General features: G+C 45.9%; 1 protein-coding gene across 7 annotated transcripts; it reads right to left on the minus strand.

The window, feature by feature from the left end:
* Positions 1–10,495: 10,495 nt before the first annotated feature.
* LOC141164422 (uncharacterized) lies at positions 10,496–44,843 on the minus strand. 7 transcript variants are annotated; one of them, XM_073649624.1, is made up of 10 exons: positions 44,752–44,829; positions 44,379–44,550; positions 42,529–42,600; positions 42,227–42,367; positions 42,014–42,118; positions 41,729–41,908; positions 41,524–41,647; positions 41,343–41,440; positions 41,065–41,146; positions 10,496–12,126 (listed from the first exon to the last, which is right to left on the minus strand). In XM_073649624.1, exons 5-10 carry the CDS (start codon positions 42,089–42,091, stop codon positions 10,514–10,516), a joined length of 2,175 nt encoding a protein of 724 aa, XP_073505725.1. In that variant the 5' UTR covers positions 42,092–42,118; positions 42,227–42,367; positions 42,529–42,600; positions 44,379–44,550; positions 44,752–44,829; the 3' UTR covers positions 10,496–10,513. The 7 variants fall into 7 exon arrangements, with proteins under 7 accessions (XP_073505725.1, XP_073505727.1, XP_073505729.1 ...); XM_073649626.1 differs by lacking the exon at positions 44,379–44,550 and having other exon boundaries at positions 44,752–44,843; XM_073649628.1 differs by lacking the exon at positions 42,227–42,367 and having other exon boundaries at positions 42,014–42,083.
* Between the last annotated feature and the right edge of the window lie 27,246 nt (positions 44,844–72,089).

Consider the following 72,089-nt stretch of genomic DNA (forward strand, 5'->3'; position numbering starts at 1 on the left):
CATTTTTGTCCTTAAGGACATCCAGCCATTGGATCCCTCCTATTCTCTTTCTGAGTCTCTTAAAATCTGCCTTTCTAAAATCTAACCTTGACGTTTGAGTCTTCACATGTCTTCCTCCTCTAGTTATACAAAATTCTATAATAGCATGATCGCTGCCTCCTAGGGTCCCAGCCACCTTTACCTCCTCAACCATTTCCTCCCGGTTTATAAGGATTAGATCCAAAGTAGCAGATCCCCTTGTTTTCTCCCCTACCTTTTGGAAGATAAAGTTGTCAGCAGGAATTACTGATCCTGGGTTGGTAACTCGAGTACTGAGAGAATTGCCTGTTGGACATTTACCTGGAATTGCTGTTTACCGTGGCCGGAAGGAATAAAACTAATTGCATCGTTAACCTGCCTAAGTGATTATTAAAATCCACAACCGCACATCTTTACAAGTGGTGGCAGCGGTGGGATCACCTATCTCTGGACAGTATACCAGGGAAAGTTACTGAGCGGTGACTTGGCAGAAGAGATGGCAGACTCCATCTACAAGAGGCTCAAGAATGAGGAGCTGAGAGCCCTTTGCTCTGTTAGAAAGCTAGAGTGGTTGCGAGAGGATAACCGTGCGATCCTAATACAACGCTTGGATGATTGGGACCGTGAACAACCACAGGAGGAGGTCAGTTCAGACATGGAGGAGGGCATCTCCATGGAGGGACCTCTGCCCAGGGCTGTCATCCAGATGGCGGAGGATCGACTGACTGAGTTGAGGCGGATGCTGGACACGCTAGGAGAGCGGGCCACTAAAATGGTGCAGGCGGCAGTGGTAAGCAAATATCTGGGTGTGTATGTAGCAGTACCCCCTCCTGCCCCAGTGCAGAGTACAGTGGATAACAGGAGAGAGGGGCCCACATCTTTAAGGTACCGGGATATACCACAGCTTAATGAGGACACCTCAGATATCGATGAACATCTCCAGTTATTTGAGAAACTTACCTGCTGCATGAAATGTCAGTCAGTGACTGGCCCAGATTTTTGAGTGTTGGCCTGACCGGAAAAACAAGAGAAGCTTTTAAGAACTTGTTGTTACGGATCCGGATGGTGGAACCTCTGTGCTGTGATGCAAGGAGGGACCAGAGGGGTGTAACTAAGTGCCTACCCGGACCGACCCTGGCCACACAGCGGCTTAGTCGACTCCGTGAACCAAGGAGGGGCCGGGAAGGTGAACCAGGTGCCACTCTGGGACCGACCTTGTGTGAAAGCAGGCGACTCCCATGGGTCAGATGGCTGAAGCTGACAGGTACAACAGGTGAGCACGACCGATAGACAGACAGGTGATACGGGTAGGCAAGCAGGCGGGCTTGGCAGGTAGACTGACAGGTGATACGGGTAGGAAAGCAGACGGGCTTGGCAGGTAGACAGGCTGGGGGGCACGGCTGATAGAAAAGCAGGCGGGCACGGCTGATAGACAGGCTGGCGTGCACTGGAACCTGAGAGCTGAGGAGAGTGTTAGCACACAAACAACAACCTTGCACAGGCACCTCCATTTTGGAGGAGGTGCTTTAAATAGGAGTAGTCCTTCGGCCATTGGACGGGGACTCTTTAGGATGGCGCGTGGCCCCTTTAAGAGGGGGGGAGTGTGCGCGCCCTAAGAACAGTGCCCGGGAAACTGCACATGGTGCACGCACCCCGAGCAGCAGCAGGGAAGCTGGAGGATGCCGGACCGGGACCGCGGCGGTGAGGGGATCGGCGTCTCTGCCCGGCAGGAGGCAGAGACGCCGACGCTACAGTACCCCCCCCCCTTTACGCCCGCAATAAATTTTTCTAGAAGACGAGGGGCATGAATGTTCTCCCTGGGCCCCCAAGACCTCTCCTCAGGACCAAACCCCTTCCAATCCACAAGAAAGAAAGTCTTTACTCTTACTCTCTTGATGGCCAAAATATTCTCTACTTCAAAGACGTCCTCAGCGGAGACTGGAGCTGGATTGGTACCTGGATCGTCCGAGAAAGGATTAAGGACAACTGGCTTGAGGAGAGACACGTGAAAGGAATTGGGAATCCGTAAGGAGGTCGGGAGTTTCAGCTTGTAAGCCACTGGATTTGGTTCAGAATCTCGAACGGACCGATGAACCGCGGACCCAACTTATATGATGGTATCTTGAGACGGACATATTTGGAGGAAAGACAGACCTTGTCTCCTGGACGAAATAGAGGAGGATCCAGAAGTCTCTTATCAGCATGCTTCTTCATCCGCTCAGAGGGCTGGAGAAGCGCAGATATAGTGTCCTCCCAAATCGCTGAAAATTCACTGACAAGAGACTCTGCGGCAGGATTATCCACTGAAGCGGAGACGGGAAACGGAATCCGGAGGTGTCGACCGTAAACCACAGAAAACGGAGATTTAGCAGAGGACTCACTCACATGGTTGTTATAGGAAAACTCGGCCCAAAGCAGGAGCTCTACCCAATCGCTATGGTGAGTGTTGACAAAGTGCCGAAGAAAACTGGTAAGGATCTGATTGATCCGTTCCACTTGACCATTGGACTGAGGATGATAGGCCGAGGAAAAATCCAAAGAGACATCCAGCAGCTTGCACATGGCTCTCCAGAAGCGGGAGGTGAACTGAACTCCTCGGTCCGAGACAATGTGGAGGGGTAAGCCATGGAGACGGAAGATGTGATGGATGAAGTCCTTAGCCAGCACAGGTGCGGACGGAAGACCAGGTAGAGGGATGAAGTGAGCCATCTTGGAAAAGCGGTCGGCAACCAGCCGATACAGGAAGATTCGTGATGAAATCCATTGCAATATGTTGCCACGGAGCGGAAGGCATGGGAAGAGGAAGAAGGCGACCGGCTGTAAGGTGCCTAGGTATCTTGTTACGGGCACAAGAGGAACAAGCCGCGACAAAATCTGCAACATCCTTGCGCAGGGAGGGCCACCAATAATGTCGGGCAATGAGCAGAAGCGTCTTCCTCTGGCCAGCATGACCAGCCAGTTTGGATGAATGACCCCAGAGTGAGACCCTCTTCCGATCCTGAACCGCTACAAAGGTCTTACCAGGGGGTAGATGAGACAGGTCGAACGGAGCAACAGACATTATTCTGGAGAGATCAATGATGTGTAGAGGTTCCTCCTCTTGGTCGATGGACAAAGATGAGCAGGACAGAGCGTCGGCTTTAATGTTCTTGTCTGCCGGGCGGTAATGAAGAGTGAAGCAGAATCTAGCAAAGAACAAAGACCATCTGGCCTGACGCGGGATTAGTCTTTGGGCGGTCTTCAAATAAGCGAGGTTTTTATGGTCAGTGTAGATGACCACCGAGTGCAGAGCCCCCTCAAGCAAGTAGCACCACTCCTCCAGCGCTAATTTGATGGCCAGCAGTTCTCGATCTCCTATGGAGTAATTGCGCTCGGATGGAGAGAAGAGTTTGGAGAAGAAGCCGCAGGTCACCATTCGCCCGGACGAGGATTTCTGGGTGAGCACTGCTCTGGCCCCGGAGGAAGAGGCATCAACTTCCAGGAAGAACTGTTTATTGCAGTCAGGCCGATGTAGCACCGGCGCGGAGGAGAAGACTTGTTTAAGAGAGACAAAGGCATTCTCCGCCTCGGAAGTCCATTCCCTGGGATTTGCTCCTTTACGGGTGAGAGCAGAGACTGGAGCAGTCCGGGAGGAGAAATGAGGAATGAAGAGGCAGTAATAGTTAGCGAAACCCAGAAACCGCTGAATAGCCTTCAACCCCTCAGGTCGGGGCCACTTTAAGACGGCAGACACCTTCTCGGGATACATCCGCAGCCCGGTCTCAGAGATGATAAACCCCAGAAATGGTAGGGAGGTCTGCTCAAAGAGGCATTTCTCGTACTTAGCATACAGGCGATTCTTCCGGAGCCTCAGCAGGACCTGACGCACATCCCTCCGGTGAGAGGGCAGATCTGGGGAGAACATCAAGATATCGTCCAGGTACACCACTACGCAGGAATACAGGAGATCTCGGAAGATGTCATTCACTAACTCCTGGAAGACGGCTGGAGCATTACAGAGACTGAAGGGCATCAAGAGGTATTCGTAGTGACCATTCCGAGTGTTGAATGCCGTCTTCCACTCGTCTCCCTGGCGAATCCGGACCAGATTGTATGCCCCACGAAGATCGAGCTTAGTGAAGATCTTTGCGCCTTTTAGGCGGTCAAACAGCTCCGAGATGAGAGGCAGGGGGTACTTATTTTTGATGGTAATCTGGTTTAGGCCCCTATAGTCGATACAAGGAGTAAGAGAGCCGTCTTTCTTTTTGACGAAGAAGAATCCTGCTCCAGCGGAGAGGTGGATTTCTGGATAAATCCCCTAGCAAGATTCTCTTCTATGTATTCAGACATAGCACGGGTCTCGGCCAGCGACAAGGGGTAGATTCGCCCGCGAGGAGGTGAAGCACCAGGTATTAGGTCGATGGGGCAATCATACGGCCTATGAGGTGGTAGTGTCTCTGCCTCCTTTTTATCAAAGACATCCGCATATGACCAGTAGGGTGCCGGTAGGCAAGGTAGTTTAGCAGGAGTAGACGGGGGTCGAGCAAGACGAACCGGTACCAGGCAGGACTTATGGCATTCCGGACCCCAATGGAGCACCTCCCCCGATCTCCAATTCAGAACGGGCTCATGTCTCAAGGCAGGCCAAGCAAGAAGGGACGAGAGAGACCGGACAGCACGTAAAAGGAGATCCTCTCCGAGTACAGCATTCCCACCTGAAGAATTACAGGCTCAGTGACAAGCAGGATGGTTTCAGAGAGAAGCTTTCTGTCCACCGAGGAAACCGCTAAAGGATCAGCCAGACGTATGGTAGGAATCTGAAAACGCTCCACAGTGGCCTGTTGAATGAGATTCCCAGCGGCTCCGGAATCCAGATAGGCAGTCTCGAAGAAGCGGGTCTCACCACTGGTAACAGAAACGGACAGAGTCAAGGGCGGAGAGGAAGAACTCTTGCCTAGGACGACCTCTCCGAGCGGTCCTAGACACTGGAGTTTCCCGGTCTCACCGGGCAGGAGCGGATCCGATGCTCTATATTGTCACAGTAGAAGCAACTCCCCTCAGCGCGGTGGGTCTCCTGGTGAGACTTGACCATCTTAACTTGGTCAATTTACATTGACTCTGGAGAAGACCCCCGGGGGAATGCTGGTTGCGAGACTGGACTTAGGAAGGTTGGAGCGAGGCACAGAGATTTTCTCTCATGGGACGTCTCCTTAGCACGCTCCAGAAAACGGATGTTAATCCGGGTTGCTAATGACAGCAGGTCGTACAGGGAGGGAGGTGTGTCACGAGTGGCTAGCTCATCCTTGATCCGTCCAGAAAGGCCTTCCCAAAAAGTGGACCCCAGAGACTCATTGTTCCAGGCAAGTTCAGAGGCGAGGGTTCGGAAACGCATGGCATACTGTCCCACAGAGAGACTCCCTTGGCAGAGTCGGAGAAGTGAGGAGGCAGTAGAAGTTCTTCGTCCAGGTTCATCGAACACCTTCCGGAAAGCCGCGAGGAAGGCCTGGAGATCGGAAACCAGAGGATCCCCTCTCTCCTACAGAGGGTTAAGCCACGCCAACGCCTCTCCGGTGAGGTGAGAGATGATGAATGCCACCTTGGCCTGGTCGAGGTGAACTGGTGTGCCAAGAGTTCAAAGTGCAGCGTGTACTGATTTGTGAAGCCCCGACATAGGACAGGGTCACCACCAAAATGTGGAGGCACAGAAAGCCGGGGTCCAAAGCCTGGTGCCACAGCGCCACTGGGTTGAGGTGTCACCAGAGCGGGTGCCGCTCGGTGAGAGGCGGACACAGTCGGCGTTGACAGCGTGTCCAGGCAGGAGTTGACTATCCGTAGATAGGACAGGATAGTATCCTGTTGGGATCTCTGGCGAGAGACCTCTTGGTACAGGTCTGAGAGCGAAGGAGCCTGGGAGCCACCGAATTCTATGGCCTGTGCAAACTGTTAATGATCCGGGTGGTGGAACCTCTGTGCTGTGATGCAAGGAGTGACCAGAGGCGTAACTAAGTGCCTACCCAGACCGACCATGGCCACACGGCAGCTTAGTTGACTCCATGAACCAAGGAGGGATCGGGAAGGTGAACCAGGTGCCACTCTGGGACCGACCTTGTGTGAGAGCAGGCGACTCCCATGAGTCAGATGGCTGAAGCTGACAGGTACAGCAGGTGAGCACGACCGATAGACAGACAGGTGATACGGGTAGGCAAGCAGGCGGGCTTGGCAGGTAGACTGACAGGTGATATGGGTAGGCAAGCAGGCGGGCACGGATGATAGACAGGCAGGCGGGAACTAGAACCTGAGGACTGAGGAGAGTGTTAGCACACAAACAACAACCTTGCACAGGCACCTCCATTTTGGAGTCGGTGCTCTAAATAGTAGTAGTCCTCCGGCCATTGACCGGGGATTCTTTAGGACGACGGGCTAGGCCCCTTTAAGAGGGAGGGAGCGCACCCTAAGTACAGTGCCCGAGAATCTGCGTGTGGTGCGCACACTCCGGGCAGCAGCAGGGGAGCTGGAGGATGCCGGACCGGGACCACGGCGGTGAGGGGATCGGCGTCTCTGCCCAGCAGGAGGCAGAGACGCCGACGCTACACTTGTCTTCTGGGGATCAGAGAAGTTACTCTACCATTCGCAGTGCATTACTAGAGAAGTATGCTGTCATGCCTGAATCTTACCGAAGGAAGTTTCGGGAGACTGACAAGCCCGGGGCACACACGCATCGGGAGTTTGCCACCACATTACGTATTGCATGTACTCGGTGGATAGAAGGATTGGGGGCTCAGGAAGCAGAACATGTCTTAGATATATTCATGCTGGGACAATTTATGTCCAAGTTCCCAGGTGACTTGAAAGAATGGGTGGCGGATAGAAAACCTCTCAGCCTGGATGAAGCTGCAAGACTGGTGGATCATTGGTCTGCCAATCAACCAGGGTCATGTGGAAGGACTGCGACAGTGAGTCGGGAACCAGGGCTTACAGGGAGGCCAGTGAGACCCATGGACCGGCGAAAGGAGGTACTGCGGGGATTTCGGACTTCACAAAGAGGGAGAGGTTTCCCAAGCCCCCAAGGATGGCCCACGTCAGGGTGACGAGGGTTAAGCTGTCATAACTGTGGATGCATGGGACACTTTGCCAGGGAATGCTGGGAACGTTCTAGCTCACATCATCCGCATCCCCAACAAGTGAACACTGTACGTCAATGGGGCTGGAATACTGAGGGAGAGAGGATTCCACTACCCCGACCAAAGAGGAAGAGGCATATGTGATACAAGGACAAGTGTCCCGGACTAGATGGGACACCACAGCGACCATGAACCAGCATCTGCAGTGGGTCTGGGTAGAGGGCGTGGAGGCTGTGGGGCTCCGTGACTCCGGTGCCTCAGTCACATTGATCAAAGACCACTTAGTACCGAACCAATGTATTTTTCCCGCCAGCCGGATGTTAGTCCATGTAGCTGGGGGAGAATCTCTGAATATTCGGAGGGCCCGACTACATTTAGACTGGTGTCACAGTCATAGAATGGTGGATGTAGGAGTAGGTCGGCACCTACCAGTAGATGTGTTGCTGGAAAACAACCTAGGAGCAGGTTTGGTGTGCCACTGGGCCAATGTCGTAACCCGAAGTCAAGGACCGGTTCACACTGCATCTGCCGAGAGGGGACAGAGTGATCTCGACGGTCCGACTACCCCACCGCCAGTGGTGAGTAATGCACAAAATGCAACGACGGTTAGCGTGACGGAATGTGACCTGGGGGAGGTAAATTACATCAGGGAGGAGTTACAGGGAGATCCATCGCTAGCGGGGTTGAGGAGTGCAGCGGCCACCGAAGGGTCTGAAGAAGAGGTGGTCCGCATTATATGGGAAAGAGGGTTGATGTGTCGGGTGACACAAGACACAGCGGGGCAGGATAACAAGCAGTTGGTGGTGCCGGAGAAATACAGAAGGGAGATTCTGTCCTTAGCCCATGAAGGTCCATTAGGGGGGCACTTGGGAATGAGGAAGACCCAACGCAGGGTTATGAGCAAATTTGTAAGCTCCTGTGAGACCTGTCAACGAGTGGGAGGCCCCCCGCGCAGAGCTCCTTTACAACCCATACCGTTAATAGCAGAACCTTTTCAACGGGCAGGGTGGATTTGATAGGTCCCCTGCCTCTAACTAGTCGTTCAGGGAAGAGAAATATATTAATAGTTGTAGATTACGCCATCCGATACCCTGAGGAGGTAGCTCTCCGAGGAATAGATGCAAAAAGGGTGGCCCACGCATTAGTTGAGATATTAAGCAGGGTGGGTTTCCCAAAGGAGGTTGTTTCTTATCAGGGACTACAGGAGGCTGCGTGGACTACCGGAGGCTGAACGAGATAACCATCACAGATGCCTACCCCATGCCCCGAATAGATGATCTGTTATGGGGGGAGCGACATTTGTGTCCACTTTAGATCTCAATAAAGGATACTGGCAGATCCCTTTGTCACCGGAAGCCCAGGAGCTTTCCTCATCCCCTTTAATCTGTTCCAATTTATGGTCATGCCATTCGGGATGAAGAATACACCAGCTACCCTTCAGCGAATGATGGATGTCATGTTTGCAGGCTGTCAGGAGTTCTCCCAGGCTTATCTGGATGATATTGCCATATTCAGTTAAGACCTGGGAGGAGCACCTACAGCATGTGGGGGAGATACTCCAGCGCATTCAGCAGGCTGGGTTAACCATCCGGGTGGACAAGTGCCAAATGGGGATGGCTGAGGTCCAGTACCTAGGACATCGAGTAGGGGGTGGTAGGATAAAGCCTGACCCGGCCAAAGCGTAAGCAATAACTCAGTGGCCCCAACCACGCAACCAAAAGCAAGTTCAAGCCTTCTTGGGTACCATCGGGTATTCCTGAAAATTCATTGCGGGGTACAGTACTATAGCAAAGCCCCTGACTGACCTGATGACAAAGAAATTCTGAAGACAGATGGTTTGGTCCATTCTATGTGAACAGGGTTTTGTGCAGCTCAAACAAGCCCTGGCGGGGGCCCCTGTGCTGGCTGCGGCCGATTACACCAAGAAATTCCTGGTGCAGATTGATGCCTCAGACAGTGGGTTGGGCGCTGTCAGGTGGATGGCACAGGGTAGGAACACCCATGGTATACCTTTCAAGGAAACTGTAAGACCGAGAGAAAGCATATTCCACCATAGAAAAGGAATGCTTGGCCATTGTCTGGGCATTGAAAAAACTGTTATCCTATGTGTATGGAAGGGAATTTACCATACTAATGGACCACAATCCACTGACCTGGCTACACCGGGTGGTTGGGGAGAATGGGTGATTATTATGATGGAGCCTGCCATTGCAATCGTTTAACTTTACCATTTACCTGTCAATCTCCAGCTCCTTATCAATAGGATCACCAAAGATATTATTGAATATTGTGTTGGCATAATCGTTTGTGCATTGATACTTTCAGGTATACCCCTTATCCAGATATTATTGTGATTTTCTTGGTCATCAGCCATATTAAACAGACTACTTATTTGCTGGCTGTGAAGATCCGGTGTTTGTTTATGAGCATTATAATGGCCACAACCTTGTACAACCTCATCCTCTAATCTCCGTACCTTGTCAGTAAGCTGTGAAAGGCTAGAAGTGAGGGAATGGATTTCAGTTTTGTATGTGGTCTCCAGCCTCTGAATATATTGCTCTATCTCTTGTTTAGTAGAGATAGACGCAATATGATATACAAATCAATTATGGCGTTCCCCATATCAGAATCCCCTGTGGCTTGGGGTGGGGTGGGTAAATGTCTTTGTGAAGCAAAGTATGCGGGCTTCTGTGAGAGTACAGGAAGATTTGTGTAGCTGTTTTCTTGTGTGGCCGTCATTAAGAGAGAAGTTGGTGCAGGACTTACAGGCTTGAGCTGTCTGACATAATGAGGGTTAAGACTTCTTTTTCCACGCTGAGGTGAGGCAGTAATGGCTCATGAGCGGGAAGATGAGCCCTACGATAAGAAGCACTACATACCAGACATGCTGATGGAGGTGGAGGACCTCAGATTGACCTCTGATCTCTTTTTTTTCTTTCCCATAATGAAAGGCATGTTAGAGGCTGTAAATTGCTTGTTATTCTCACAGGAACAATGTTTGAAGAGAGAGTTCTCAGTGTGTGCCTCCACTTGGTGCTATGTCCAGGCCATGCCCTCCTGTTCATGTTCAATATGTCCATAGTCGGCCCAGTGAAGCCGGCACTGATTGGGCACAGGGCTTGTATGATGTAACAATCTTATGTGAGCCCGGGAATGCGAGTCCCGACACCACTGGAACAGCGCCGGCATGGAAGGTGAGTATGAGTGTTTTTATTTTGACGAGGCCTAACATGAGGAATGATAAGGGGTTGTCCTAGTAGTGGAAAACCCCTTTAAGAAGATATAATTTTCGGTTAAAATATTTCCAACATTCTGAAAATGAAAAAAGGCTTCTACTCTGTGTGACTTTTATGAAGTTTATTAAGAGTTGATTTCCGTGTAAAACATTTCCCACATTAAGAACATAAAAAAGGCTTCTCCCCTGTGTGAATTCTCTGATGTCTAATAAGATTAGATTTCTGAACAAAACATTTCCCACATTCTGAACATGAAAAAGGCTTCTCCCCTATGTGAGTTCTCTGGTGGTTATTAAGATGTGCTTTCCTGTTAAAACATTTCCCACATTCTGAACATGAAAAAGGCTTCTCCCCTGTGTGAGTTCTCTGGTGATTAACAAGATCTGATTTTTGGTTAAAACATTTCTCACATTCTGAACATGAAAAGGGCTTCTCCCCTGTGTGAGTTCTTTGATGTGTAAAAAGAGTTGATTTATCTCGAAAACATTTCCCACATTCTGAACATGAAAAAGGCTTCTCCCCTGTGTGAGTTATCTGATGTATGATTAACTTTGATTTCTCTGTAAAACATTTTCCACATTCTGAACATGAAAAAGGCTTCTCCCCTGTGTGTGTTTTTTGGTGCATAACAACATTTGATTTCTGGTTAAAAAGTTTCCCACATTCCAAACATGAAAATGGCTTCTCTCCTGTGTGAATTCTTTGGTGACTAACAAGCAATGATTTCCATAAAAAACATTTTCCACATTCTGAACATGAAAATGGCTTCTCCCCTGTGTGAGTTCTTTGATGTATAAAAAGAGTTGATTTAACTCGAAAACATTTCCCACATTCTGAACATGAAAAAGGCTTCTCCCCTGTGTGAGTTATCTGATGTTTGATAAACTTTGATTTCTCTGTAAAACATTTTCCACATTCTGAACAGGAAAAAGGCTTCTCCCCTGTGTGGATCCTTTGGTGTATAACAACATTTGATTTCTGGAAAAAACGTTTCCCACATTCTGAACATGAAAATGGCTTCTCCCCTGTGTGAAGTCTCTGGTGTCTAACAAGATATGATTTCCATAAAAAACGTTTCCCACATTCTGAACATGAAAAAGGCTTCTCCCCAGTGTGAGTTCTCTGGTGACTAACAAAATTTGATTTCTGGTTAAAACGTTTCCCACATTCTGAACATGAAAATAGCATTTCCCCTGTGTGAGTTCTCTGATGTTTGACAAGATTTGATTTCTTTGGAAAACATTTCCCACATTCTGAACATGAAAACGGCTTCTCCCCTGTGTGAGTTCTCTGGTGAATGACAACATCTGATTTCTGCTTAAAACATTTCCCACATTCTGAACATGAAAATGGCTTTTCCCCTGTGTGAGTTCTCTGATGAATAACAAGATCTGATTTCAGGTTAAAACATTTCCCACACTTCGAACAAGAAAATCTATTCTTCGCTGTGTGCATTTTTTGATGTTTAAGAAAATACTTTTCAAGGGGAAAAGTATTTCCATATTCTGAATGTGAAAATGGCTTCTTTGCTTTATGAGCAGTTAGTTTTTTAATGCTTATTTTGTGACTTTGATTTTCCTTAGTAGTCAGTAATGAATCAGAACACAGGACATGTTTCAAAGAATCAGATGAGAGATCTTTGCTGTGAAGGGATGATGGTATATCTGGAGTAATGGCGTTCACTTCAATTGTATCCTGTGGGATCTCGAGATCATCTGATTTAAAAATTGAAGATGTCAGCTGTCCCTCTGATCTGCTGGTATAGTCATCTGCTAAGAATAATCCCAATTATTATTTTTGAATAAAATAATCTCAAAATATATATTTTTGAACAATTCTACTTAAACTGTCCAAAAAATTGCACGTTATGTAAAAATATTGAATCATTCACCAAGACAATAACAGTTCACAGTCTAATAGAAAATCTCATAGGATGAATCAGTGGAGCGTGGTGTTCAACTGTTTGTTCATTCAGCCTCCCAAATATGGAATAAAAATCCACTAAACAATGTTATGTATGCGAAAATAATACCAATAAAAAATTCTACTCATCTCACAAAAAACAAGCCCCCACTCAGGTCCATCATCTGTCAGTGAAAAAACAGAAGTTTCCATATCATTAATTTCTCAAAGGCTATTGAAAATCAACATGGCTTCCACATGGAAGCCATGTTGCTTTTCAATAGCCTTTGAGAAACAAATAAGAAACCAATTGTTTCTCAAGAAACCATTTTGAGAAACTGTTAATTTCTCAAGAGTCTTTGAGAAACTGATGAGAAACCAATCCAGCTAAATACGCTCTCCCAAAGTCAAATGTCCCTCTCACTTCTGAGCCTTGCAGTGTGCCCAAACCACATTTAGTTTCCATGTATTAATTTACTGTGTGTGTCTCCTAGAGCACAATCTCGGCACTATGTGTTGGGCAATAAAATGGAGAATTTCCAATTTTCACTCTCCAACTTCCACTGCGTGCTAATTTTTGGAAAGTGCCTGTGGGGTCAAAATAGTCACTACTCCTATAGGTTAATTCACTGAGGGTTATAATTTCCAAAATGGAGTCACTTTATGGGGATTTCTACTGCTCTGGTTTTCTGCCATTTTATCATATTAGGGCTTCTGCAAATGGTGTATCCCATCCCCTCTGAGATCTGCTCCTGCGACGTCTGCTTCTATCACCAGGAGCTGCCTGAATTTATTCGGCAGGCGGTGCTGGTGATGAAGGCAATGTCGGAACCAGAAGCTCTGGGCGGTGAAGGCTCTGTCCAGCCACTAAGATTAGGGTGCCTGGGACCAGTAGTACCATCCAGTCTGGCAGTATGGGGGTGTGTGCTGTCCAGCTGAAGTAATCTGCTCCCTGCTTCAGCCAATTGGAAAGCACCACACCCTACTAAAGCTGGAAGCATATTGCAGGAAGCTGGCAGATGCAGCCTTGTTCTCCTCTGGTTCAGTCTTCTGTGCTCAGCTCCCGGCTTGTATATTTGTTTCCTTTTGTGACCCCGGCCTGTTTACGGACTACTCTTGTGTCTTCAGATTTTGCATTTTCTCTACCCTCTTGGTTCTGACCCGGCTACCTGACTATTCTTCTTGCCATCTCACTCCACAAAACAACAGGTAACACCGTGGCCCAAGACGGGTAAAGGATGGTTAGGGAAAGTGTGATTATTAAAAACAGATTGAAAAAGAGGCTATAGAAATATAAATATTGACAACTCATATAAAGGCATAATGGAAAAAAATTAATAGAATTATTGTAAAAAACTAAAAAAATCAATAATAAGGATAATTGTATACCCACATTAGTAGTCTGTATAGTTTACAATTTAAAATCATTACACATATTATTAATAAATATATAGACATATTATACCAAGACAACACATTAAATAACATCTTAAATTATCTTACGGATATACTAAATAACACATTTGAGCGTCACAGGTTGGTGTGGACTCTATGGGATATGCACTGCTCAAAAAATAAAGGGAACACTTAAAAAACACAATGTAACTCTAAGTCAATCACACTTCTGTGAAATCAACCTGTCCAGTTATGAAGCAACACTGATTGTGAATCAATTTCTCCTCCAAATGGATGACACTAGGTAGAAATGATAGGTAATCAGCAAGGCACCCCCTATAAAGGAGTGGTTCTGCAGGTGGTGACCACAGGCCATTTCTCTGTTCTCATCCTTTTTGGCTGTTGTTTTGGTCACTTTTGCATTTTGTCAGTGTTCTCATCCCTAGAAGTACAGTAGCATGAGGCGGTGTCTATAGTACAACCCACAGAAGTTTCTCTGGTAGCGCAGCTCATCCAGGATGGCACACCAGTGCGAGCTGTGGCAAGAAGGGTAGCTGTGTCTGTCAGCACAGTGTCCAGAGCATTTAGCAGATACCAGGAGACAGGCCAGTTCACCAGGAGATGTGGAGGGTGCAGTAAGAAGGCAACAACCCAGAAGCAGGACCGCTACATCCTCCTTTGTGCAAATGTAGCAGAGATGAATGAAGGAGGATTTTTGCATGATGTGCCAGAGATAAGGAAAGGTTGCCATCTGCTGGCCAGACGAAATAAAGTGGAACCAAGTTATGCTAGAAGAGTTGAAGGGGGAACAGATTTAGATGATGGACCTGGTCAGGTGACCGCCAGGAAAGATTTCCTGGATATAAAAGCCCAGCATGCCAAAACACAGAGAGATTTGGCGCCAGGCTGCATAGTAGAGCAGACGTGCTCCAGAGAGACTGCAGAGCCCAGCGTGACAGGCCTCAGCCGGAGTCCTGCGCTGCATCAGAATCGGACACCGCCTGAGAGGCTCCGGACTCCTCACAGAAGCGCCCAGAGCCCTGCGCATGTCGGTAAAAGTCAGGACCTGAGCCCTACATGGAGTGAGTTCACGGGACCCGACGCCGCCTGTCAAGACCCGAGGTCTGGATTCCCTTGCCTCAAGCGTGAGAGACTACCGTCGACGGTCAAGCCGGGAAGAGCTGAGAGAGGACTGTGACAGGAGAGATGCACCAGTAACAGTGGAGGAATCGTACAAGTGAACAGGGACGTCACTTCCAATTTTTACTCACGGTACCAGAACAGTTGGGATTAGGAATTCAGGTTGGGAGGGGGCCGGTTGGTGCGTGGGAGGGTAAACAGGATCTGATAGACTTTATCCGGAAGAGACTTGCGGTCTAGCTGGAATAATCGGTGATCCCTGCTAGGGCCATATAAAGAGAACTCACGTGGTGACTCCCACGACTGGGTGCATCACACTTTTGTAAAGAAGTTTACCGCTATTCACTGAAACTATTTCTTACTGTTATTCCAAGTTGTTGTTTATTATCCCTGTTTACTTACCCCCTTGCAATTGCATAATACTTGTTATACATATAAAGTGGTTTTATCTTTCCCTGACTGTGTCCGCCTTACAGTACAGACCAAAAGTTTGGACACACCTTCTCATTTAAAGATTTTTCTGTATTTTCATGACTATGAAAATTGTACATTCACACTGAAGGCATCAAAACTATGAATTAACACATGTGGAATTATATACTTAACAAAAAAGTGTGAAACAACTGAAAATATGTCTTATATTCTACGTTCTTCAAAGTAGCCACCTTTTACTTTGATGACTGCTTTGCACTCTTGGCATTCTCTTGATGAGCTTCAAGAGGTAGTCACCGGAAATGGTCTTCCAACAATCGTGAAGGAGTTCCAGAGATGCTTAGCACTTGTTGTCCCTTTTGCCTTCACTCTGCGGTCCAGCTCACCCCAAACCATCTCGATTGGGTTCAGGTCTGGTGACTGTGGAGGCCAGGTCATCTGGCGTAGCACCCCATCACTCTCCTTCTTGGTCAAATAGCCCTTACACAGCCTGGAGGTGTGTTTGGGGTCATTGTCCTGTTGAAAAATAAATTATGGTCCAACTAAACGCAAACTGGATGGAATAGCATGCCGCTGCAAGATGCTGTGGTAGCCATGCTGGTTCAGTATGCCTTCAATTTTGAATAAATCCCCAACAGTGTCACCAGCAAAGCACCCCCACACCATCACACCTCCACCTCCATTCTTCACGGTGGGAACCAGGCATGTAGAGTCCATCCGTTCACCTTTTCTGCGTCGCACAAAGACATGGTAGTTGGAACAAAAGATTTCAAATTTGGACTCATCAGGCCAAAGCACAGATTTCCACTGGTCTAATGTCCATTCCTTGTGTTCTTTAGCCCAAACAAGTCTCTTCTGCTTGTTGCCTGTCCTTAGCAGTGGTTTCCTAGCAGCTATTTTACCATGAAGGCCTGCTGCACTAAGTCTCCTCTTAACAGTTGTTGTAGAGATGTGTCTGCTGCTAGAACTCTGTGTGGCATTGATCTGGTCTCTAATCTGAGCTGCTGTTAACCTGCGATTTCTGAGGCTGGTGACTCGGATAAACTTATCCTCAGAAGCAGAGGTGACTCTTGGTCTTCCTTTCCTGGGGCGGTCCTCATGTGAGCCAGTTTCTTTGTAGCGCTTGAAGGTTTTTCGCAACTGAACTTGGGACACTTTCAAAGTTTTCCCAATTTTTCACACTGACTGACCTTCATTTCTTAAAGTAATGATGGCCACTCGTTTTTCTTTACTTAGAATTTGTATTATGGCAAGAAAAAAGCAGCTAACAGTCTATTCAGTAGGACTATCAGCTGTGTATCCACCAGACTTCTGCACAACACAACTGATGGTCCCAACCCCATTTATAAGGCAAGAAATCCCACTTATTAAACCTGACAGGGCACACCTGTGAAGTGAAAACCATTTCCGGTGACTACCTCTTGAAGCTCATCAAGAGAATGCCAAGAGTGTGCAAAGCAGTCATCAAAGCAAAAGGTGGCTACTTTGAAGAACCTAGAATATAAAACATATTTTCAGTTGTTTCACACTTTTTTGTTAAGTATATAATTCCACATGTGTTAATTCATAGTTTTGATGCCTTCAGTGTGAATGTACAATTTTCATAGTCATTAAAATAAAGAAAAATCTTTAAATGAGGTGTGTCCAAACTTTTGGTCTGTACTGTATGTCTCTGTGCGTTGCATCCCGGCACCTGCGTTACACAAGGAGGAACAGTGCCAGAGAGCTACAAAATGACCTCCAGCAAGCCACTAACATCCATGTGTCTGCTCAAACTGTCAGAAACAGACTCCATGAGGGTGGTATGAGGGCCAGGCGTCAACAAGTGGGTGTTGTGCTTACAGCCCAACACTGTGCAGGGCGATTGGCATTTGTAAGAGACCATCAAGATTGGCAAATTCGACATTGGAGCCCTGTGCTTTTCATGGATAAGAGCAGAGTGAGCACATGTGACAGATGTGACAGAGTCTGGAGATGTCGTAGAGAATGTTCTGCTGCCTGCAACATCCACCAGCATGACCGGTTTGGCAGTGGGTCAGTAATGGTGTGGGGAAGCATTTCTTTGGAGGGCCGCACAGCCCTCCATGTTCTGGCCAGAGGTACCCAGACTGCCATTAAGGTACCGGGATGAGATCCTCAGACCCACTGTGAGACCATATGCAGATGCAGTGGGCTCTGGGTTCCTTCTGATGCATGACAATGCTAGGCCTCATGTGGCGGAAGTGTATCAGCAGTTCCCGCGTGATGAAGGCATTGATGCTTTGGACTAGCCTGCCCATTCCCCAGATCTGAATCCAATGGAGCACATTTGGGACATCATGTCTCGTTCCATTCACCAACGCCACGTTGCACCATAGACTATCCAGTCAGGAGTTGACTGATGCTTTAATCCAGGTCTGGAAAGAGATCCCTCAGGAGAACATCCGCAGACTCATCAGGAGCATGCCCAGGCATTGTAGGGAGGTCATACAGGCACCTGGAGGCCACACACACTACTGGGCAACATTTCCTTGTCTTGAGACATTTCCACTGAAGTTGGATGAGCCTGTGATTTGATTTTACACTTTGATTTTGAGTATCATTCCAAATCCAGACCTCCATGGGATATTCCTTTTGATTTGCATTGATCATTTTTATGTTTTATTGTTCTCAATGCATTCCACTATGTAATGAATAAAGATATGCAACTGGAATAGTTCATTCAGTGATATCTAGGATGCAGTATTTTAGTGTTCCCTTTATTTGTTTTAGCAGTGTATATTGAGTCCAGAGAGACTCTTAAAGTCTATAGTTGCAGGTGATGATATTGGCCAGATATTTGGAATAACTGTGGTTCTCTATCTACCCATTTTCTCTCCATCCCTGTGTTTCTTTGTCTCGTCTTGCCTTTATTCCTGTTTAAGCAACATTTTAAAAATGGGATTTGATAAATAGATTTCATGTGTTTTGAATATTAATTTCCCTATTGGATAGAAATGGTACAAGCTATAATTATTGTGTCTTGATTGCTTGCCTTGCTTTGATTGATATATTTTTGTTCTTCTTGTATGTAATATTATATGGAAAAATTGAACAAAAATTCGGTTATAAAAAAAAAAAAAGATCTTAAAAAAGGATATAGAATTGTAGAAAAAAGAGGTATCGAGTTAAGTAATATATTATCTCCTTGCATGTAAAAGAAGAATAAAAATGAAACAAAACTACATGGTTTATCTGAAAAAGTTTTTTTAAAGGGAAGGTGCCATCAAAAAAATTTTTTTTCAACAATTGAAATAATTTAAAGTTATAATGTTCTAATTTTTTACAAAAATATTATTTGTTTTTAATGAAGTAAAATATGAAAAATAATTTAAAAAGGTTTGGTATTTCCACTTTTAAACACTAGGGGGAGCAGCTTCTGAAATTTGACATGAAAACCTAATGTACAACTAGCTCACATTATGACTGCAGTAAATGTGGGCTGGATCTGCTCTCGTGTGTGACGTCACTCCTCTCCTCCCTTTCTGGGTGTTTGTGAAAAGATAACAAAGAATGAAGTTTAGGATCACAGTGTGGAGCCATTTTGTTGGTGGCTGCAAGTAATACTGACTGTACAGTGCCACCGAGGACGCCGGCAGCACCGATTCTGTTAGTTGGTGCCACTCACTGTATCATAAGTTGGGGTTAGATACGCTTAGTGTATCACGTGTGTGATTAGATATGCTTAGAGTGACACGCTGGGATTACATACAGGGCACAATGTAGTGTAGCACATGATGGGATTAGATATTGAGTTCAGCAAAGTGTATCTCACAGGATGGGAATAGATACGCAGTATCTAACGTATGTAAGATGTGAACCCACTCCGTCCACTTCTATGGGAGCGTCTGACGTCACGGATGCAGACACTGACAGCTATGACGTCACTACATGGAGTCCACTGTGCTGAGATGTGAGGGCGCTTGCTACAGAGACCAGAGCAGCGGGAAAACAAGGAGGAGTGCTCTCTACTGCGTGGATGCGGATGGGGAGTGAGCTCTACTGCGTGGATGCAGATGGGGAATGCGCTCTACTGCGTAGATGCGGATGGGGAATGCGCTCTACTGCGTAGATGCGGATGGGGAATGCGCTCTACTGCGTGGATGTGGATGGGGAATGCGCTCTACTGCGTGGATGTGGATGGGGAATGCGCTCTACTGCGTAGATGCGGATGGAGAGTGAGCTCTACTGCGTGGATGCAGATGGGGAATGCGCTCTACTGCGTAGATGCGGATGGGGAATGCGCTCTACTGCGTGGATGTGGATGGGGAATGCGCTCTACTGCGTGGATGCAGATGGGGAATGCGCTCTACTGCGTAGATGCGGATGGGGAGTGAGCTCTACTGCGTGGATGCAGATGGGGAATGCGCTCTACTGCGTAGATGCGGATGGGGAATGCGCTCTACTGCGTGGATGTGGATGGGGAATGCGCTCTACTGCGTGGATGTGGATGGGGAATGCGCTCTACTGCGTAGATGCGGATGGGGAGTGAGCTCTACTGCGTGGATGCAGATGGGGAATGCGCTCTACTGCGTAGATGCGGATGGGGAGTGAGCTCTACTGCGTGGATGCGGATGGGGAATGCGCTCTACTGCGTGGATGTGGATGGGGAATGCGCTCTACTGCGTAGATGCGGATGGGGAGTGAGCTCTACTGCGTGGATGCAGATGGGGAATGCGCTCTACTGCGTAGATGTGGATGGGGAATGCGCTCTACTGCGTGGATGTGGATGGGGAATGCGCTCTACTGCGTGGATGTGGATGGGGAATGCGCTCTACTGCGTAGATGCGGATGGGGAGTGAGCTCTACTGCGTGGATGCGGATGGGGAATGCGCTCTACTGCGTGGATGTGGATGGGGAATGCGCTCTACTGCGTGGATGTGGATGGGGAGTGCGCTATACTGCGTGGAGGATTATGGGGAGTGCGCTCTACTGCGTGGATGCGGATGGGGAGTGAGCTCTACTGCGTGGATGTGGATGGGGAATGCGCTCTACTGCGTGGATGCGGATGGGGAATGCGCTCTACTGCGTGGATGTGGAGTGCGCTCTACTGCGTAGATGCGGATGGGGAGTGAGCTCTACTGCGTGGATGCAGATGGGGAATGCGCTCTACTGCGTAGATGCGGATGGGGAATGCGCTCTACTGCGTAGATGTGGATGGGGAATGCGCTCTACTGCGTGGAGGATTATGGGGAGTGCGCTCTACTGCGTGGATGCGGATGGGGAGTGAGCTCTACTGCGTGGATGTGGATGGGGAATGCGCTCTACTGCGTGGATGTGGATGGGGAGTGCGCTATACTGCGTGGAGGATTATGGGGAGTGCGCTCTACTGCGTGGATGCGGATGGGGAGTGAGCTCTACTGCGTGGATGTGGATGGGGAATGCGCTCTACTGCGTGGATGCGGATGGGGAATGCGCTCTACTGCGTGGATGTGGATGGGGAGTGCGCTATACTGCGTGGAGGATTATGGGGAGTGCGCTCTACTGCGTGGATGCGGATGGGGAGTGCGCTCTACTGCGTGGAGGCTGATGGGGACTGCACTCTACTGCGCGGAGTATTTTATATTTTTAGAAACAGCGTGGTTATTTGCTGTGGTTCTCTTACATGTACTATTAGGGTGCACCACCGTAGTAATAATCAGGGTTACCTGGTTAGGGGCCCACTCAGAAGTTTCACCATCCCAAACCAAAACCCTAGCTATGCTTCCGGTGACACCACTTTGTCCACTTTTATGGGAGCAGTGGTGTAATGTGACCCATGCCCCATCCACCATATTACTACTCCCATAGAAGTGGACCAAGTGGGGTCACAAATTACACCACTGCTCCCTTAGAAGTGTGTAACTTTACTCTGTCCACTTCTAAGGGAACAGAGGTGTAATAGAATAAACGTCCAGTAGATATAGAATTTCACAATAATACATACATATAATAAACTTGCACCCTTTAGTGCCTTTCATGTGGCACTAAAGGGTGTTTCCTAACAAATGAAAAAAAAAACTGATATGTTGTCCACCCCCATTTTTCGTAACCAGGCAAGGTAAAGCAGACAGCTGCGGGCTGATGATATCAGGCTGCAAAGGTCCCTGTTTATTGGGCCCTTCCCAGCCTAAAAATACCAGCCTGCAGCGGCCCAAGAATTGGCGCATCACATTAGATCACACTTTGCCTGCCCCCTCCCAATGCCCCGATGCGGTGGCAATCAGGGTAATGATAGTTGGGGTTGATGACAGCTGTTAATTGTCAAAAATCACATCTGGCATTAAGCCCTGTGGTTAGTAATGGAGAGGGGTCTATCAGACACACCATTTACTAACCCACTAATGAAAAAAAACCCTGAAATATAAATGTTATTTGAATAAAGGCTCCCCGATATTTTCCCAGGTTTATCGATTTATTTTTGCAAAAAAACCCAAGCAGGTCCGACATAGTGCATGGCGTTCCCACGACGATCCCCGCATCCGATGTCCAAAGGCTATGGAGCCTTGTTCAGAGGACAACGCTCCATAGGCAGTAACAGCAGCCACTCCGGGTCCCGCTGTGCTCCACGAGACCCGGCGGCTGTGATGAGCAGTGACCTCAGTAACTACACAGCTCATCAGAGACGCTGAGCCCACAGTCTTATGGCCCCATATAGTGCCCTGCAGTCTAATGGCCTCATACAGTGCCCCGCAGTCTAATGTCCTCATATAGTGCCCCGCAGTCTAATGGCCTCATATAGCGCCCCGCAGTCTAATGGCCCATATTGTCGTCCCCCCCCACACACACTCTAATGGCCCCATATAATGCTCCCCACACACATACTCTAATGGCACCATATAGTGCCCCACACACACAGTCTAATGGCCCCATATAGTGCACACACACACACTAATGGCCCCATATAGTGCGCACACACACACTAATGGCCCCATATAAAGCGGACACACACATTCTAAACTGCTATGTTCAATCATTTGTCAAATTCCCCCCCCTTTCATACGCAAAGACAGCAAAAGATGAGATGGAATGCAGCTGCACATGTTACCTGGAGTGTTCTAGGCAGAGGGCTCCACTCCACACACCACAGAGATGCCTGCTCTCATCTTGCTGTGCTGCTCTCCCATGTCCTGAGAGTCCTGCCCCTCCCCCTCCTAGCTGATCTGACATTAGGGAGATAAGGGGAGGTTGCTGCGTGCAATGTAAGGGTATGTGCCCACAATGCAGATTTGAAGCAGAAATTTCCTGAGCTTTTTTGCCTCTCCATGGCAGAAAAAACGCATGCGGATTTACATATGTTTTTGACACGTTTTTACATGCGTTTTTTGAAGCGTTTTTGAGCATCCTATGAATGATTTTTGGAGCTAAATAACGTTGGCAGGACATTGCTTAAGCCCTTGGATTACCCAAGAACAGGGTGAGTATATTGATTCATTTAAATGAATAAAGAATGTGTATTGTATTTCAAATAAAGTGTTTACACTGTGTCTGTGTGATTTCTTTACTTTGTTTGGTCATGATTGTCACCTTGACATCACCAAACAAAAGAGCTGGGTGTCAGCTACTCCCATTCACCCAGTCTTTGTTAGCATTTCTATTCAAGTAATTTATGCGACTGCTGGGAGATGTTTTATTTAGCCAGGAAATGTGCCTCTAGGCAAACATTTCTCTGACCATAATTGACATCTCACAGCTGGTTCATTAGCCACTACGTGCCCCCTCCCCGAGCAGCACTCAGCAGAGATTTGGACACAAGGTATTTATGTTGCATCCAAAACGCAATGTTCTAATGCCGCACTTTTGTTGTTGGTATATGTGAATCCACCGCGTATGATGACAATTCGATCGGTCAAAATCTGCAGCGGAGACTAGCGTGTCAGCTACAGAAATTGATACGCTGCGGGTGAGTTTGGGTACGTGGCCACGATCAGGAGCCGCTGCAGGTTTGACGCTGTGTGTATATACAGCATCAAACCCGCAGCGTTGAGATGTTATGTTATAGTGTATGGGATCTCTAGAAATCCCACGTCCACTATGCGTGCATCAGAGGCTGCAGATCACCCGTGGACAATGACATGCAGTGCGTCTTTCAGGACCGCAGCATGTTAATTTCTCTTGTGGAGTCGCTAGTCTCCACAAAAGAAATTTGACCACTAGAAAGTATAGAATGTGGTAAATACGCATGGTTCAGTGAACACATGTGGATTTACCTGCGTTCAATAGAATTCAACGTTTTGGAAGCAGAAAAAATTTGCGTCCAAATCGGTGCTACGTCTGAATTATGGGCACGTAGGCTAAAATTTAAAAAAAAAAATGGCGTGGGCTCCCGCATCATTTTTATAACCAGCAGAGGGAAAGCCAACTGCTGGGGGCTGATATTAGTAGCCGCGGAAGGGGCCATTAGCCAACAATGTTCCATGGCTATTAATATCAGCCCGCAGCTGTTTGTTTAGCCTTTACTAGCTAGATTACAGGGGGACCCCAGAAAAAAATTGACGCGGAGTCCACCTATAAAATCTAGCCAGCAAAGGCTAAACTAGACAGCTGTGGGCTGCTATTAATAGCCATGGAAGGGGCCATGAATACTAGCCCCCTCCGCGGCTATTAATATCACCCCTCAGCGGTCCCAGAAATGGTGCATCCATAAGATCCGCCAAATCTAGCGCTTAGCCTCGCTCTTCCACGCTGCCCTGTAGCAGTGGCAGTGGGTAATGGGGTTGGGGTTCACGTCAGCCTTGTATTGGCGGCTGACGTGAAGCCCAGGTTAGTAATTGAAAGTGTCTATATGATGCCCCCATTACTAACCGCGAGGTAAAGTGAGCAGCGCTTTTTAAAAAAAAAAAAAAAAGACACGGCCAGAATAAATTATTTTAATGACATAAAACAGACACGGTTCTACAATTTCTTTTATTACTCGCCTCTGCAAAGCCCTCGATCTCCTGCAAAAAACGTAAAAAAAACAAACAACAGTATCCCTCACCTATCCACCGTCAATGACGTAATCCATCAGCGGCGAATGTCCCACGACGATCCGGATCATTTCTACAGCTGTGACATCAGCAATCACTGATGTCACAGCTGTAGAATACAGCACTGTATACTGACACCCCTATCAGTATACAGTGCTGCAGGGGGTCACTGGGGTTCATCAGCTGAAGATCCGCGTCGGAAATACTGCCGAGGAAACGCATAAAAACCGCATCATGGGCACACAGCCTTAGTAATGCAGCCTCCTCTTTTTTTGCTGGTTTGTTGGATGTAATGATGGCATTACATACACAGCTCTGCTATAGCAGTGTATGGCTCCTTCAGAGACGTTACAGTGCCATAGCAGGCTGTGTCAGTGATCAAAGCACGGCAGGGTGATAATTACTCTGCTGTGAACACTGTGGTCACAGCGGTGATCACCAGCCTGGAAATGTACTACTATTCCCAGGCTGTTGGTCATTGCTGAAGATACTCACCTCATCCCGTACCTCCGTTCCCCGGCAGCTCCTGTCACTGCACGCACTAAGCAGTGTGGTGCAATGACGGGTAAACTGGAGTTCGCAGCATAGCTGCGGGCTACGACAAAATGGACGCGATCTCATCCCATAGCTGTAACCTGGACAGCCCAGGGGGCCTGCCCAGTTCACAGCTATGGCAGTCTCAATAGAACAGATGGGGTCGGAGACTGATCGCAGACTCCTATGCCCAGCGACTGCCGTATTTGAGGTGTGTACCTATCGTTACACACCAGCAAATGCAAATGGCAGCCCCCAGTGGCTGCAGAAAATATTAATAAATAAAAAAACTTTTATTATTACAGTGAATTTAATTTTGTATTAAAAATAATTGATTATATAATCAATAATTATTAATACAAAATTAAAGAAAAGAGGATCATATCTCACTATTCACTGGTGTACACCACCATATTTATATCGAGTATAGATTGGGAAGGGAAAGGAGGAAAAGATGTGAATGGAAAATAAAATATAACGTTTATTGAAAATTGCTATAAAATAGTTAAATTTGTGCACAACGTGCATTAATAAATGCATACAGGGTTACCATCTATCAAATGACGACCCACAAAACCCGGTCCGTACTAAGGTAGAAAAATATTACTAGAAATGCCTAACCCAGTCCCTTATTTATTGGGTTATGGCTGTATATTGTACACCTAAATTAGCCCAATGAAAATTAATTTCCAGTTATCTATTGAACAATTGACATAGATTGCTCATGTAAATGTGAGCTATATTCTGCACCTAATATCCAGTTCACATAGTTTGACACTGCATGTTGTGATATTCAATTATGGATCATGCTTTATTATATGTATAAATGTGCTCATGATCCTATCTCAGGTGTTGAGCTCTGTAAATGCCGGTAAATGCTTAGACAGCTTACACCTTCAAGCCATAGATTTATGCTAGCACAGATTAAAGAGACAGATTAGTAGTGTAAAGAATGGTCTCGGGATGGTATTCCCTGGTTACACTATTCATCTCCAGTCCCTCTCCTGAGTTTGTGATCGGTACGCCCGACTGCACATGAATAGCTGGGCTGATAGCTGCACGTGCTTGCTCATAAATCTCCGGAGTGGCTCACATATGAGATAGCGGGGTCAGCATGCTGTATTATGCCAGAACCACAAGACAATCGATCACTGTACAATACTGCAATGATCGTAGGTAAACTAAATTTTGCAGTCTCTATGCTGCCGCACACATATGATTGCGTTCAAAGTGATAACCATGCTAGGATCACAAAGCACCCGATCTTTGCACATGTGCTGAATGGATCACAGGCTAGCCAGAGGACCTTAAATCAAAGTTGCTCAGAATGTTACACTGTTATTCATTGGTATAATCAATTTCCCTATCCATCTATACTATCAGAACACGGGACTCAGTCACTGACGCGCGTTTCGCCGGTATACCGGCTTTTTTTAAGGGCAAGGTCGGCCCCTTGTCCCGGATATTTATACAATCCATCAGGATTGACAAGTGGATCAACCAATCAAATTATCACCATAAGAAGGATCCGATTTCTGATGAATTTCAGCATTAGATCGGAGATGCTACATACCAGACATATATTACTGTCTTATATGTCCATAGATTAATTATATGCCAATATTATACCACATTTCTGATTAGTTTCAGCATCAGATCAAAGATACTACATATCAAGCATCTATCACCAATATTATTTATCCATAAGTTGATTACATGCTGACATTCTATAATCAATTGAATATACAGGATGGTCCAAAAGTAGGTGGTTAGAAAGTGTAATAAGGTTATGAAGGGGGAGATTTATCAAATATGGTGTAAAGTTAAAACTGGCTCATTTGCCCTTAGCAACCAATCAGATTCCACTTTTCATTCCTCACAGACTCTTTGGAAAATGAAAGGTGCAATCTGATTGGTTGCTAAGGGCAACTGAGCCAGTTTCACAGATCTAGTTTTCACAGATAGATCTCCCCCAAATCTGTTTTCTTTTCAGATAATTCATAATGGCAATTAATTTAAATACGGATCAAAGAAAATGGATTTTAACAGAGTATTGGAAATTTCAAAATGCTGAAACCGTTAGAGCAAATTGGGTTGAAACATTTGGTACTCAAGCCCCAAAGAGACAAACCATTTACCGCATTCGTGACAAATTCAATGCCACTGGCTCAATCCTTAATGCTCCAAAAACTGGTTGACCCAAAACAGTCTGTACAGAAGATAATAAACAACTTGTTGCTGATACATTTGTTCAGAGTGCAAAAAAGTCCACAAGAAGAGCATCTTTGGAATTGGGAATTTCACGAGCTTCTATCATGCGAATCCTGAAATCTATTGGGTGGAAATCTTATCGTCCACATCTAATTCATGGGTTATTGGAGGAGGATCCAGACAGGCGGCTGCAATTAAATGTTTGATAAATCTCCCCCTTCATAACCTTATTACACTTTCTGTCCACCTACTTTTGGACCACCCTGTATATAATGTCAATCATGGCCACATCATACTGTATGTATTCTTACATGTCATATAGAGGGAGAAAGGGATTATGTATTGATAAAATTGTCTACAATGGTCATATCCCAAATATAGGCAATTGTCAGATGTGAAGTTTATTACACTCAATATAGATAGATGGAAAGATTCATCAAGAGAAAGCAAGTGTAACGAATAGTTTAAACCAGCTTCTTCATAATTATACTCTAATGATAGACCCAATATTATGCAGTATTTCATCATCTATCATTCTGTTCCATTTCATCCGTAAGAAGAGGGTTTACTAAATCGTATCAGGAAGAGTCCACCCTCTCCAATGTTCACACCATTTATCCTTTTAACCCACTATTGGCGTATCAAATTACCAGGGGGGGGGGGGGTTGAAAGTCCATCACCTGATTCTTCCAGGGATTCAAGAAGGAAATAATATCCACAAAGGTAAAGGATTTCAGGTGTACTTGTTCTTATTCAGGTGTTATGAGATTTCACAACCAGCATCCAAAATTGAAGTTTTCATTCATCCCATGTAGACTTAAGGAATTATACCTAAAAATCCACTCACTCTCCTTCTTTAACAGTATGGAGTCAAGATCACCACCCCTAACATCCAGTTTGAGTTGGCAGATTGCCCAGCCCTTGAGGTCCTTCCACCGTAATTCATGCTTATTTTTAAAATGCCTTGCTATTGGCGTGGGAGTAAATATTTTATTTTGTTCTTGGCATTTTCGTTCTTCCTCGTCATAATTAATAATGCTCTGGATATGTTCCCGTATACGGATCTTGAGGTCCCTGGTGGTTTTACCAATATATCTCAGTCTGTATGTACATTCCAGGCAATACTCCACTTGTGGAACAGTTAAGATGTTGGGAGATCTGATATATTTTCGCAAATGCATCCACAAATGATTTTTTAGGAGTCAGAATCTGACAGGCTCTGCACATTTTACACGAGAAGAATCCAGGGTCTTGTGTCTTTGTCATAGTATTGCTACGTCTAAAGTGACTGGACACTAGCAAATTTGAGACAGAGGTGGTTTTCCTATAACCAGATGACGTTCGAGGGGTCACGTAATCCTTAAGATCTACATCAGATCTAATAATATCCCAATGTTTATTCAAAACATTGAGCATAATGTTCCAATCCTCATCGTACTCTGTTATAAACCTCACATAGTCATCCTGATTCCTATTCCAATTTTTGGGGACTAAAAATTCATCCCTGTTGGTCCTTAATGCATAATTATATGCCCTTTTAACTATTCTCCATGAATAATTTCTTTCAAGGAGTCTTGATTTAAGTTCTCGGGCTCTTTGTTTAAAGCATTCAAAGGATGAACAATTCCGACGTAAACGTAGGAATTCCCCTTTAGGAATCGCTCGGATAGTAGCAGCCACATGTGCACTCCGGGCATCTAGGATGCTATTGGTTGATGTTTCCTTCCTATACAAGTCGGTTCGTACCGCATTACTTGCATCCCTCCATATCATTATGTCTAGGAATGGGATTTTGTCTTTATGAAATGAGAGTGTGAGTTTCAAATTGAAGCAGTTATTGTTGAGAATACCAATAAAATCCACTAGATCTTTTTCTGTGCCCTGCCACACCATAAGAACATCATCAATGTAACGTTTCCACGTTACAATATGGTTCACATATGATGACATATTTTCAGCAAAGACCACTTCTTCCTCCCACCATCCTAGATATAAATTTGAAAAGGTGGGTGCTACGGCTGCACCCATCGCGGTACCCCGCGTTTGAAGGTAGATGCGGCCATCAAATAGAAAGAAGTCACACCTCAAAATGCATCTCAGGAGGTCCAACACGAATTGCCTACGTAATGGGTTATATTCCTGATTTTTGTGGAGGAAGAATTCTACAGCCTTGCACCCCTTTTCCTCGTCAATGCTGGTGTAGAGACTTTCTACATCACAGGTAACAAGCAGCTCATGTTTTTGAGTCGATACCCTTGCAATTCCTTTAATACCTGCATTGTATCTCTGGTATAGGAGGGAAGATCGTATACGTATCCCCTTAACTCCTAATCTAGCCATTGATTGGCCCTTTATGTCAGGTTTCCTATACCAGAGACAATGGGTCTCCCCGGTGGATTTTCGAGGTTCTTGGGAACCTTGGGGAGCATGTAGAAAGTAGCCACCCTAGGTTTCTTGATTGAAAGGAAATTCCTTTCATTATTTGTAATTGCTCCACTTTCCCATCCCTGTTTGATGATGTTCTTGTATTCGTCCATGAATTGAACTGTCGGATCACTCCATAGAGGTCTATAACATTCTTTATTCATTAATTGTTTTTTTGCCTCTAAAATATATTTACCCTTGGGCCAGATAACAATGTTACCCCCTTTATCACTGGGTTTGAAGATGACATCATCCCAGCTTTTCATCGCCTCGATATTGCGTCTCTCTTCCAGGTCAGTGGGCAATCTAACTGTTTCCTCAGGTAGTGCACAAACTCAGGAGAGGGACTGGAGATGAATAGTGTAACCAGGGAATACCATCCCGAAACCATTCTTTACACTACTAATCTGTCTCTTTAATCTGTGCTAGCATAAATCTATGGCTTGAAGGTGTAAACTGTCTAAGCATTTACCGGCATTTACAGAGCTCAACACCTGAGATAGGATCATGAGCACATTTATACATATAATAAAGCATGATCCATAATTGAATATCACAACAGGCAGTGTCAAACTATATGAAATGGATATTAGGTGCAGAATATAGCTCACATTTACATGAGCAATCTATGTCAATTGTTCAATAGATAACTGGAAATTAATTTTCACTGGGCTAATTTAGGTGTACAATATACAGCCATAACCCAATAAATAAGGGACTGGGTTAGGCATTTCTAGCAATATTTTTCCACCTTACTACGGACCGGGTTTTGTGGGTCGCCATTTGATAGATGGTGACCCTGTATGCATTTATTAATGCACGTTTTGCACAAATTTAACTATTTTAATAGCAATTTTCAATAAACGTTATATTTTCTTTTCCATTCACATCTTTTCCTCCTTTCCCTTCCCAATCTATACTTAATACAAAATTAAAAATTGCAACACCTTCCCTTTAAGTGTGGAAATAATTGTAATTTTTGAATATATGGTAAAAAAGGAAAATAATTGATATGCCAAGCGGCAAAGAATATTGTATCAAAACCTTGATAAACTGTGACTTGCATCATATGATGTATTGTATGGAGAGCACTATATGTAATCTACCGTACATAGGTTGTAACACAAAGAAAATGAAAAAAATTATATCAGAACATATATATATATAACATCAATAAAAAGAATAACACATGTTCAGGGGTCGCAAAACATTATATAGTAATGCACAATGGTAACCTGCATGGTTTAAAGTGCCAGGGCCACCATCAAGGCATTACTGCCCTTAGTGCTGTGTGGGGCCCTGCGAGCAGCAGTACAGAGGGGGACCAGGGCCCAGTAAGGCCTTCCTCTTGTGCTTCTGCTCATGGGGCCCAATGCTGTAATAAAGTGCAGAGCTGCACATGGGGAATTGGGAGTGGGGGGAGGATAAGCGCATGGTTAATTGGGAGATGGGAGTGGGAACAGCACATGATGGATTGGGAGTGGGAGAGCAATTGGTGAATGGGGGAGAGTAAATGATGATGAATAGAGGGTGGGGGTGGGAGAGCACGGACATGACATAATGAATTGGGGCAGAGGGCGCATGTAAGTATAATGAACCGGGGGAGCAGGAGGTACAGAGTGGGGGCGTTGCGGATATAGGAGTGTGACTGGTAATAAATTGGGGGCAAGAGTACAGGTTCTAATTAATTTATATATTTATTAGGTGGGGAAAGTGGCTATTTACAGTTAGTGGGGGCACAGTGGTGGATTACAATTTATATTTGGAATGGTGGGTTGCATAATAACTAATTATATATTAATGGTGGGTGCACGTCTGTATTCAGCTGTGTAATGTAGAAGTTGGAGAATGTGCTCTAGATAACTATGTTATTTTATGCAGAGACAAGTCTTGGCTGGAAGAAGTGATGGTAGTATGTGCTGGATGAAGGAGAAAAGCGAAGATAAAGGACTTCACCTAGAGACATCACCGGTGAGTCAGTGTATAACATGTACACTGACACTATACACAGGGCTCCATTGTATAATGTCACTGGTGATCACTGTATTACCTGTACACTATATACAGAGCTCCTGTGTATAATATCACTGGTGATCATCGTATTACCTGTACACTATATACAGAGCTCCTGTGTATAATGTCACTGGTGATCACTAGATTACCTGAACACTTACATTATACACTGTATACCATGTACAGAGATCCTGTGTATAATGGCACTTATGGTAATATTAGTATTGTGTTCTTTTATTAATGATCAGTATTGTAGTATTTGGTGATAATGTGGTGGTAATATGTGGTCTGGTCATGGTGTGGCGGTTTTTATTCCTTCTGTGTGGTATTATTCGGTCACTAAGTGGTGGTAATTAGTGATGGGCGAGCACTAAAATGCTCGGATGCTCGGGCCGAGCAAATTGAAATGCTCGGATGCTCGGGCCGAGCAAATTGAAATGCTCGGGTGCTCGACCCGAGCAACGAGTCCAACGTAAGTCTATGGGAAACTCGAGCATTTTTCAGGCGGCTCCCCCTGGTGGTCTGCAGAGGGCCTAAAAATTGCCCAAATTGATGGGAACAGTGCTCAAATGACATGGCAACAGCATGCGGAAGACCCCTGGAAGCATTTCTGACTCCCAGGTCACTGCTGTCAACAACGTTGTCAGAGGTATTACGCCACTTTTACGGACTCACAATAAAACATACAAAAACGAAACCAAGATGGATTTTCCTGGGAAATATGTTAAGGAACATCCTTTCCAGGGTAATGACTTGTATATGAGGCAAAATAAATAACCAAAACCAAAAATACTCCTCCACACCTTGGGCTATGTTCACATGTAGGGTGATGCGTTTTTGCACTTTTGCATTGCTTTCAACCGTGACAAATGCATTCACCAGGAAATGTCATTTTAACATTTTACGACCTTATCTGGCCATGTGGTGTGTGAGACATGATCAGACACATCCTGTTTCATTTATGATGGACTCTGAAAGTCACACAGCCTATTTTTATAAGGCCATCAGGCGGCCTTTACTATTCTTAAAGGGCCAGCAGTCGGCCCTCACTAGTGTTAAAGAGCCATCAGCTGGCTATGCTTTGTTGTTCCCATTACTAAAGAGTGGGTCTCCTATACTGTTATTGCGTATGCAGTGAGTGGCAGGGCTGCACCCCAATACCCCTTTGAAGAGACTGCCAAAAATTTAGACCTACTCCAATGTCCCATGGAAGAGATGTAGAGGAGGGCCTCCTGAAAACAATGTTCCCATTATTAGGAAGTGGGTCTCCCATTGTGTTTGCCTATGCAGTGAATGCAAGGGTTGCCAAAAATTTAGAGGCACTCCAATGCCCCTTGGAAAAGACGTGGACGTCAGAGGGCCTCCTGAAAACAATGTTTCCATCATTAGGAAGTGGGTCTCCCATAGTGTTGGCCTATGCAGTGAATGCAAGGGCTGCCAAAAATTGGGAGGCACTCCAATGCACCTTGGAAAAGACGTGGAGGAGGGCCTCCTAAAAAATGTTCCCATTAGAAAGGAGCGGGTCTCCTATACTTATAATGCCCATGCACTAAAGTGTATGGGCTGACAAACATTTACCCCTGGGGTGTATACATGAACATAATGTATAAAAAAATTTTTTTACGGGCATCATAAACACCCTTTAAAAAAATGATGTGGGTGTTGCATCACGGACCACAATCACCCTGGTGATATGGTGGTGGAGGATGAGGAGAAGGAGGATGACAAGAGCAAATAGCCAAAATCAGGAAGTGTATACCCATGTGTAGGTGTGAAAAGGTGCATGGGAATACACCTCCCAAAAAAAGACACTGTATTGGAGTTCATGTTACGCTGTTATCATTCGGTGGTGTTGAGAAGTCTGGCCCAATCCAGCCCTTGTTCATTATTATAAGAGTCAGACTGTCAGCATTTTCAGTTGACAGGCGGATGCGCTTATCAGTTATAATTCCACCAGCGGCACTAAAAACCCGCTCTGATAAAACGCTAGCGGCAGGGCAGGCCAGGATCTACAAGGCATAGAGAGCCAGTTCATTCCACATGTCCAGCTTGGATACCCAATAATTATAAGGCACAGAGGAATCATGGAGGACGTTGGTACGGTCGGCAAGGTACTCCCTCTGCATCTTCCCAAACTTTGCACTCCTTGTGAGAGTACCCCGTGTCTCAGGGCCTGTGCGATGGGAGGGGCTGAAAAAACTCTCCCAGAACTTTGACAGTGTTACCCTGCCTCTGCTGGATTGGAGTTGTGTCTCTCTAGGCTGTACGCCTTGGTTGTCCAATGAACTGTGACCTCTGCCACCAGCGTTTTCAGATGGGATTTTTTTTAATAGTTCTGCAACAAGGGGCTTCTGGTACTGCCCCATTTTAGTAGACCTGTCCATCTCGGGAATAAGAGATAGAAAGTTCTCCTTGTAGCGTGGGTCTAGAAGTGTCACCAACCAGTAATGACTGTCACCCCAAATTTTGAGAACGCGAGGGTCATGGGAAATGCAGCGTAACATAAACTCAGCCATGCGTGCCAGAGTACTAACAGGCAAGACTTCCGTGTCCTCACCAAGAGGATGACTGACCATGCTCTCCTCCTTCTCCTCTCCCTGTCCTCAGGCCATCCACGCTGAACAGACGGTATGACAGCTCTGCAGGTAGTACCGTCTATAGTGCATGAAACTAGCTCCTGTTCTTCCTCCTCCTCCTCTTTGTCACCCAATCCACGTTGGGATGAGATGAGGCTGGGCTGTGTGTAATCACCCTGTATGGTCCCTTGCTCCATCTCATCGTGCTCCGCCTGCAATGTATCCTCTTTGATTATGAGCAGAGAGCGTTTTAGAAGACAGAGAAGCGGGATGGTGATGCTAATTATGGCGTCATGTGTTCTGTCCCAAGCTCCGACTGGGTCCAGGATTCCACTATATTAACCCAGTGTGCCATCAGCGAAATGTATCGTTCCTGCCCACAAGCACTTGTCGAGGTGTCCGTGGTTTGGTGGACTTTCCCTGTAACTGCATTGTTGAGGGCACGGCTAATGTTGTGGGACACGTGCTTGTGTAATGCGGGGACGACACACCGGGAGAAATAGTGGCGGCTGGGGACCGAGCACTGATTGCCGCTATCCGGTTGTGGAAAGCTTCCGTCTCCACGAGCCTAAAAGGACGTGCTTGCTGATGGTGCTAGTTGACAGTGTGCAATGACAGGTGCAGGGCAGGAGGCATCTTCGCATGCACTATGGAGTGCTCTGCCTCCATTCCCCTGTGTGCTGCTGTCCTCGCTCTGCATGTCCTCCTGCCAGGTTGGGTCAGTTACTATATCATCCACCACCTCGTCTTCCACTTCCGCACCCTGGTCCTCCTCCTGACTTTCTGGCAATTGTGTCTCACCATCGTCCACCTCTTGTGTCACTTTCCCACCATTGCCTTCATATGACCGTGGCTGCTGAAATATTTGGGTATCGCTACATGCCCCGCTTCAAGTGTGGGATCAGTTGTCTCTGGGCACTCGGCATAGTGGGAGAAAGGAGGATCAGGTTGAGGAATATGCAGTCCAGACTCACAGCTACTGAGACTTGACCGTGTGGAAGACAGGGTGGTGGTGGTGGTGGCTAAGTGACTGGAAGCATTACCTGCTATCCAACCAACAACCTTTTCACACTGCTCTGTGTTCAATAGTGGTGTGCTACGGTCCCCTATTAATTGGGACAGGAAGGTCGAGTGAGAAGTTGTGGGTGTTTGTTGTGGCACAATTTCAGCTTGCCCACAGCCTCGGCCTCTGCATACACCATCACGTCCAGTTCCCCGTCCCTTGCCACGTGCCTTGCCCATTTTAAATGGAGGAAAATATCTTCCACGCTCACTACAAATGGCTGAATTTGGAGTGAACTTATATGTGATCCGTGTGACAGACGAACCACAGTTTTAAATAGCTGGCCTGTAGGTAACTATTTTTAACAGCCAACTGGTGTCAATAAGTTCATTGACACACTGCAACAAAATTTCAATGGAGGCCAGAAATGGCAATATTTTCAGCGCAATTATATGTGATCCGTGTGACGACAGCTATTTAATACCACAGTTTTAAATAGCTGGATTTTTAGCGCTTTAATATGGAAAGGACCAGGCTGTATTCTGCAGTGCCAACAAGCAAATGGGGCAGATAAACGGTGTTCTCTGGATTGCTTTTTAAGCAAATAATCAGGATTAAGATAAAAAAAAATATTCCTGGCCCCTGATACCTGGGGCTATTTCTACAAATATCTGTAAAAGCACCAGCAGACAGAACTGGAATGGACCCTCTTGCTATGTGCACTGCAGTCTGCTATATACCCTGCCTGCCTGCATAGCACGGATATCTTTGCAGCTGGATTAGTCCTCAGAAGGACTGTTAATTGAGATGGATATGTGTCTGTAATATAGTCTGGTATACCTACATTAACTAGAAACAAGCAAATCTCTCCCTAGCTTAGCAGCACCTCTCCCTACACTGTCTGATTCCGGAGTGACTGACGAGCACAGCGGCCCCAGGTCTGATATAGACCTGATGACGCTGTGCGGCCAGCCAATCACTGTAATGCCACAACCAACATGGCTGCGGCATTACAGTGTGTGGCAGACAATCCTTGCATGTTGATTGGTGCTCTAAAGAGCGCCTCACATGCAGGGAGGGGACCCGAGCTCCCGCCAAGCATCCCCGGAAATACTCAGAACATGTTTTGATGGTCAGAAATGAAGGGTTTGTTTTTGTAAGTGAACGAACCGTTTATCTCCAAAGCAATAAGGAAAGTATTAGTGCCCCCCATTTCAGGAGAGATTGTGCAGTAATCTGAATTCTTTAGGATCGAAAACATAATGGAATTTATGACGTGGAGTGAATCTATGAAACCAAGGCTCGAGCCATGCAAACATCTCCTGCAGACGTGAATGTATATTACAGCCATCAACCACGAATAGCTTAGAGATATATCATGGCACAGGTGTAATGTTTTTTGTATAGTTTATCGTGATCCTGTTTGAAGTTAGTTGGTTTTAAAAGAAATTGAGAATTCAGGATGAAGGGAAACTCTATTGTTATTATTGTGCAGAAATTCACACTTGGCCCTCACTGCACATTTAATGTTTTCTATCATAAAAGTGAAGTTTGGCCAGAAAGACTGGACCTGGTCTTGTAGGACAATATGAGCACATTCAGCAGCACAGAAGGGAGAGAAGGTAGATTCATCCAATAAGATATCAGGGTTCTAGTAAGCCAACAGCATCATTACCCTCCGCTTTCTCTTACGGCCCATCATAATATTTTTCTTCAAGTGATTTCTAACTTGTCAGCACATTCTACGTACACTTTCATTTGGCTTTGTAGTTTACAGATCTGGGCTGGTAACGGCTAGTGTCTTCTAATCCCGGGGCGTAAGTGCAGGGCCGCCATCAGGGCTTTACTGCTCTTACTGGCGTATGGGGCACGGTAAGCAGAGGGGCCCGAACGGGGCCCCTGGCACCGTGGGCCCCCCCCCCTTTGCTCACCGGGCCCTAGGTAACTGAACTTGCGTCCTCGCTCGGACGCAGGATCACTTTAAAGCTATTGCCGTGCGGGAGTCTTACCGCACGGCAATAGTTAACGGCCGCGAGCCAATCACAGGCCGTCAGCTGAAGTCACACACACGTTGCTGGCATATGACGTCAGTTCCGGCCTGTGACTGGCTGGCGTCCGCTCTTCACATCAGGAGGAAGGAGCGTCGTCGCTGGAGCAGCAGCAAGGTAAAGAGGAGGTGTGAGCTGAGACATGGGGGGTGTGAGCTGAGACATGGGGGGTGTGAGCTGAGACATGGCGGGGTGAGCTGAGACATGGGGGGTGTGAGCTGAGACATGGGGGTGTGAGCTGAGACATGGGGAGGATAAGCTGAGACGTTAGGGGGGATGAGCTGAGACAAGAGGGGGTGAGCTGAGATGTGGGGGGTGTGAGCTGAGATGTGGGGGGGCGTGAGCTGAGACATGGGGGGTGCGAGCAGAGACATGGGGGGTGTGAGCTGAGACATGGGGGGTGTGAGCTGAGACATGGGGAGGATAAGCTGAGACATTAGGGGGGATGAGCTGAGACAAGAGGGGGTGAGCTGAGATGTGGGGGGTGTGAGCTGAGATGTGGGGGGGCGTGAGCTGAGACATGGGGGGTGTGAGCTGAGACATGGGGGTGTGAGCTGAGACATGGGGAGGATAAGCTGAGACATTAGGGGGGATGAGCTGAGACAAGAGGGGGTGAGCTGAGATGTGGGGGGTGTGAGCTGAGATGTGGGGGGGCGTGAGCTGAGACATGGGGGGTGTGAGCTGAGACATGGGGGGTGTGAGCTGAGACATGGGGGGTGTGAGCTGAGACATGGGGGTGTGAGCTGAGACATGGGGAGGATAAGCTGAGACATTAGGGGGGATGAGCTGAGACAAGAGGGGGTGAGCTGAGATGTGGGGGGTGTGAGCTGAGATGTGGGGGGGTGTGAGCTGAGACGTGGGGGGGCGTGAGCTGAGACGTGGGGGGGCGTGAGCTGAGACGTGGGGGGGCGTGAGCTGAGATGGGGGGGCGTGAGCTGAGACGGGGGGGGTGTGAGCTGAGAAGTGGGGGTGTGTGAACTGAGACGTGGGGGGCGTGAGCTGAGACGAGGGGGGGCGTGAGCTGAGACGTGGGGGGGCGTGAGCTGAGATGGGGGGGCGTGAGCTGAGACGTGGGGGGGTGTGAGCTGAGACATGGGGGGGTGTGAGCTCAGACATGGAGGGGTGTGAGCTGCGTATGGAGAGGTGTGATCTGAGACATGGGGGGGTGTGAGCTGAGACATGGGGGTGTGTGAGCTGAGACATGGAGGGGTGTGAGCTGAGACATGGGGGTGTGTGAGCTGAGACATGGGGGGGTGTGAGCTGAGACATGGGGGTGTGTGAGCTGAGACATGGAGGGGTGTGAGCTGAGACATGGAGAGGTGTGAGCTGAGACATGGGGGGTGTGAGCTAAGACATGGGGGGGTGTGAGCTGAGACATGGGGGGGGTGTGAGCTGAGACATGGGGGGGGGTGAGCTCAGACATGGAGGGGTTTGAGCTGAGACATGGAGAGGTGTGATCTGAGACATGGGGGGGTGTGAGCTGAGACATGGGGGGGTGTGAGCTGAGACATGGGGGTGTGTGAGCTGAGACATGGGGGTGTGTGAGCTGAGACATGGAGGGGTGTGAGCTGAGACATGGAGAGGTGTGAGCTGAGACATGGGGGGTGTGAGCTAAGACATGGGGGGGTGTGAGCTGAGACATGCGGGGGTGTGAGCTGAGACATGGGGGTGTGTGAGCTGAGACATGGGGGTGTGTGAGCTGAGACATGGGGGGGGTGAGCTGAGACATGGGGGGATGAACTGAGACATGGGGCGTGTGAGCTGAGACATGGGGGGTGTGAGCTGAGACATGGGGGGGTGTGAGCTGAGACATGGGGGGGTGAGATGAGTCTTGGTTTGCAGAGTTGAGACATGGAGTGCAGAGCTGAGACATGGAGTACAGAGCTGAGACATGGGGGGTGAGATGAGACATGGGGTGCAGAGCAGAGACGTGGGGTGCAGAGCAGAGACATGGGGTGCCGAGCTGAGACATGGAGGGCAGAGCGGAGACATGGAGGGCAGAGCGGAGAGATGGGGTGCAGAGCTGAGACATGGGGTGCAGAGCTGAGACATGAGAGGTGAGCTGAGACATGAGAGGTGAGCTGAGACATGAGGGGTGAGATGAGACATGAGGGGTGAGATGAGACATGAGGGGTGAGATGAGACATGAGGGGTGAGATGAGACATGGGGTGCAGAGTGGAGACATGGGTGTGAAATGAGACATGGGGTGCAGGGTTGAGACATGGGGGTGAGATGAGACATGGGGTGCAGGGTTGAGACATGGGGGTGAGATGAGACATGGGGTGCAGAGCGGAGACATGGGGGGTGAGATGAGACATGGGGTGCAGAGCTGAGACATGAGGTGCAGAGCTGAGACATGGGGTGCAGAGCTGAGACATGGGGTGCAGAGCTGAGACATGGGGTGCAGAGCTGAGACATGACATGAGGGCAGGATGAAATGACATGGAGGCAGGATGTGGGACATTATTACTGTATGGGGCTATTTAAGGGATATTATTACTGCTGTGATGTATTTTATTTTTGAGGATAGTGTTTTCAGTGGGGAGGAGGATCCTGTTACTGTGCAGGGCGACACTATGTCACTTTTTTTCTTCATAGGGTGTAGTGTAGAAGTTGGGGAAAAAGTGGGGAATGTGCTCTGCAAACTGCTGTAGATAACTGTGTTATTTTCTGCAGAGACGAGTCCTGGATGGAAGAAGCGGTGGCGGTCTGTGTTGGATGCACAAGAAAAGCGAAGATGAAGGACTTCATCTAGAGACGTCACCGATGAGTCAGTGTGTTACCTGTACACTGACACTATATACTACATACTATACACAGGGCTCCTGTGTATAAGGTCACTGGTGATCCCTGTATTACCTGTACACTGACACTATATACAGAGCACCAATATATAATGTCACTGGTGATCATTGTATTACCAGTACACTGACACTATATACAGGGCACCTGTGTATAATGTCACTAGTGATCATTGTATTACCTGTACACTGACACTATACACTGTATATTATGTGAAGAGCTCCTGTGTATAATGGCACCTATGGTAATATTAGTATTGTGGTTTTTTTTTATTAATGATCAGTATTGTAGTAGTCAGTCACTATGTCATGGTAATATGTGGTCCGGTCATGGTGTGGCGGTATTTGTTTCTTGTATGTGACATTATTCAGTCACTATGTGTTGGTAATATGTGGTCTGGTCATGGTGTGGTGGTATTTGTTCCTTGTATGTGACATTATTCAGTCACTATGTGGTGGTAATATATGGTCGGGTTATGGTGTGGCGGTATTTGTTCCTTGTATGTGGTGTTATTCAGTCACTATGTGGTGGTAATATGTGGTCTGGTCATGGTGTGGTGGTATTTGTTCCTTGTATGTGACATTATTCAGTCACTATGTGGTGGTAATATGTGGTCTGGTAATGGTGTCACAGCATTTGTCCCTTGTACGTGGTAATATAGGTCATTTTTTTAAAAAAATGTTGTGACTTATTCCCTTAAAGAAAAATATACTTAAAAAGAGTATTGGATATTATAAGAAATGTTTAAAAGGTTAGAGTAGGATCCGACCAGAAGAGTCTACCTTGTCCTGGTAGCAGCTTAAGAAATCTTTTGGCCAAAACAAAAGCTGCTGACTATGTGTGTGATCTTGTGTTCAATGGGAACTGTTAATGTGTGATTGGTGAGGACATGGTGCAGAAGTGGAGTTTTTCCAAGACTGGGTGGTGGGACTGTGGAAGGTTTGAGGAGTGGAGGCGGAGTAGGGGTGGAGCCTTGGGCGGAGTCTCAGGGGGGCCCGAAAATTTTGCCAGTATGGGGCCCTGAAATTCCTAGTGGCAGCCCTGAGTAGGTGGATTCCCCAGGTTGTAATTTCTATATCAAAGGGCTTTCACAATTTCACCAAGTAATTTGAACATTTTTGGATGGAGGAGAAAGATACGCGCTAGTGGCAAAATGGTGACCATAAGATTGTGATACGGCCGGACTACATGACCGATAAAGCAGCCAAAGCCAGTGACTGAGAAGAGTCTATGACTTCTCTGCATTTACTGGTCACTACTCACCTGGCCAGTTATCTGTAGGAATCTCCCCTTCACACGGCTCATCACATGTCTTTGTAGTATTAATATGGGTCAGATCTTCATCCTGAAACAAATATTGTAAAAGTTACAGACAGATGGAGAAGTCATGTATGATCAGCTCTAATCCTGCTATCTCCACAGTTCTCATTCCACAAGTATAAAACATTTAATATTGGTGGATAAAACAAGACTGAGCACAAGACCTTCACAGTCATCTACACATCATAAGGGAGATCTCATGACACCTTCTCTCCATCTACCTGATGATCCTGAGGACCATTGGGATCTTCTTGTTTACAGTCCTGTGGAAGAAGAGGACGGGGACATCTCCCTGGTGTTGTCTTCTTACTGGATAGATCTGGAGGAAACACATACAGGGACTGAATTCATTCTTTACATACAGATAATTATAGGCCGTTTGTATTTAATCCTGTCTATTACCTGGTGATGTGAGGGGCTGGGAAACCTCCATCATGACGTCCTTGTACCGATCTTTGTGTCTTTCTAAATACTCCCACTCCTCCATGGAGAAATAGACAGCGACATCCTGACACCTTATAGGAACCTGACACATACAATGATACCTTCATCCCCGATCCCTTCATAGCGTTACTGTATAATGTCCCAGCATTCCCAGCAGTGTCACCTCTCCAGTCAGCAGCTCAATCATCTTGTAGGTGAGTTCTAGGATCTTCTGGTCATTGATGTCCTCATGAATCAGGGGGTGAGGTGGAGGGTCCGTGATTGGGCTCAGGGGTTTTCCCCATCCCTCAGACACAGGGTCCTGACAGCGCTCACTAGAGGTCTTCTTCACTACTATGTAATCCTAGTTATGGAGAGCCACATTAATAAATCTCACCTCTCCAGTTCTGTCCATCTGTTATTCACATAGATAAGAATGATGTAATGTGACGTCATCAGAATCTCTTACCTCTCCAGTAAGCCGAAAGAGGATCTCTAGGGTGAGGTGTAATATCCTCTCCGCCATCTTGTCTTTGTCTCTATCCATATTCGATGGGTAAATCAGGAAAATTCTCTTATAAAGAATTTTGTGTAATAATACAATTACAGGATATAATAAGGGAAACATGATATTTATTATTTTACACTATTTACTTTTCTTCTTTACATCTACTAATAATACCTATATATTTTAGGCCACAGACAACAAGCAGTTTCTTCCTCGGAGTCTGCAGCTGAATATGTTTTTCACAAGATGGTTGTTTGATGGTTTTACAAGATGGTTGTTTGTTCTTGGCCTCGACCCTTTCACAACTCCTGTCTCCTAGTTTAATCCCAAGAGAAACATGTAACAAGAGAACCTGGCTTACACCTCTGGGTTTTCACAAATGCGGCATTGATAAATGTACACCTAGTAAATATGCCAAACCAAAGAAATAGATTTAATTACATTAGATAAAAACATTTCATTAAACAATTTATCACCTGCAGCAGTAAATTTGTAGTATATTGAGTTCAGTGTCTGGGATGTAATGTCAGATATGTCGGCTGCATCACCTGCAAATAAGGCAGAGAATTAATGAGCACATCCGAGTCTCCACTAATCCCGCGGCCATTAACCCCTCCAATGTTTCCACACATTTCCTAAGAGAACACAATGGTGACTTTCTGACTTTTAAGAACTTTCAGTATTGTGGCACTGAAAGGGTAGATCATTCAGGTGGAGGGGAGATCGCAGAGGAGCATTGCTGAACCGTGAAGCTTCCTGGATACTGAGACTAAATCCACCGTACTGGAGGGTATAAAGCAGGGGTCTCAAACTCAGCTGGGTATATGCGCCGCACACGGAAAAAAATTGAATTTGGGGGGCCGCATTCTTTGCATGACAAAAGTAACATTTTTAGTGATACTATTTTTTTCTGTACACCTTTTGAACAGGTCCTCATCTTGTAGTAATGCCCCATCCTGTAGTAATGTGCCCATCCTGGTCCTCATCTTGTAGTAATGCCCCATCCTGGTCCTCATCTTGCCGTAATGCCCCATCCTGGTCCTCATCTTCTAGTAATGCCCCATCCTGGTCCTCATCTTCTAGTAATGCCCCATCCTGGTCCTCATCTTGCCCCATCCTGGTCCTCATCTTGCCGTAATGCCCCATCCTGGTCCGCATCTTGTAGTAATGCCCCATCCTGGTCCTCATCTTGAAGTAATGCCCCATCCTGGTCCTCATCTTGTAGTAATGCCCCATCCTGGTCCTCATCTTGTAGTAATGCCCCATCCTGGTCCTCATCTTGTAGTAATGCTCCATCCTGGTCCTCATCTTGTAGTAGTGCCCCATCCTGGTCCCCATCTTGTAGTAATGCCCCATCCTGGTCCCCATCTTGTAGTAATGCCCCATCCTGGTCTTCATCTTGAAGTATTGCCCCATCCTGGTCCACATCTTGCAGTAATGCCCCATCCTGACCCTCATCCTGTAGTAATGCCCCATCCTGGTCCCCATCTTGTAGTAATGCCCCATCCTGGTCCTCATCTTGTAGTAATGCCCCCCATCCAATATTGTAGGAATGTCCCCATCCAGGTGCCCATACGTCCTCATCCAGGTGCTCATAGTGCCCATATGTGCTCACCCATAGTGCCCATACGTCCCCATCCAGGTGCCCATATGTCCCCATCCAGGTGCCCACAGTGTACATAACAGAAAAAAAAGATTCTTCTCACCTGTCCTCCGTTCCCTTGGCGTCCTTTCTACACATGCGGCCCGCAGGCACTATAGACCCCTTGACGATCGCGGCCCGGTCCAGGAGCCGCCGACATCAGCGCTGTAGTTTAGTGTATTGCCGCGCAGAGACCGGCTCTCTGCACAGCAATACCAATGCCAGCCGCTGGCCTATCAGAGGACAGCAGCTGACGTCATGTCAGTGACGTCATACGCCGCTGTGCTGGGACGCAGATGTCAGCTGCTGGCCTCTGATTGGCTGGCATTGGTATTGCTGTGCAGAGCCGGTCTCTGCGCAGCAATACACTGAACTACAGCGCTGATGTCAGCGGCTCTTGGAGTGGGCCGCGATCGGGGTCTATGGTGTCTGTGGGTGGCATGAAGCAGCCGGAGGGGCCGCATGCTGCCCGTGGGCCGTGTGTTTGAGACCCCTGGTATAAAGAGAAGGACGGATCTGTTCTTACATTACCAGACAGGTGAAGGGACCATATTGTGATGATTGTAAGGTGATTTTGTTTCAGCATTGTCTTTCTTTGTATCACATCTATTACATCTATTAATGCCGCCATTCATCCTGTGCAGCTCCAGAGAGATTTCTATCGAGCTTGGGTTTCATTCTTACCTTCAGTTATGGGTAAGACGTCACCCTCCACCTTAATTCTCTCTGGGATTTTTTCCTCCAATGTTCTGATGTTTTTATAAATGAAGGAATAAAAGTTTTTTGTTATTTGAGCTGATGGATCATCCTCCATGTGTGGACTGTTATCTATTGGATCTCCATTATTGTGCTGGAACTAGAGGATAAATAATGGCATTAGGTGAGAACTTTTTGGGCTTTTGTCCTTTCATCCTGCAGTTGTCTGAATGGATCTAATGTGGATGGGAACCAGCTAAGCCGCATTCTGACCACAGCTGTTAGGTCACTGTTCACACCACAGAAAGTGTCTCAAGGGGTTAATGCCCCCTGCGCCCAGTAATGGGGAATCTCCACATACCTCCACCTGCAGAGCCGCACACCTGCCACACCACATATATGGCTGCTCTGTGCGCACAGGACCTGTGATGAGGTCACCGGAGGGGAGGAGTCAGGGGTCACATGATCAGGGGCCTCAGTGGATGCACAGTGTGAACTATGCGGCTCCTATACAGTGATGATTGTGTCTGGTTTGGAGTTGATTTTTTGAGGCCTCATTTTATCATCTCCACTCTAGACGGTTCACTGGTGAGGTGACTGGATCGGAGTTGATGTTTTGATGATCTCTCTGCTGCTTCTCCATTCTAGACAGTTCAGTTTCTACAGTGACGTTCCTCAAAAAATCACCTCCAATGTCCAGAATGGAGCAGATTCCTGGATCCTCATAGCCTGCAATGTAGTGGAATTGGAATGTACACACATTGTAGATAAATATCAGCTTTAGAATTGTAATGATTTCATGTTTTTATTTTTTAGGTATTTCCTCAAACTGTTACATTAAGGCTATGTGCCCACGATGCAGAAATGCTCCGGATTTTTACTGGGCGTTTCTGCATCTCCCTGGCAGAAAAAACGCATGCGGATTGTACATGCGGATTGTACATGAGGATTGTACATGCGGATTGTACATGAGGATTGTATATGCGGATTGTACATGCGGATTGTACATGAGGATTGTACATGCGGATTGTACATGTGGATTGTACATGCGGATTGTACATGAGGATTGTACATGCGGATTGTACATGAGGATTGTACATGCGGATTGTATATGCGGATTGTACATGCGGATTGTACATGAGGATTGTACATGCGGATTGTACATGCGGATTGTACATGAGGATTGTACATGCGGATTGTACATGCGGATTGTACATGTGGATTGTACATGCGGATTGTACATGCGGATTGTACATGCGGATTGTACATGAGGATTGTATATGCGGATTGTATATGCGGATTGTACATGCGGATTGTACATGAGGATTGTATATGCGGATTGTACATGCGGATTGTACATGCGGATTGTACATGCATTTTCCTGCCAGGGACATGCGGATGTGAAGCATTCTTCACATGCATTTCCGCATTGGGTTGACAAGCGCTTTCCAAGCGATTTTAGCATCACTTAGAAAGTGCTTGACAACTTGGTCACACTATATAAATCCATGCAACCGGCATGGATTTATATAGTGTGACCTTAAAGAATGGTAAAAAATAAATCTATACTTACCTTCCGTTGGCCCCCGCAGTCTTGCTTCACTCCGTCCTGGCTGCCGGCAGATCGCGGACGTCAGCGTCGCGTGACCCGTCACATGACTATGACGTCAACGCAGGTCCTCCAGTCCATCGCGATCTGCCGGCCTGAGAGGACAAGCGCAGCGGGGGCCGCCAGAAGGCAGGTATAACATTTATTTTTTATTTTATTCTTTTTTTTACAGTTTTCTATGGTACCCGGGTCCGGAGGAGAGTCTCCTCTCCTCTAGACCTGGGTACCATCGGCACATTGAACGCATGTACTCCGCATGTGCTTATCTAGTGATGCGGATTCCATGCGTTCTAATGCAAGTCAGTGGCGGCAAAAAACGCTGCGCTTCCACAAGATAATTGGTAGTGCTGCGTTTTTTTCCACAATGATAATCCGCAGCGGAAATTTCCGCAGCATGTGCACAGCACATGCGGATTATCATTGGGGAACATGGCAGGCCTTCTACCATGCGTTTTTTAAGCATTTCTGCCGCTGCGGAAACGCTTAAAAAATGCATAGTGGGCACACAGCCTTATTATGTATTTCCAAAGGGCAAAATTATTATTTTTTTCATGATTAATCAAACGTGCATTTTATTATCGCTTTTTGTAATATAAATAATTACACACAGCGCTGATTGTTCAGTTTTGCCTGAATTTTACTTTTACTGTATTTCCACCAGTCCTGGCTGCAGCACTGACATTGGAAGAGTTTCTCGCGGGGAGAAACGTAACAGAGCGCAGCGACAGAGTCCTCATAATTTACAACATTGGATCGGAGTGGATTTTTTGAGGATCTCCCTGTAGCCTCCATTCTGTACCGTTTGGTGCTGAGGTGACTGAAATAAAAAATTTTTTTTAAAGAGTGCGGAGCCTCGCTGCGTAACAGAGCGCAGCGACAGAGTCCTCATAATTTACAATAATGGATTGGAGTGGATTTTTTTAGGAACTCATTTTAGCAACTCTATTCTAGCTGATTCACCATTGAGCCGTCTAGATCGGAGTGGATTTTTTGCGGACCTCTTTTAGCAACTCCATTCTGTACAGTTTCGTGCTGAGGTGACTGGAATTGAGTTTTTCGGAAAGTGGGCGGAGCCTCGCGGGGAGAAACTTAACAAAACGCAGCCAAGAAAGTCCTCATAATTTACAACATTGGATCGGAGTGGATTTTTAGATGATCTCCCTGTAGCCTCCATTCTGTACACTTTGGTGCTGAGGTGACTGAAATCTATTTTTTTTTAAAGAGAGTGGAGCCTCTTGGGGAGAAGCGTATCAGAGCGCAGAAACAGACTCCTCATAATTTACAACATTGGATAGGCATAGATTTTTTGAGGACCTCATTTTAGCAACTCCATTCTAGCTGATTCACCAGTGAGCCGTCTAGATCAGAGTGGATTTTTTGAGGTTCTCTCTGTAGCCTCCATTCTGTACAGTTTGGTGCTGAAGTAACTGGAATTGCGTTTTTCAAACAGTGGCAGAGCCTCGCGGGGATAAACGTAACAGAGCACAGCCGAGAGAGTCCTCATAATTTACAATAATGGATTGGAGTGGATTTTTTGAGGACCTCATTTTAGCAACTCTATTCTAGCTGATTCACCATTGAGCCATCTAGATCAGAGTGGATTTTTAGATGATCTCCCTATAGCCTCTATTCTGTACAGTTCATTGCTGACATGACTAGAATGGAGTTGCAGGAGCGATGTCCTCATAGGATCAAATCCAATCTAGACGACTCATGACTGAAACCTCGAGAATGGAGTTAATTGCAGGAGCTGCTCATAGATTCCAATCTAGTGGCATAGGAATTATAAATGTATGCATGTATGTATTGTCACTTTTTGTAGCATAAATAATTACACACAGCACTGATTGTTCAGTTTTGTCCGAATTTGACTTTTACTGTATATCCACCAGTCCCAGCCACAGCACCGACATTTCTGAAAAGTGGGTGGAGCTAGACAACATTTATGTGATAATTCTTGCCACTTCTGTGATGTAAATTATGATAATGTCGGCTGCGCTCTGTCACGTTCACAACCTCCCCGCATACAGTACAGACCAAAAGTTTGGACACACACCTTCTCATTTAAAGATTTTTCTGTATTTTCATGACTATGAAAATTGTACATTCACACTGAAGGTATCAAAACTATGAATTAACACATGTGGAATTATATACTTAACAAAAAAGTGTGAAACAACTGAAAATATGTCTTGTATTCTAGGTTCTTCAAAGTAGCCACCTTTTGCTTTGATGACTGCTTTGCACACTTTTGGCATTCTCTTGATGAGATTCAAGAGGTAGTCACCGGAAATGGTCTTCCAACAATCTTGAAGGAGTTCCCAGAGATGCTTAGCACTTGTTGGCCCTTTTGCCTTTACTCTGCGGTCCAGCTCACCCCAAACCATCTTGATTGGGTTCAGTCTGGTGACTGTGGAGGCCAGGTCATCTGACGTTGCACCCCATCACTCTCCCTCTTGGTCAAATAGCCCTTACACAGCCTGGAGGTGTGTTTGGGGTCATTGTCCTGTTGAAAAATAAATGATGGCCCAACTAAACGCAAACCGGATGGAATAGCATGCCGCTGAAAGATGCTGTGGTAGCCATGCTGGTTCAGTATGCTTTCAATTTTGAATAAATCCCCATCAGTGTCACCAGCAAAGCACCCCCACACCATCACACCATGCTTCACGGTGGGAACCAGGCATGTAGAGTCCATCCGTTCACCTTTTCTGCGTCGCACAAAGACACGGTGGTTGGAACCAAAGATCTCAAATTTGGACTCATCAGACCAAAGCACAGATTTCCACTGGTCTAATGTCCATTCCTTGTGTTCTTTAGCCCAAACTTGTCTCTTCTGCTTGATGCCTGTCCTTAGCAGTGGTTTCCTAGCAGCTATTTTACCATGAAGGCCAACTGCACAAAGTCTCCTCTTAACAGTTGTTGTAGAGATGTGTCTGCTGCTTGAACTCTGTGTGGCATTGACCTGGTCTCTAATCTGAGCTGCTGTTAAGCTGCGATTTCTGAGGCTGGTGACTCGGATAAACTTATCCTCAGAAGCAGAGGTGACTCTTGGTCTTCCTTTAATGGGGCCGTCCTCATGTGAGCCAGTTTCTTTGTAGCGCTTGATGGTTTTGCAACTGCACTTGGGGACACTTTCAAAGTTTTCCCAATTTTTCGGACTGACTGACCTTCATTTATTAAAGTAATGATGGCCACTCGTTTTTCTTTACTTAGCTGCTTTTTTCTTGCCATAATACAAATTCTAACAGACTATTCAGTAGGACTATCAGCTGTGTATCCACCAGACTTCTGCACAACACAACTGATGGTCCCAACCCCATTTATAAGGCAAGAAATCCCACTTATTAAACGAGACAGGGCACACCTGTGAAGTGAAAACCATTTCCGGTGACTACCTCTTGAAGCTCATGAAGAAAATGCCAAGAGTGTGCAAAGCAGTCATCAAAGCAAAAGGTGGCTACTTTGAAGAACCTAGAATATAAGACATATTTTCAGTTGTTTCACACTTTTTTGTTAAGTATATAATTCCACATGTGTTAATTCATACTTTTGATGCCTTCAGTTTGAATGTACAATTTTCAGTCATGAAAATACAGAAAAATCTTTAAATGAGAACGTGTGTCCAAACTTTTGGTCTGTACTGTATATTGAATTTAAACCCCTTTTAATCCATATATACAGTTATATGAAAAAGTTTGGGCACCCCTAATAATCTTAAGCTTAATGTTTTATAAAAATTGGTGTTTTTGCAACAGCTATTTCAGTTTGATATATGTAATAACTGTTGGACACAGTAATGTTTCTGCCTTGAAATGAGGTTTATTGTACTAACAGAAAATGTGCAATCTGCATTCAAACAAAATTTGACAGGTGCATAAGTATGGGCACCCTTATCATTTTCTTGTTTTAAATACTTTTACCTACTTTTTACTGACGTACTAAAGCACTTTTTTTGGTTTTGTAACTTCATTGAGCTTTGAAATTCATAGCCAGGTGTATGCAATCATGAGAAAAGCTACTTAAAGTGGCCACTTGCAAGTTGTTCTCCTGTTTGAATCTCCTCTGAAGAGTGGCATCATGGGCTCCTCAAAACAACTGTCAAATGATCTGAAAACAAAGATTATTCAGCATAGTTGTTCAGGGGAAGGATACAAAAAGCTGTCTCAGAGATTTAACCTGTCATTTTCCACTGTGAGGAACAGAGTAAGGAAATGGAAGAACACAGGGACAGTTCTTGTTAAGGCCAGAAGTGGCAGTCCAAGAAAACCATCAGAAAGGCAGAGAAGAAGAATGGTGAGATCAGTCAAGGACAATCCTCAGACCACCTCCAGAGAGCTGCAGCATCAACTTGCTGCAGATGGTGTCACTGTGCATCGGTCAACTATACAATGCACTTTGCACAAGGAGAAGCTGTATGGGAGAGTGATGCGAAAGAAGCCGTTTCTGCAAGTACGCCACCAACAAAGTTGGCTGAGGTATGCAAAAGCACATTTGGAGAAGCCAATTTCTTTTTGGAAGAAGGTCCTGTGGACTGATGAAACCAAGATTGAGTTGTTTGGTCATACAAAAAAGCGTTCTGCATGGCGGCAAAAAAACACAGCATTCCAAGAAAAACACTTGCTACCCACAGTAAAATTTGGCGGAGGTTCCATCATGCTTTGGGGCTGTGTGGCCAATGCCGGCACTGGGAATCTTGTTAAAGTTGAGGGACGCATGGATTCCACTCAGTATCAGCAGATTCTTGCCAATAATGTTCAAGAATCAGTGATAAAGTTGAAGTTACGCAGGGGATGGATCTTTCAGCAAGACAATGATCCAAAACACCGCTCCAAATCTACTCAGGCATTCATGCAGAGGAACAATTACAATGTTCTGGAATGGCCATCCCAGTCCCCAGACCTGAATATCATTGAACATCTGTGGGATCATTTGAAGAGGGCTGTCCATGCTCGGCAACCATCAAACTTAACTGAACTGGAATTGTTTTGTAAAGAGGAATGGTCAAAAATACCTTCATCCAGGATCCAGGAACTCATTAAAAACTACAGGAAGCGACTAGAGGCTCTACTAAATATTAATGTCACTTTTCTGGTGAGGTGCCCATACTTATGCACCTGTCAAATTTTGTTTGAATGCAGATTGCACATTTTCTGTTAGTACAATAAACCTCATTTCAAGCAGACACATTACTGTGTCCAACAGTTATTGCATATATCAAACTGAAATAGCTGTTGCAAAAACACCAATTTTTATAAAACATTAAGCTTAAGATTAATAGGGGTGCCCAAACTTTTTCATATAACTGTACCTCATCCCTTTAAACACTCCTGTAAGGACCAATTTAGTAAAATATGTTTCTCAAGCAACTAGATCATAACAAGATTAATAAATAATCACTAAGCAAAGATGCAAAGTTTACCCAAGCCACTGTGGTATTTGCGGGGGCTGCTTATCTTAGTCAAAATGCCCTTTTGATCTAGGGTAAGCACATTGACCAACAAAACAGGTACATTGCATCAAGTAATTATATAAGTACATAGGTAAGCATTTATATATAACCGCCTGATTAGTCATGATTGGTTGTTAGTTGTTTGTACTGTAAAATAATTGGTTATGTTATAATCTCCCTATGTCCCTCCTACCTTGAACAACCCATTGTAATTTACTATAACAATTGTACCCCGATACAATGGAGGAAGTTCTGTTCTATCATTGATCAGAACTCTTCTGGCTACAATAAAACTTTCTTTAATCCATAGAGAAAGCGTGAGACCTCATCCTTTGGGAGACTGATAAATTATTCCGTAACAAGACATAGCACGGGTCTCGGCCAGCAACAAAGGGTAGATTCGCCCGCGAGGAGGTGAAGCACCAGGTATTAGGTCGATGGGGCAATCATACGGCCTATGAGGTGGTAGTGTCTCTGCCTCATTTTTATCAAAGACGTCCGCATATGACCAATAGGGTGCCGGCAGGCCAGGTAGGTTAGCTGGATTGGACGGAGGTCAAGCAGGATGAATCGGAACCAGACAGGACTTATGACATTCCTGACCCAAACGTAGCACCTCACCCGAGCTCCAATTCAGGACGGGCTCATGTCTCTATAACCAAGGCAGGTCAAGCAAGAGGGGATGAGAGAGACCGGACAGCACGTAAAAGGAGATCTCCGAATGTAGCATTCCCATCTGAAGAGTTACAGGCTCAGTGACAAACAAGATGGTCTCAGAGAGAAGCTTTCCATCCACAGAGGAAACCGCTAAAGGATCAGCCAGACGTATGGTGGGAATCTGAGAACGCTCCACAACGGCCTGTTGAATGAGATTCCCAGCGGCTCTGGAATCCAGATAGGCAGTCTCGAAGAAGCGGGTCTCATCACTAGTAACTGAAACGGACAGAGTCAAGGGCGGAGAGGAATAACTTTTGCCTAGGACGACCTCTACGAGCAGTCCTAGACACTGGAGTTTCCCGGTCTCACCGGACAGGAGCGGATTTGATGCTCTATACTACCACAGTAGAAGCAACTCCCCTCGGCGCGGCAGATCTCCTGGCGAGACTTGACCATCTTAACTTTGTCTATTTGCATAGACTCTGGAGAAGACACAGGAGGGGATGCTGGTTGCGAGACTGGCCTTTGGAAGGTTAGTGCGAGGCGCAGGGGTCTTCTCTAACGGGTCGTCTCCTTAGAACGCTCCTGATAACGGATGTCAATCCGGGTAGCTAATGACACCAGGTCGTCCAGAGAGGGGAGGTATGTCACATCCGGCTAGCTCATCCTTGATCCATCCGGAAAGGCCCTCCCAAAAGATGGACACCAGGGCTTCATTGTTCCAGGCAAGTTCAGATGCGAGGGTGCGGAAATGCACGGCATACTGTCCCACAAAGAGACTCCCTTGGCGGAGTCGGAGAAGAGAGGAGGCAGTCGAACATAGGCCGGTGACAGTGTCTCTGCCACTGTGACATCCTCTATACGGGCTTCAGGTTGAGCCCCCAGGCACGTAGCTACCACCAACTCCCTGTATCGCCAAAGTTTGAGCAGGTTAACATGGTATACCTGATACGGCTTCCTTCTTCATGGTTAGTGGACCTTGTAGTTGACGTCACTCAACTTTTTGGCCACATGATATGGCCCTTGCCACTTAGCCAGGAATTTACTTTCCACCATGGGGATCAACACCAATACCCGGTCTCCAGGACTAAACTGCCTCAGTCTCGCTGACCGATTGTAGACCGTTGCCTGGGCCTCTAGGGCTTGAAGGAGACTCTCTCTTACAAGCGGCATCACCCTCGTGATCCAGTCTTGCATCTGGGCCACATGCTCGATGACGTTCCGGTGGAGTGTTACCTCGGCTTCCCAGGTCTCCTTCGCAATGTCCAGCAGTCCTCGAGGTTGCCTTTCATAAAGCAGCTCGAAGGGTGAGAACACCGTAGAGGCCTGGGGAACTTCCCTAACAGAGAAAAGTAGGTAGGAGAGTAAGCAATCCCAGTCTCGACCATCCTTCTCCATGACCTTTTTAAGCATGGTCATCAGGATCTTATTGAACCTCTCCACCAGGCCGTCTGTCTGTGGATGGTACACCGACATCCTGAGTTGTGTAATCTGGAGAGCCTTACACAACTCTCTCATCACCTTCGACATGAAAGGAGTTCATTGGTCTGTCAGGATCTCCTTTGGCAGGCCCGTCTGGGAGAAGATGTGTACCAGCTCTCGGGCTATACTCCTGGCAGAGGAGTTTCTCAATGGTACTGCCTCGGGGTACCGTGTTGCGTACTCCAGCACCACTAGGATGTATTGGTGACCCCTGGCGGACTTAACTTAGGGCCCTAACAGGTCCATAGCAATGCGGTCAAACGGAACCTCTATAATGGGTAATGGGACCAGGGGACTACGGAGGTGGAACACGGGAGCAGTTAGCTGGCACGTAGGACAGGACCGACAATAGTTGACCACCTCCTGGTGACACCCAGGCCAGTAAAACCTTTGAAGGACCCGGTCTTTGGGTTTGTCTATGCCCAGATGCTCCCCCAAGACATGAGAATGGGCTAGGTCTAGCACCCTACGCCTATAGAGTCCTGGTACCAACAGCTGCTCTAACACTTCCCTTCTCTGTTTAGTGACCCGATAAAGTAAATCCTCATTGACTGAAAAATAAGGAAACCTGGTGTCAGCCCCCGGCTCCTGGGCAACCCCATTTATTACCATCACATTGTCCCATGCCGCTTTTAAAGTAAGATCCTGCATTTGTGCAGTACCAAAATTCCCCCCAGAAACCCCCAGTTCAGGAATCTCATCCTCATGGGTCCCTGTCTCGTCCTCATCGCTAGCAAGGACACACAGGGGGAACTCATTCGCCTCTGGCTATAATGGGGATTCTTCGTGGACTGGTCTGAGCAAGTGGGTATCCTCACCTTTCCCAAAAATCCCAGAACACCCGGAAGTCCCGCCCGATTATAACAAATCTTTGACTAACCCGACCTCATGGGACTCAGTACCATGGCTAGTTTTTATAGTCACTTGGGCGACGGGGTAGTCCTTGGCATCCCCGTGGATACAGCGGGCACCCACATATTTCCCAGGGATCAACTGGTGGGGAAGGGTGGCCCTTACGAGAGTCCCCAAACTCCCCGAGTCCAAAGGTCCCGACACCAGTACCCCATTTATGGTCACTGAACATGACTATGGCTTCTCTGATAGTCCACACTGCAGGCAGGGTATGCGTAGTATGAACAGCGCCTCCCAACGCTGCAATCCATCTGCTCAGAGGTAATAGGACAATGGGCGGCTATGTGTCCGGGCCTGCGGCACCTCCAGCAGATCAAGTCTCTCCCAGCGGCTTTCGGCAGACCCTCAGGGACCCTTGGGACCTCGGACTCCCCCCAGTGGCTCTAACACCCCTCTTTTGGAACTCGGGCTCCCTCTGAGTTCCCCAGTATGGGAATGCAGCACCACCTGACTTCCTTAGGGACCTCTCGACCACCTGGTATCTTTCTACGAGGCCCACCAGGTCATCCGCATTACGGGGTCTCCCTGGGCAACCCAGGTCTGCACGGGCCTAGGGAGGGAGTGAATAAATCTGTCCATCATGACCCGTTCTGCCATCTGGGCTGGGGTGGAGGACTCTGGCTGCAACCACTTCTGCACAAGATGGAGGAGATCGAACATTTGGGAGCGAGGGGGTTTATCACCGCAGTATGCCCAGTGGTGGACCCTATGGGCTCTGACTGACAGAGTCACTCCAGCACATACCAATATTTCAGTTTATCATACTCCTGGGCATCTTGCAAGGCCAGGTCATAATAAGCCTTCTGGGGCTCACCAGTCAGATAGGGGGCCAGCACTTTCGTCCACTGCTCCGGCGGTAGCTTCTCCGCTCTGCCACCTGCTCAAACACAGTCAAAAATGCCTCCACATCATCCCCCGGGGTCATTTTTTGCATGGCTCGCCTTACCGCTTTCCGGATGTATGAGTCATCACCTGGAGTTGGGGGAGGGGCTGCTGTCCTTGCACGAACCGCCTCTGTGAGCAATTCCATCTGCTGCTGCTGTTGTCGGAGCTGGTACTGTTGGTTCTGCTGCTGTTGGTGAATCTGTTGCAATAACAGCTTGTTTGTCTCCTGCTGAGCTTTCACCAGGTGCTTGATCAGGTCCTCCATGATGTCTGTCGTTGTTTCCTGTGGATCATGCCCGCACTTCTACCACCACCTGTGGTAGATCACTCGCTCAGCTGCACACGGAGGTAGACACAGAAACGCTGTCTCTTTAAAACTTCTGGTTGGTTTTAAAAAAAATGCAGCATAAACCAACATTGAGTCCACAAAGGAAAACAGAGCCCACTGGGCAAACAGGAAGGACAAAGCAAAATGGCAGCACAAAAGCACAGTCTTTGTGGAAGCAGTGATCCGCCTGCTCAGAGTGCAGATACTCCGTGTGGTTCAGGATCGCTCCACACAAACAGATCTGAAGTTCCTCACTCTATACCTACTGAACGCTGAATGCTTCAGCTGGCCAAGTAATTAAACCTCCCCCAGACCACACCCTGGGGAGGAGATATGGTGAACTACCTCCCATCCGCTCTATGGTTGTTCTCATAAAAACATGCCCTTTGGAAATGGAGACTTAACCCCTCCTTGCACATAACATGCTGGAGGAAACCTAATGGTTTTAATTCACTGACGCCAATAGCCTCAGGGAAACATATCTCCCCTCCAGCACTTTACCAGTGACTTTGTCACAATGCACAGTGCATGATCAAACTATCTTGTATCTGCAGGGCTGACACAGCTATAAGGTATAGCAATGATCCTGCGATCAGACTGCAGAAAGTGAAAGTCCCGAAGTGGGACTAAGTAAAAAAGTTAACAAAAAAAGTAAAAAAAAGTTGTAAAAATATAAAAAAAAATCCAAAAATAATAAAAAAATATATTTATATATTATACCCATAAATAAATATTATGAAAAACAAACAAACAATAAAAGTACAAATATTTGGTATCGCCGTGTCCACAACGACCTGACCTAAAAAAAAATGTCCCAATAGTTAACCTCTTTAGTGAACATAGTAAAAGAAAAAAAATGAAGCGAAAAACGATGCTTTATCATCATCCCGCCGAACAAAAAGTGGAATAAAACGCAATCAAAAAGAAGAATGTAAATAAAAATGGTACCGCTGAAAACAAGCCACCATGCAGCTCTATCAGCTGGAAAATAAGTTATAGTTCTCAGAATAAAGCGATGCAAAAAAAATTAGTTTTTCTATAAAATAGTTTTTATTGTGTAAAAGAGCCAAAACATAAATAAACTATATAAATGTAGTATCGCTGTAAATGTACTGACCAGAAGAATAAAGCTGTCTGATCCACATTCTACCACAAGCGGAACGTCATAAAAAAAAAACAAAAAACAATTCCTGAATTGTTGTTTTTTTTTGTTCTGCCTCTCAAAAATCGGAATAGAAAGTGATAAAAAATGTCACATGCCTGAAAATAGTACCAACAAAAACGTCAACTTGCCGCCACATGACTCTGTTGGCCAAAATATGGAAAAATTATAGCTCTCCGCTCTCAGCCTCTACCCTAGGGGAACTATCCAAGAAAAGAACCTCTCTCAGATTGTAGTTAGACCAGAAATATCATAGACAAAGGGAAAAATTTAAATGCTACATGTATGAGACATCTGATAAATGTGGACGACCCTTATCAAGACTCCTTCACCCCCTTCAGCAACTTATATTCTGTGCATCAAAAGACACTATGGGAAAGACTCTCATAATCCTGAGGAGATCTTAGATACCTTTAGGTTATATTATGAGAAGCTGTACAATATTAAAGTACAGGTTGCAGAACTTTCCACATTGGATTTGTCTGAACAAATTCGGAAATATATAAAGGAAACAGCTTTACCTACTCTGGACTGTTGTGTCTCGGATAGTGTTGAACGATACCTTCCGATATCGGCAAATATCGGATCGGATTGGATCGGACCGATACCCCAAAAGTATCGGATATCGCCGATTCCGATATCGGAAACCAATGCAAGTCAATGGGACAGAAATATCGGAATGAAAATAAACCCTTTCTTTCCTTGTAGGTTAATTCTACATGAAGGAAAACAACTAAGAATAATGTAGAATGTATTGGGGGAGGTGGGGGAGACAATAAAGGCATAGAGGTTTAGCCCAATCAAATGGAATAGCAGGAATTAATATTTTTTTTAAGACGTTCTGAGTTACGGAAATATTGACTATGTTAAGTATTTTTATATTTTGTCAGATATTTATGTTTCACTACTTCCATGCTTTTCACCTTCTTTTTTACTTCTCCCACACTTTCTCCTTCATCATCCTCAGCATCAGCATCTTTTTCATCAACTTCTACTTCACCTTCTTCTTCTTCACCTTCTTCGTATTATTCTTTTTTTTTACATTCTTCATATTCTTCTTATTCAACTATTATTCTTCTTCATATTCTACTTCTTCACCTTCTTCATATTCTTCTTCTTCATCATATTCTTATTTGTGGCAGGCATTCCTGTAGTTGCTATCTATAAAAGTTTGAACATTACACCTTTCGTTCTGCCCGTCACAAAAGATTTAAAACAGGATTTGTCCGCGTTCAGTTTGGTCTGCAGCAGCAGGTCTTTTCCAGGGGCACCACGAGGAGGAACCGACTCACCCCCATACACTGCTTAGTCATCTTCTGCTTATAATTTAGATATTATCTTTTGCTCTGATTTTTAGTCTTATGCTTAATGTTCTTCCGCTTTTTGTTCTGCAGCTTCTTGTACTTCTGCTTCTTGGTTTTCTGTCTCTTGTTCTTCTGTATATTGGTGGTTGTCTTCTCTTCTTTGTCCTCTTGGTCACCTTCTTCAGGGTCATCTTCTTGGTCTTCTTCGGGGTGGTCTTCAGGGTCGTCCTCTTCGGGGTCCTCGTCTTCAGGGTCGTCGTCTTCGGGGTCCTCGTCTTCGGGGTCCTCGTCTTCTTCGGGTTGGTCTTCAGGGTCCTTGTCTTCAGGGTCCTCGTCTTCGGGGTCCTCATCTTCTTCGGGGTGGTCTTCAGGGTCCTCGTCTTCTTCGGGGTGGTCTTCAGGGTCCTCGTCTTCGGGGTCCTCGTCTTCTTCGGGTTGGTCTTCAGGGTCCTCGTCTTCAGGGTCCTCGTCAGGGAGATCCAGAGTGATTACCAAGAACCATTTCAAAAAGCTTGAACTTGTAGCAGAAGGTACAAGAAGGCTGAGGAACTACCGAGGACCAGCTGATGGTACTGGAACCCAGATGGGTAGCAGAAGGTACAAGAGCCAATGGAACTACCGAGGACCAGCTGACGGTTCTGGAACTCGGTTACTAAGCAGGAGGTACCTGTGCCAGAAAGCACTACCAAGGACCAGCAGACGTTGGTGGAACTTGGATACCGAGAAGGAGGCACCTAATCCAAAGGCACTGCCGAGAACCAGCTGAAGGTACTGGAACCCGGATGGGTAGCAGAAGGTACCCATGTAAAAAAAAGTTTCAAGGCCGCGAACTGGCCGCAGTTACCAAAACCCACAGTCCTACAGGGGGTGCTTGTCCTATTGGCACTATGGAACCAGCCTTCATTGCCAGATCCCGCAGCCCACATAGGAGTCACCTAAACTGCAGGCACCATAGAGTCTGCTAACCCGACCGCAACACGACAGGACAACGCATTGGAGGCAAAGTGACGTTGACACTACCCGGAAACAGCTGGCGTGCTGGAACCAGGCTGGGCAGGAGGGAGTACCCGTACCAAAGACACTGCTGAGAACCAGCTGACGGTACTGGAACCCGGATGGGTAGCAGAAGGTACAAGAGCCAATGGAACTACCGAAGACCAGCTGACGGTACTGGAACCCGGATGGGTAGCAGAAGGTACAAGAGCCAATGGAACTACCGAAGACCAGCTGACGGTACTGGAACTCTGTTACTAAGCAGGAGGTACCTGTGCCAGAAAGAACTACCAAGGACCAGCAGACGTTGGTGGAACTTGGATACTGAGAAGGAGGCACCTAATCCAAAGGCACTGCCGAGAACCAGCTGACGGTACTGGAACCCGGATGGGTAGCAGAAGGTACCCATGTAAAAAAAAGTTTCAAGGCCGCGAGCCGGCCGCAGTTACCAAAACCTACAGTCCTACAGGGGGTGCTTGTCCTATTGGCACTATGGAACCAGCCTTCATTGCCAGATCCTGCAGCCCACATAGGAGTCACCTAAACTGCAGGCACCATAGAGCCGGCTAACCCGACCGCAACACGACAGGACAACGCATTGGAGGCAAAGTGACGTTGACACTACCCGGAAACAGCTGGCGTGCAGGTACATGTTTGGCCTCCCAATCACTAGAGGCACATATAAGTGTGATCCCCAAACCAGGTAAAGATTCCTCAGTCACTGCTAATTACAGACCTATCTATATATATATAATCGTCTTATCCCGTCTGTCTGTCTGTCCTGGAAATCCCGCGTCGCTCATTGGTCCGGCAGCGGCCAATCAGCGCCGTGGGATTTCTGAAAAAAGATGGCGGCCGTTAGCGGCTCATCTGCGGGACGGAGATGCAGCCGTAGATGACCGGCGCGAGGCGCTCATCTCCCGGCCGCTAGCAGCAGAAGGACCCCGACCGCCGGCGCCGCTGACCTCCATGCGGCTAGGATGTCAAGGGAGGACCGGGGAGCGGCGCTGCGGGTCGGGATACTTCTGCTGCGAGCAGTCGCTCATCTCCCGGCTTCTCGCAGCGGAAGTAGCCGCACAGGCAGCGGCGCTGACCTCCATGCGGCTAGGGTGTCAAGGGAGGACCGGGGAGCGGCGCTGCAGGTCGGGATACTTCTGCTGCGAGCAGTCGCTCATCTCTCGGCTTCTCGCAGCGGAAGTAGCCGCGCAGGCAGCGGCGCTCCCCGGTCCTCACCAATACGATTCCGCTCCCCGGTCCTCACAATACGATTCGATGATTGGTCGCGGTCTTCGGCCGCGACCAATCACTGATCTTGCCGCAAAAGTTAAACACCGCTGTGCTGATTGGTCGCGGACGCTGCCCGCGACCAATCACCGATTTGGGCGCCACATTTAAACGCTGCTGTGATGATTGGTCGCGGACGCTGCCCGCGACCAATCACCGATTTGGGCGCCACATTTAAACACTGCTGTGCTGATTGGTCGTGGACACTATTTAAATGTGGCGCCCAAATCGGTGATTGGTCGCGGGCAGCATCCGCGACCAATCTGCACAGCGATGTTTAAATGTTGCGCCAAGATCGGTGATTGGTAGCGGCCGCTATTTAAATGTGGCGCCCAGATCGGTGATTGGTCGCGGGCAGCGTCCGCGACCAATCAGCACAGCAATGTTTAAATGTTGCACCAAGATCGGTGATTGGTCGCGGCCGCTATTTAAATGTGGCTCCCAAATCGGTGATTTGTCGCGTGCAGCGGCCGAGACCAATCAGCGATTTTGAACACAAATGTCCGGTCCTTAGTAACACCATGCGGCTACTGTCGGGAGATCAGCGGCTAGCGTGTCAAGGGAGGACCGGGAAGCGGCGCTGCGGGTCGGGATTCTTCTGCTGCGAGCGCCCGCTCATGTCCCGGCTTCTCGCAGCGGAAGTATCCGCACAGGCAGCGCCGCTGACATTCATGTGGCTAGGGTGTGAAGGGAGGACCGGGGAGAGGCGCTGCGTGTCGGGATACTTCTGCTGCGAGCAGTCGCTCATCTCCCGGATTCTCGCAGCGGAAGTAGCCGCACAGGCAGCCGCTCCCCGGTCCTCAGCGATTTTGGCGCCAAATTTAAACACGCTCTCCAGTCCTCACTAACACGGTCTGCTGATTGGTCGCGGCCGCCGCCTGCGACTAGTCACCGATATTGCCGCCAAATTTAAACACCGCTTTGCTCATTGGTCGCGGTTGCCGGCCGCGACCAATCAGCAATTTTGGCGGCAAATTTAAACACCGCTCTGCTGATTGCGTCCGGTCTGCTGCATACATATTCTAGAATACCCGATGCGTTAGAATCGGGCCACCATCTAGTATCACTAATAAATGTGGACATTAAAATACTCTCGAAAATATTGGCGGATTGGTTAGCCCCTTTACTACCAGCAATTGTAAACACAGACCAGGTGGGATTTGTGCAAGGCCGAGAGGCAAGGGACAATACTATTAAGACTAATGCTTATTATCTCTAAGGTTAAATCTAAATCCTTGCCCCTTGGGTCTTTTACCAGTCGATGCAGAAAAGGCCTTTGATAGGGTTCATTGGGGATTTATGAAGGAGGGGCTGTGCCAGTTGGGCATTGGTCCTCGTTACCTGCAAAAGATCCTCTCTCTATACGAGGGCCCTACTGCACGAGTTAGGGTAAATGGAACATTATCTTCCCCCTTCGCAATTCGAAATGGAACCAGACAGGGGTGCCCCCTGTCTCCTCTGCTCTATATATTAGTGATAGAACATCTTGCTAATACAATTAGGAATAATACTAACATACATGGGATCAATATAGGTTCAGCAAATTACAAAACAGCATTATATGCAGATGATCTCCTTTTGTATGTATCACAGCCCCAAATCTCCTTACCCTATGTAATGAAGGAATTTGATAGATTTCGTTTCCTGAGCAATTTCAAAGTGAATTATTCAAAGTCGGAAGTGTTGAATATCTTGCTTTCTAATGAGGAGGTTTATTTAGCAACATCAAACTTTCCTTTCAAATGGCGTGCAGATGCCATAAAATATTTGGGAGTCTTTATTCCTTCTGACCCATCCAAACTCTTCTCTCTTAATTATCTAAAACGTTTGGACCGAACCCTTAAAACTTCAGATCATACAGCAAACTGAACTTATCATGGTTTGGAAGGATGAATGCCATTAAAATGGATATACTACCTCGATTTCTCTATATTTTTCAGACCACAACCATATCTCCTCCCCGCAGTTTTTTTGATAAGTTTCGATCTGCTATGATAAGATTTGTGTGGGGGAGATCTAGGCCTAGAATTAGTATGCAAACTTTAACATGCCCTATATCATTGGGAGGTGCAGGGCTTCCTAACTTTCAGGCTATGAGTCCACAATGCAGAAATGCTCAGGATTTTTTCCTGAGCGTTTCTGCATCTCCCTGGCAGAAAAAACGCATACGGATTGTACATGGAGATTGTACATGCGGATTGTACATGCGGATTGTACATGCAGATTGTACATGCGTTTTTCCTGCCAGGGACATGCGGATGTGAAGCGTTCTTCACATGCATTTCCGCATGCGGGTTGACAAGCGCTTTGGAAAGTGCACTTGGAAAGTGCTTGTCGACTTGGTCACACTATATAAATCCATGCAAACGGCATGGATTTATATAGTGTGACCGAAAGAATGGTAAAAAATAAATCTATACTTACCTTCCGATGGCCCCCGCAGTCTTGCTTTGCTCCGTCCTGGCTTGCCGGCAGCTAACGGTACACTACACTGAAGGACCTGCCGTCACATGACTATGACGTCAGCGCAGGTCCTTCAGTCCACCGCGAGTTGCCGGCAAGTGAAGACAAGGAGACAGGGGGCCATCAGAAGGTAAATATAATATTTTTTATTTTATTCTTTTTTTACAGGTTCTATGGTACCCGGGTCCGGAGGAGAGTCTCCTGTCCTCCACACCCGGGTACCATCCGCACATTAAAAGGCATGGATTCCGCATGTACAGATGCAGTGATGTGGAATCCAAGCGTTCAAAATTATTCGGAAGAAAAAGACTCAGGATATATAACCATGCACACCCAATGTTGGAAAAGTGAAAAAAATCTTTATTACATGCTTACATTTAGACAACAAAAAAAAAAAATTTTTAAAAGCATTTAAAACAGACAAAAACATGTGCAATCTTCATATGGGGGAATTCATGATAATATGCATAAAAATAGCAATAAACCCCACTATGTTATGTGCCACAGATATATTTTACATCACTTATATAACATTCGATTAATGTAGACAAACTAAGCAACCCTGGCTATAAATAGCACAGCATAACCAGTCAAAATATGTGTTTATGACAAAGCAAACCCCCCTAAATAATATAAGTGAATCAAGGAATGAGTAGGAGAGATGGTCTATTGGCAATGGGGGCCCATATTTTAGAGGTATTGGCCAGATTGTGTCACCAAAGTCATATATGACGTGGCACAGTTGATCCACATATAAATAACAAGCCAGGCATTCCTGAGTGGTCAAGTCAAGAAAATAAGTAAATAAAAAATATATGGAAGAATAATTACCTGCTGGCACCAGAGACCCTACGCGTTACGCTGCTCAGACGCAGCTTCGTCAGGGGTATGTTGTCTAAGAGCATATGTGTGTGTTATATAGTTGATCCCAAATGGTGTGACTAGTTTCAGGTGAGTGTTTGTCTCCCTATGGTGTGTAGACAGGCCTGTTCTCATCAGAATGTGTTCCACCCAGTCCACGTGGAACGCAAACGGAAATGGGTTAAACGTCATATCCGGTCCAAAGCAGAGGGCGCCAAATACAGCCCTGAAGCTATTATTGTCAAAGGTGCGTCCCACCCGTACCATACGGTGGAACGGGGGTGGAAGTAAAGTAAGCGTCATATCCAGTCAGAAGGGTAAACACGCAGAGCAATGAACTATGCACGTAGTCATAATAAAGAAGAGGCTTGCGTTCCACGATGGAACGCAAAAACCCCAGGAGCAGCGCGTCCGCTGCAGAGAATAATAGTGATCACACAAGAAAGTGCTAGCATTAAAAAAAAAAAAAAGAAAGAATTGCAGTCCAAACCAGGAATACTAAGAAGTCAGTATATGATCTGAGGACAATCACCAAACATGCATAGATACAAAGATAGATACAAAGATGCATCACATAACAGAATACAGACCTGGACATATAAGACTCACTAACCAGACAGACATAAAACAAAAAAAAAAAAAAAAAAAAATCCCATTTAAAATAAAACTCTCTCCTTTCCCTCTTTTTCCTTTTTTCTTCCTTTCTTTCTCCCTTCCCTTCCTTCTCCTTTCCCTTCCCCTTCTTTTCCTTCCCCTTTCCATCCTCCCCTCTCCTTCCCTCCCCTTCCTTTATTAAGATAAAAGACAAGACATATAAATGCATATGAGACTGTGTGCAAGTATGTGAAAAGATGCACACAGCTAAACAATCACAAATACAAGAAATAAGCAATAAACTAATGGAACTGCACAAGTTGGCCCCATGGGAGGGAAAAAAAAGGTGAATCAAAACCCCAATAGTGGGCAAGATTCCACATATAAGAACACCATGGGAGTCTGGAAAAGTCAGAACTGGAAAATACTCATTCGTGCCCCTCATAGCCACTACATCAAACATTAGGGTCCAATAAGAAACTAACCCCGGGGAACTGGGTAGAATCTAAAAAATATTGATATTAAAGCTGCTGGAATGGAATTTAAAGGAGGTGCACATGCACCCCCAAAATAAACAGAGTACTGCTTATAAGGACACCATGGAAATTTAAGCCAAGTAACCAGTAAATGAGAGATCCTCATTTATGCCCTTTGGGGCCACTGTGTCAAGTGTAAAGATCCACCTGGATTCTGTCCTCAAAAGGACCCTAGTATGATCTGAATTGCGTGGGTTAGGCTTCATTTATTGGAGGCCTGTAACGCGCAATTTATTAGTGCTGCTGGAATGGAATTGAAGAAAGTGCAGGGCCACCGTATAGATGGTCCTGCCCTTTCTCAAATCCTGTTCAGCAAGATGGATATTCGATGCGTGTTGCTGTACCCGCCTCCGAAGTTCCTGCGATGTTTGACCAACATAGACCTTGGGACAGGGACAGGTCAAAGCATAAATAACATTAGTGGACCTGCAGTTAATGTAGTCCCTCAAAGGAAATTGACGATTGTCAGTCGGGTTAGTAAAGATTTTTTCAGATGAAAAAAATGGACATGCAGAACAATTGCCGCAGGGAAAAGAGCCTTTGAGCCTATTACCACCAGAGGTATTGTACAACGGACGTAAGTAATGGCTATGAACGAGTTTGTCCCTTAAATTTGGGGCTCGTCTAGCCGTCAGCAAAGGTTTGTTTGATAATATACTGGATAGACGGTGATCCGTCTTCAGTATATTCCAATGTTTGCGGAATAGACCACCTACTTCATTCCATTGATTGTTAAACCTAGTAATAAATCTGATCTGTGTGTCTTCCATGTCAGTTCGTGGTTGCAACCGAACCTCCCGTGGTTTGGCGATGATCCTCTGATGTGCTTTAGAGATTATGGATTTCGGATAGCCCCGTTCACGAAAGCGTGTAGTTAGGTTACTGGCCTCAGTTTTGAAGTCATCCTGTGTTGTACAATTCCTCTTGGCCCTTGAAAACTGTCCCACTGGTATACTGTCTCTCAAATTTCTGGGATGAAAGCTTTGGTAATGTAGAAGACTGTTTGTAGCAGTCGATTTTCTGTATAATTTAGTAACAAGTGATCCGTCCACTATCCTGATTTCCAAATCCAGAAAATAGACTGCGGAAGAAGATATACAATGGGTAAGATGGATGTTAAAGTCATTAACATTAAGTCTATCAACAAAATCAATTGCCTCCGCCTCCGTGCCCGTCCAAATAATTAAAATATCATCAATGAAGCGGAACCACTTGAAAACCCCATAATTGTATTCCCGTAAGGGATAGACGTGTGTATCCTCCCACCAACCCAGGAATAGATTGGCGAAGGAGGGCGCACACCGTGCGCCCATGGCGGTCCCAGAGGCCTGCCGATAAAACACATAATCGAATACAAAATAGTTGTGCGTGAGGATAAATTTCAAAAGATCCACAATAAAGGAGTCATGCAGACGATTACCTCCACTCGTGTTATTCAGAAAGTGCAGGACCGCTGCTATGCCATCCTGGTGAGCTATATTGGAATACAGCGATTCAACATCAACAGTAATGAGCAGGAACTGGTCAGGTAAACTTAGGGAGTTGAGAGACTGTATTAGATGGGAAGAGTCTCTGAGATAAGAAGGAAGGCTGGTGGCAAGTGGCTGCAAGAAAAAATCTACATAAATGCATGCTTTTTCACAGATACTTCCTATGCCTGACACAATGGGTCGTCCGGGCGGACAAACCAGGTCTTTATGCACTTTAGGCAATATGTAGAAAGTAGGAATAGTTGGTTTCCTCACCATCATGAAGTCCTTCTCCTGTTTATTGATAATCCCCATGGAAAAGGCCTTAAGGATCAATCGTTCAAATTTAGCCGAGAAAATCTGAGTCGGATCCGATGGAAGCCTCAGATAAAATCTGCTATTATTCAACTGCCTATGTACTTCAGTGGTATACATGTCCCGGGGCCAAAGGACAACGTTACCCCCCTTGTCAGCTTCCTTAATAAGGAATTCCTGATTTTTTTGCAGACAAAGGAGGGCACGTCTTTCCATGTTTGTTAGATTTTGATGGGATAAATTATTAGCGGGTAATCTCCTGATCTCATCCTTCATGACTTCAAAGAAGGTAAACACTGCTGGAACCATGGACAGGAACGGTAAGATTTTAGAAGGTAATCGGTGTGGAAATTTTTGCCTACCTTGGTATGCCTGGTTGTCCCGTAGGAGTTCAAGTAGATCAGAGAAGACCTGTCTATCCGTAGGAGAAGAAAGATCTGATGGCACATCAGACTTGCTGTAAATGACCCTAAAAATGATTTTCCTACAAAATAGATACAAATCTTTTATCAAGGTGAATTTGTCCGCCGGCACCATAGGAGAAAATGTTAGACCCTTTTGTAATACAGACCTTTCAGTGTCACTTAGAGTATATGTAGAGAGATTGATGATCTGCAATTGATCAGAGCTCTGGCTCAAAACCTGTTTCTCTTCCTGTACGTCCTGGTGGCCATGGTCCTTGCAGAGTTCAGACTTGTTTTTTTGCTGCCGTTGCTTGCGTTTTCCCCGTCTCGTCCGCCGTCGGTGTCGCTCGTTTCTGAGCTTAAAAAATGATCGCTACGCCCTACACTTGATGAGGATCCCCCTTCTGTAAACTTTGTAGAGGAAAATCTGCGCAGGTTACCCCGTGCTTCCATTTATAAGCTTGACCCCTGTCATAATCAGCCTTATCACGATTAAGTTTGGCTCTTTTTCTCTCCATGGTGTCCTTATCAAGACGATCAATAGTGTCCCTCAAATTAATTTGGAAAGGCATTACTAATTTATTAAGATCAAATTTAGACATCTGTGTTTCCAATGATTTTATTCGGATTTTCAGTGTCTGAAATAATTCCCTGTCATGCTGAATTAACATGTTGATGAGGATATTAGAGCACTGTGATAGACCCGACTCCCAAGCGTTCCATTGAAAGTCGATGGTGGCGAAAACGCAGCGCTTCCGCAAAATAATTGGTAGTGCTGCATTTTTTTCCACAATGAGAGCCCGCAGCTGAAATTTCCGCAGCATGTGCACAGCACATGCGGATTATCATTGGGGAACATGGCATGCCTTTTACCATGCATTTTTTAAGCGTTTCTGCAGCGTTTTAGCCGCTGCGGAAACGCTTAAAAAACGCATCGTGGGCACACAGCCTCAAACATACTTCCAAGCCTCCACCATGGCTCGGTTCATAGATTGGCATTTTTACCCAGTTAATAAGCAATGGGTTGAGATAGAGCAAGAGGGAGTGGAGTTGGCAGAGGCTTCCATACTGGGTTGCCTAAATAATTTCACAATAGAGACACTCAAAGTATGGCACACATTCTGTAAAGGTACATATCCCTTTGGAACTATCAGCCCCCTTGCATCACTTTTTTTTTGATCCGTCATTTTGCCCGGGTTATCTGAGAGAGACCTTTCTCCGTTGGAGGGCTGTGGAGGACACCCGTATACATCATATTCTTATTGATGGTAAGTTACCCAAATTCAACCCTCTACAGGCTCAGTCCCTGTCCAGGGTTCTTTCTTGGTTTGAATATGTACAATTGCAATCTTTTATATCCTCTAAGGGCATAGACCGCTTATGCCGATCCACACCCTCCCTTTTTGAAAAATTATTCTTGCAAGAATCTCCGCCTAGGGGGGAGACTAGAAGCAATGGGATGAAACTAAATGGGAGGAGACACAGATTAGATATTAGAAAAAACTTTTTGACAGTTAGGGTGATTAATGAGTGGAACAGGCTGCCACGAGAGGTGGTGAGTTCCCCTTCAATGGACGTCTTCAAACAGAGGCTGGACAGACATCTGTCTGAGATGATCTAGTGAATCCTGCTTTGAGCAGGGGGTTGGACCAGATGACCCAGGAGGTCCCTTCCAACTCTACCATTCTATGATTCTATGATTCTATAAGATGGGCTATCTGCTGGCATGGGAACGGGAACTTGGGATATCGTTATCTCAGTCTGAATGGGAGAAAGGATTTATATTTACACATAAACTATCAAATACTTGCTCTGCTCAGGAAAAAAACTATAAAATCATTACGAGATGGTATCATTATCCCACAAAATTGCATGCTATTTTCACATCTGTTCCTGATGTAATATGATACATATTTGGTGGAAATGCAGTAGAATCAAACCATTCTGGGAAAAAAAAAATTCAAATTATCTTTTGATTACAGGTAGAAGGTTGGAATTTAGCCCTAAGATTGCTCTTCTTTCTATCTTTCCCTCTTCAGTTGGTTCCCGAAAGAAAGATAGTCTCTGATTTTATTTAACAGCAGCACGGTCAGTGATTCCAAGACATTGGAAAACAACAAATACCCCCCTGATATCAGACTGGTTTACCAAGATGGTTAATATTTGTAGGATGGAAGAACTCTCAGCTGAAAGCTCTGGACATACTGATAAATTTAGGAGACTATGGAGCGACTGGATCCTGTTTCAGGACTCAGTGGATTTTCATAAATTATTCCAATAAATGGGTCGCTATCCCGTGAAGTGGACCTGGGTTGATGCTGTGCGTCTACCTCGATTGTCTCCTCATTTCCCACATCTTCCCGCCCCTTTCCACCCCCCTTTGCCCTTCAAACCCCCCCTCATTAAAAAATTATCTATTTAGTTCTCTTTTTTTTTCTCTCTCTCTCTTTCCTATCTTTCTTCTTTATATTGTTAGTTCTATATTTCTAAGGTTTCCCACATACGTTTCTTTCTCTTTCTAATTTCTTTGTTGGAATTTTCAGGATAATTCCTCATTTGCTGATATGATAATATTTGAAAATATCGGTTGTGTGTTGCAGTTGCAATCTTGATTGATCAAGTTATATTCTTACATGAATATTGTTATCTATATAAGCTTTGTTAGTCCTGCGTGACCTAATTGATCATAATATATTTGGTTAACTGCAGAATTATTTGTGATTTCACCACTGACTAATAAAAACAAATTGAACATGAAAAATTATAGCTTTCAAAATATGGGGATGCAAAAACTAGCCTTTGCGAAAAAAAAAAGTTTGTTAGTGTGTGACAGCTGCCAAACATAAAAACCCTATATACATCAGGTATCGCTGTAATCGCACCGACCCGAAGAATAAAGTCGTCTAATCTCTTATACTGCATGAGGAATGGCGTAAAATTAAATAAAACCAATTCTTCACCTGCTGTTGATTTGTTCATTCTGCATCCCAAAGATCGCAGTATGGCTCGGTTGACATTTACCCTGCGCTCTGTCGTGAGCGCTCACACTTAGGTATTTGCGTAAATCTCTGAAATATGTGATTCAGGCGGAACCCCCGGCGGAAGATTCCCTGTAATGATGGAGGTACCGTGGACGCAGTCTGGCATTTGATCCCTCGGTGTCAGTCTTTTTATTAGGCATGCATAAAAGTGCCGTTGACCACAGTTTTGTGAACCTCTGAAAAAAAGGACACCGCTAAACAGAGGCTAGATGGAGTACAGAGTAACTCTGCTGCCTCATTATAGTGAATGGATCCCTAGGGATCAATCTGAATTACATCACTCGGAGATTTAAATGGAAACCCCGATATCAGTGCTCAGCGTAGAGCACCGGATAAATGGGAACATTTTACATAACATTTTGGATCACAATAAAAGCTTCGACTCAATCCACAAAAAAAGCAAGTCACCACTAAGGTCCGTGATCTGTTAACGGAAATATAATATATATATTCTGTGACGTGCAGGGGAGGGGGGGGGGCATTGAAATGAGCAAAGTAGGCATGGATTTCTACCCGTCCCCCGGCCGGAAAGAATGAGAAAATGGACTGAATAGAAACACATTTGACACCAACAAGACCTCTAATATGATCCATACAGGAATCTATAGATTTACATTTCTATCACCTGTAAGCTCATATTAGAGATCAGATAAGTCCCAGGGGGTGACAGATTCTCTTTAACATGCAAACAGTCTTCATGGGTAAAGAGGTTAAAGGGAAATTACAATAAAATGTCCCCAATCCCTTTTCCTTCTTCCAATCCATAATGCTGGGGTAAGATTATTTCTACAGAGACTCCTGTGCAGAAATATTAGGGCTCCAGTGACATCACATATTATACAGAAGAATAGCGCTATCTCCATAGTTCTGTACAAAAGGACATAGAGATCAGACAAGGTCCTCATATTATTATTATTCAGGCAGTTTCTATTTTACTCAAATCCTCTTTATAAGAACAAGATCGGAGTCTCATTATACCAAGTAGAGAAGCTCCAGGGACAAAGACCCCGCCTGGTCCTAACTAGAGATGAGCGGTGTTCGACTAGAACTGTTCGCCAATCTCAAATTCGAGCTGTTTTGGGCGGTGTTCGAGTTGTTCGACGAACCCGAACGATTTGCAAAAAATTCGGCTGTTCGAGGTTATGTTCGATAACTGTTCGTGCACCAAAAGCTTGTCCTGCATGTCTGGTGCTATTTAGAGCACCAATCATGCAGGGATTGTCTGCCACTCACTGTAATGCCACAGCCATGGTGGTTGTGGCATTACAGTGATTGCCCAAATCGATGGGAACAGTGCCAACAGTGAAACATGAAAAGCCGGCAATTCAGCAGCGGCATACACCGGTACCCGACAATTTAGAACCGAAAGAATAGAGCTTCACACATAGATTAGATAGATATAAACATGTCAGCCACATATATACGAAGTACAGTGAAAGTGCTGCTTACTGTACTTGTCATTTAGCGTAAAGGATTTATCAAAAAAAATAATAGTGTTTTCATGCACCGTCTCTTTAAAAAAGCCGGCCGGCAATTCAGCAGCGGTACCCGACAATTTAGAATAGAAGGAATAGAGAATCACACATAGATTAGATAGATAGAAACATGTCAGTCACATATATATGAAGTACAGTGACAGTGTTGATTACTGTACTTGTCATTTAGTGTAAAGGATTTATTAAAAAAAATAATAGTGTTTTCATGCACCGTCTCTTTAAAAAAGCCGGCCGGCAATTCAGCATCTGTACCCAACAATTTAGAATAGAAGGAATAGAGAATCACACATAGATTAGATAGATAGAAACATGTCAGTCACATATATATGAAGTACAGTGACAGTGTTGCTTACTGTACTTGTCATTTAGTGTAAAGGATTTATTAAAAAAAATAATAGTGTTTTCATGCACCGTCTCTTTAAGAAAGCCGGACGGCAATTCAGCATCTGTAC

This window comes from Phyllobates terribilis, unplaced genomic scaffold, assembly GCF_046119375.1.
Source record: "Phyllobates terribilis strain yellow unplaced genomic scaffold, ASM4611937v1 Scaffold_10__3_contigs__length_209671492, whole genome shotgun sequence".
NCBI lineage: Eukaryota > Metazoa > Chordata > Amphibia > Anura > Dendrobatidae > Phyllobates > Phyllobates terribilis.

Coding starts and splice junctions, on each gene's coding strand:
- LOC141164422 (XM_073649625.1), bottom strand. CDS start 42,091: ATGGATAGAGACAAAGACAAGATGGCGGAGAGGATATTACACCTCACC. Junction 41,909..42,013: donor TCTTTCGGCTTACTGGAGAG/GTAAGAGATTCT, acceptor CTCCATAACTAG/GATTACATAGTAGTGAAGAA. Junction 41,441..41,523: donor CCAGCCCCTCACATCACCAG/GTAATAGACAGG, acceptor TGTTTCCTCCAG/ATCTATCCAGTAAGAAGACA.